This window comes from Calidris pugnax, unplaced genomic scaffold, assembly GCF_001431845.1.
Source record: "Calidris pugnax isolate Ruff unplaced genomic scaffold, ASM143184v1 scaffold237, whole genome shotgun sequence".
NCBI lineage: Eukaryota > Metazoa > Chordata > Aves > Charadriiformes > Scolopacidae > Calidris > Calidris pugnax.
Window position 1 is genome coordinate 680944 of NW_015090985.1, and position 61157 is coordinate 742100.

The 61157-nt window shown below is 49.9% G+C and overlaps 2 long non-coding RNA genes across 3 annotated transcripts in view; both read right to left on the reverse strand.

Moving 5' to 3' along the window:
- LOC106894855 overlaps positions 1-11418 on the reverse strand; it is an 18469-nt gene extending 7051 nt beyond the window's left edge. For both annotated transcript variants that reach the window (XR_001413325.1, XR_001413326.1), the window contains exons 1-2: positions 11259-11418; positions 6498-6599 (exon numbers count right to left, since the gene is read on the reverse strand). This is a non-coding gene — a long non-coding RNA (uncharacterized LOC106894855). The remainder of the gene's footprint in view (positions 1-6497; positions 6600-11258) is intronic.
- A 4716-nt stretch (positions 11419-16134) lies between these two features.
- On the reverse strand, positions 16135-42432 carry LOC106894856. The gene is made up of 4 exons (XR_001413327.1): positions 42289-42432; positions 41666-41945; positions 17395-17465; positions 16135-16362 (listed from the first exon to the last, which is right to left on the reverse strand). It is a non-coding gene; the product is annotated as an uncharacterized LOC106894856 (long non-coding RNA).
- Positions 42433-61157: the final 18725 nt, after the last annotated feature.

Consider the following 61157-nt stretch of genomic DNA (forward strand, 5'->3'; position numbering starts at 1 on the left):
GGTGGACACCTCTCTAGCACGTGTTCCTGCTGGTTTCTCTGCCTCCCACCGGATGAAGGATGTCCATCAGAGCATTTTCAGGCCACCTTCAACACAAGAGCTGAAGTCACCTGCCTATTTAGACCGGTATAAATCTGGCACGCAATTGCCTCTCCCTGACAGCAATCTCAGCCGGTGCCAGCGTTCTTCTTAGCATCTCTGACATTTCAAAATTATATTTAGAGACCTGGATGGCAATTTAATTTTGAAGTTTTCTACCGAACACTGTTATATAAATATTCTGCACCACCTGCCTATGGGTCTATTGGTGCATAGCAAGCCTGCGCCGTTGCCGTTAATTAAACGGGCAGAGGCAGCCCAAGGAAGGAGCACTAAATAGCAGTCTAACCATCTTAAAAGTCGGCACTTGTCTCCTTATTAATTCTCACCCTGATCTTTTGCATAGCACTATCGCCAGGCTAATTAATCACAGGTGCAAGCTCAAGCATTAATTGCAACAATGAATCATTTTTTTTTTCCCGTCTGTGCCTGGCCATTTCTAGCCTATAGGAATGCAGCTACTCCCGTTACTTTTATAATTATTATAAATATAGAGCCAGCAACATGCACTACATTTTGTAGGCATTAAAAAAGACATGGTATTTGGCCCGAAGCGTTAACAATCTGGTGCATATTCAGGGGAGTGATGAATGCGTCTCACTGACAAGTCTGAAAATGTGTTCCCTGAATCATTTTAATTCAGGAAACTTTACGAAGGTGCTAGGAAAAGCACAGGTTTTAGGAATCCAGTGTCTGCAGCCCTCCTGCTCACCGTGCTTCGGCAGGTCTTGGCCACTCATGGCTTGTGGGGACTTCCAAGGCACACGGCAAGCTCCAGGTCTCTGCCCAGCCCATCTCTTCCCCACTGGAAAATCATACAGGACAGGAAGACAGAGTGCAGATGGTTGAGGGGGGGAAGCTCTGTAACCTCTGTGCCTCCAGGCTCAGTTTGAGGGAGATGGATGGAAAGCCTCGATGTCTGGATGAAAAGATGGGATGTGGGGAACCCTGGAGGGTGAAGCACATGGTGGGGACTCCCGGTGGGGTGGACACCTGTGGGTCTGACCTCGGCGAAGGGGCCGTGGGCTCCAGGGGCTCACAGGACAGATGGTCACTCTTCAGGACAGGCTGGAGGCAGGACCAGGGTGGGGGACGACACCACCATAGCCTTTGCTATCCTCACCAGTGCTGGGTGAGCCCGTACCTCCTCCTGGCACGGGGATGGAAACGCGCCTGATGTGCTGCACAAGGGGTAAGAAAAACTGCCGACGCTGCCGTTGGGAGAGATTAGATTATAAATGTATTAAATGACTAAGGTGCATTAGGCGTCCTTCCCAGGCCAAAGCACCTGCATACACAATGCCTGGCTGTGATGTGGGGTTGACAGGTTCAGGCAAATGGTTCAGGACTCGTTTTCAGTGTCAGGCTGGCAGAGCGCACTCCAGGCACGGGCTTTTGATGCTGGGGAAGACAAAGCCAAAGCCAGGAAAACAGAGCTTTTTAGGGAGAAAACAAAAGCTAAAATTTGAACAGCTATAAAAACACAATTTGTCATCCCAACTACAGTAAATATTTCCTTTCTTTGCTTGCACAGAGGCTGGGGAGAAGAAGAAGTGGCTGAAGGAGAGCTCAAGGTGAGCGCCCGTTATTTACTGCTGCTGATGAATAAGCAAACCCCCACGTTGCGTTTTCCTCCCGGGCAGCAAAAGCTCCGGACTGCTTAACAGTCTGGTTAGTTGTTATTTTTTCCCCTCCTGGGGTGCATTTTACATGCTGTTCCGGTGAAACGCAGCACCACTATTAATTGTTCACAAACACATAAAACACACGGAATTCTCCTTCGCCACCACCGCAATCCCAGCAGATCAAATGGGAGAGAGCTGGAAAAGTCACCCACCAAGACAGAGGTTGGAAGGATAATGCAAAAAAAGATCCAAGAGGATTTGTGTATATTTATATTTTTTTTAAAAATATAATATACTTCTCTCTGCCTGTTTAAAAGCATAGACTTGTTTGAACTTCCTAGGGAAGTCGGGAGCATTGAAGAGAAATTGGCAGGCTCCGATCTGGCTGCTTTTCCTTATTATGAGAAAATACACTCTCGTCTCCTTGTCTAAGGGTATGAATTCTTCATCTCATATTGTGTTTGCACAGAAGCGTGAAATGTATCCCGAACGTTGGTCTCCATCCCCCCTTCCCAATGCCAGAACAAGGCGGGCAGTGAGACATGCAATGAGAACGGGGAGGCCACAGAAGCGGGGGAGCGAGCGAGCGGCCGCTTCTCTTCCAAGGCCTGGGCTCCAGCACCGCATTCACCAGATCCACGGGATTTCAAAGGAAAACCCAAGGCACGTATTTCCTCCGAAATGATGCTGGGGGGCCCTGGTCTGTGTGCTGCTGTCCCTGTGGGAAGCCCCCGCCTCCCTTTCCGTGGATGTTTCCCCTGCTGCCCCTAAATCACCAAATCATGGGGAGACCCGGGGGAAGGGAATTAAATGGCAGGGATCACGCTGCCGTGTGCCGCTCACCTTATTTGTTTTAAATGACCATGAAAGCAAAGGGGGAAGAAAACACACAAGTGGAAACTTAATTGAGCTGCTGAAATGTCTTTAAAGGAGCATTTTGGGCTGGATTATGATGCCTCAGCTCCCACTGGTGGCATTTCCTCACATGAGTGGGCACCTGATCGGGCAGCTCGGCCGGGCCCCTTTCTCTAAACAATCTGTATCTCTTGCTTGGAGCCACCTGTATCTCTTGGACTTGGAGCTGAGGACAACCAAGGATACCCAGCTCTGGGGACTTGCCAAGATGTTTGAGAATACCAGACTGCAGGCACCTCAACCAGGGGAGGTTCAGGCTGGATATTAGGAAAAATTTTTTCACTGAAAGGGTTCTCAGGCATTGGAATGGGCTGCCCAGGGAGGTGGTTGAGGCCCCATCCCTGGAGGTGTTCAAAAGACGGGTTGATGTAGTGCTGGGAGGTATGGTTTAGTGATGGTGCTCCTTGTTTGTTGTGTGGGTGACTATTTTTGACGGTTGGACAAGATGATCTTTAAGGTCCCTTCCAACCTAGAAGATTCTGTGATTCTGTGATTCTGAGTGGGCACCTGATCGGGCAGCTCGGCCGGGCCCCTTTCTCTAAACAATCTGTATCTCTTGCTTGGAGCCACCTGTATCTCTTGGACTTGGAGCTGAGGACAACCACGGATACCCAGCTCTGGGTCCTTGCCAAGGTGTTTGAGAAGATTGCGTGCTTCAAAAACGGCCAGGAAGGGACCAGACTGCAGGCACCCCAACATCATTGAGGGCTACAAGGCCTTGTGGCCTTGTTTCACAGCAGGGTTTGCCTCCACCAAGACCAAGAGGTCTGTTGGCCCAGCTGGGCTCCAGCACCAGGAGGGAAAAGCTGTAGCCCCATCTGCCCCTGCTGCCTTCTCCCCTGGAAGCTCCACTTCTTGGGCAGGAGGAAGGGGGAACCTGCTCTGCTCTATTCATGGGCACCAAAGCGCAAAGGCCCCTCTGGCACGAGGTGACAAAACCAGTCGCAGCCACAAAGCGGCCCTGGTTAGATGCTGTCTCAGGGTGGAGGTGTGGGAAGAGCCTGTAGACGGGCCACAAAGCCCAAGGAGGACGTGTGGGCAGAAGAGCACGTAACAGAGCCGGGCAGCAGCCAGACTGGGAGAGGAGAGCGACCGGAGGGACAAGAGTGCCACAGGAACAAGAGGGAACTTCCCAGTGGAGTTGGTCAGCAAAAAAAGACCAAAACGTGGGGAGAAGATTCTGGCAGAGAAGAGGGAAGAAGTGCCCTGACCGCCGGGCTGGAGCTTGAACCTAGGAGACAGGGAGCAAAGGAAACCCAAGCTGTGGAAAGGCAGACACCACAACTCGGCACAAGCCAAGCCACCCACACCTGAGGGAGAAGGCAGGGCGGGAGCCTGTGGGAAAAGGGGGCTCAAGAGATCTGCTGTGGGAGCCCAGGGATCTGCCAGGGAACCTGCTGGACCTGCTGGAGCAGCTGCACACGGGCTAATCTCCCAACAGAACAGAACTTGCCTCTGGCTTGTTACACCTGAATTTGATTATGTGTCCAATACGCACCGAAGTAAAGAAAAACGTGTTCCTCTCTAGTCAATCTTTTGCTAGACCTTAAAATCCTCTAACCTTCAAGAAACTCAACCAAAAACCCTTCAGGAAGGGTCCCTGCGCTTTTATGCATAGGTTCTGAGTCCTGTGCACATCCAAACAAAGGCATGTGGGAGGAGGGAGAGCTGAGCCCCTCTGCCCTGCCGTGTGTGTCCCCCTTACACTGGCCAGGCACTGCACAGGGTCCACAGCTCCTTCCTCAGCCATTTGCCCCGTCCAGAGCTCTATCCCAGCACTGGGAAGGGATGCAGTCCCCAACTGTCAGCCCCACAGGACCCAGAAGGAGTTTTCAGGACACCCTGTCTCCAGCTCAGCCCCTCCTGCCCTTACCCTCCATACCCTAGACGTCTTCCCTAGTGCCTTCCAACCACAGCTGAAGATTTCCACCACCTCTTCAAGGGGATGTCCAAGGCATCCTTGGTCTTTGCTACAGTTTCAGTCACCTGCCATGACACCTCAGACCTGGTTTTTTCCCCATTAATTAGTGCTTCTACAGGACAACAGCTAAGTGGCACGAGTAAGGGAGCTGGTGGAAGCTCACTCAGGGAGGGATATAAACATTTAACTCTCCATGTGGACAGGAACGGGAGGGTGCGTATGGACAAAACCATCAGCTTTAACGTTCCTGGACATGTCAGCCAGCCCAAGTAGGAAGAACTGGCTAGAAATGAGCCCTGAGATTCAGTGTCCTTCATTTTTAAAGGAAGAAACCAAACCAGCACATGTTCTCCAGCCTCTGCCACTGTTTGCAGGACCCCTTGAGATGGGCCGACTTCCCCAGCACTGGTACCTCCTGTAGGTCTGCCAGGACCTGGAGCCCTGGGAGAGCTTCCACATCCACACACCCCAGGGGAGCTCCCATGACCCTGGTGCTCTGAAATGCAGGCAGGTAGTGAGGGTGAGGAGGAGGCACACACCCTACTTCAGCTGGGAAGATAATTAAAAGGCCAGTCAGGGATGGGAGAGGGGATGGAGACCTTCCTCAGCACCTCGTGCTCCACTGGGTCTCACTAGGTCAGCACTTTCTGGGAATTGCTGCATTCCCAGATGTTGATTGGGCATCTGACAGGAGATGAATAAAGCCCATAAAGTTCTTATTTCTGGCTATAAAAAATAATAATGAAAAGCAGACAGAGATGGGGGATAGGCTGCCCTGAGCTTTCCCAGGCTGCACGGAGCTGAATGGAGAAGGAGCCACCTTCAGTTGCCTTCCCTTCTCATTTTCTGCTGCCTGTATGCCATGCACAATAGGCCTGAAATGGAGCAGCTGGATGATATTTGTGTACAGTCAGAAGTATTCCTCAATGCCTGTCAAAGGGACTCTCTTCTATTTATTTTGCATGACCTTTTCCTGCTGGCAGTGCCAGAGCTCCCCAGCCATAACCCTCCTCCAGAGCCTCTTGTGCTGAGCCAACCCCACCCTGAGTCCAGGACTCGGGACCCGGGGGTCTGCAAACCAGAGCTGCTCAGAAGTCACCACGAAGGCCAGGTCACCTTCTTTTAATAATGACTACTCTGACTCCAGCTCTGCAAGGGACAACTCCTGTTACCATGTCAAAGGCTGCCCTGCTTCCTCGTACCTCTCTCCCCAGAGGTACAAAGACGCCTGTGCTTCCAGGTCCTCTGTAGCTAAAGAACAAGTTCTGAATATCAACAGTTTCTTTCGGGCTCTGCTGTATCAGCCTGGGGGTATTTGGCTGGGGCCCCTGAGCAGTTCTGAGATTTTAAGATGCATCTCTGGATAGAGATTTGCTACACAGCTGCTGCCAGAAGAGCTGCCTTTGTCCCTCCCTGCAACAGTGACTCCTCTCTCTCAGGAAGCTCTGCAAAAGGTGCAGATCTTACCACGCCACCACCTCCCAAAGCCAGGGGATGGCTAGATTCAGAGGGTGAAGGGGATGTTTATAAACAATTTCGAGGGTTTGCGACCCTCACAACCTGGGATCTAAATGAGCTCCTGAGCTGCACCCATGAGAAGTCCTCAACAACCCACAAAACTTGAGGGAGGGCAAAGGTGTCTCTGCCCCATCGGTGCCTTCCCCGTCCAGAGCTGATACAGAGCCTGGGACTCCCTTCGTTTCGGCACCAGCCTGAGCATCACAGAGCAGGTCACACACTGCTGCGCTGGGAACACGAGCTCCTGAGCTGCATCCATGAGAGGTCCTCAACAACCCACAAAACTCAAGGGAGGGCACCCCATCGGTGCCTTCCCTGTCCAGAGCTGATACAGAGCCTGGGACTCCCTTCGTTTCGGCACCAGCCTGAGCATCACAGAGCAGGTCACACACCACTGTGCTGGGAACAACAGCACGTACCCAGGGACACCTCGTCTGGCTCCGGATGAGCTCCCAGATCCAGCTCTCTCCATGGCAATCAATCAGAGCAGTCCTGTTCCAGGCTGAAATCCAGGTTGGAAACTGAAAAGAAACAGTCAGATGTGTATTAACACTGTTTTATGAGGTGGGCACCACCACAAGGAGGATGTCCAGCCTGGCTGTCACTTCCTCTCCACGTGGTGGCATGAAGCAACGTTGCATTATTGTGGTGAGCTTCCAGCCAGAAGCCAACTCCTAGACATCTCATAAAGCCAGAACAGAAGAAGCTCTTCTGGAACAATAAAGCCTTCAGCCCAGAAACTGCCGCAATCTGCATGGACAAACCTTCTGCTAGACCTCTGAAGGCCAAAGAGTTAATTACTGATCTACAAACCAGCAAGTTGCCTGGATACCACAGGGTACGCTCTGGTTACACTTGTGCAAACAGTCTGGCACCAGGCAGTGACGCACACACCTATGCATTGAACTCTTCTATTTTCCCAAGCCTCAACCTCAGTTGCCGGCGTAATGGACTGGGAATATACATTTAAGGTGGGAAGCATTTCTGGAAACTGGCTATTCTTCAAAGGCATATTTACTTCATGTTCCAATAGCCACAATTCAATAAATGTACAGCAACGTTACACTGGGTTAAAACATCTGGGACAAAGCAAGAATGAAACTCCCATTACCATTTTATTCAATATTTTTATCAATGATGCTATAAAAAATCCTTGTTGTGGCAAAGTTTGAAGATTGGTGGCAGGGACACAACAAGCAGGATGGGACCATCAATACGCAGCCACCCAAAATGACTGAGGGTTGGGCACACTCCAGCAACTCAATAAATGTACAGCACCATTACACTGGGTAAAAACACCGGGGACAAAACAAGAGTGAAACTCCTGCTACCGTTTTATTCAATATTTTTATCAATGACCTAAATGACGCTATAAAAAATCCTTGTTGTGGCAAAGTTTGAAGATTGGTGGCAGGGACACAACAAGCAGGATGGGACCATCAATACGCAGCCACCCAAAATGACTGAGGGTTGGGCACACTCCAGCAAAACCCGATTTAAGAAGTCGAACACAAGGTAAGACATCTGAAACCAGAAATGCAGGTTACAGGACACTGCCTCGGAAAGGAGTTGCTTTGAAAAGGACTTGGAAGACACGGCAGAGATCTCCTGTAGCCCAAAAGCTGCCATAAAGGGCCTCCTCTGATCCTCAGCGTTGAGAAAGGGAGACCCCGGCAGGAAGAATTCCTTCTCATATGCGGCACAGAGACCATCTGCTGGAAAGCCACGTCCAGCCATGTTCCTCCCATCATGGGGAAAGAGAAAATACAGAAGTGACTCAGGAAAAGCCAAAAAATGACCCTCAGACCCTGAGTCCAGCTTCTGATGAGCCCAACAACATGACTGAGACGGGATCTGATTACTGCTACCGGCACTAATTATGGGGGAAGACAATTGTGAGAGAGGGCTCTCGGGTACCACGATGCCCCTTCCAAGACAACTGCCAAAGCTGGCAGTTAGAAATTTAACCTTGAAATACAAGATAACACAAACAGCAGCGAAGGCCGCTCCGGAGAAGCTTGCCAGAGAGTGAGGTGAAATTACGAGAGTAGCTGCTTTTCAGAAGGTTCTCTTTAACTCAGCTTCTGGGAAGACACGCTGTGGGGAGCTGGACTACACGTGGCTGGGGGAAGCCCTAGGTTACCAGACTGGAGTCTCGTTCTTGCACAAACTGTTCAGAGCAGGCGTTCCTTTGTATCTGAAGGAAGGGAGAAAGCATTGTGGAAAGGCTCAGGCAGCCAAAAAGCCTTTTCCTAGCTGCCTCCTACTCTGCCCTGTGCTCAGGGGGATACTTCCACTGCTTAAGCTTCACGTACTGTAAGTTATACGACTGTCTCTTCCCAAATTAAGCAAACACAGATTCCCTCCTGCTGAGCTGAAAATCTCGGTATCAGTTTCTCCAGTCCTCACCAAATCCTCACCAGTCTGGCTCTGGAGAAAATGCATAAAGAACCCCTGTCTGCTCCTAGTTCCAGCTGGGGAGCCGTGCGGATATCAGCGAGGTTTCAGGGGGTAGCAGAGCAGAAACCAGCTCAGCATGCTCATCTTCTCAAGCTAAGTCTGTCCTTCTGTTTCCACAGATTAGCTCTTTGCCTGCATTCCCCCTTGCGCGGCGGTGCCAGCCTGGCCACAGCGACAGCGAGCAGCGAGCAGCGGGAGGCCCCGCTCCATCCAACACCAACTCCCACATCTCTGACAGTGGCAGCTTTTGTTCTCCAGGCTCCTCTCTGATCTCTCCAGCCCCGTCGTACAGCGCTCTACATTCCTCCTTCAGGGCCCCCTCCCGAAGTCACTCCGAAAGATAGTATATTACTTTTCTATTTCAAATCCAGACCGGGCATCTGATCGAAAATAAAAAGGGATCACTCATCACGCTGATGCAGAAGGGTCCTTTTTCCAGCTCTCCCTTGGTTTTGCAAGCTGAACTCTCGGAAGTGTGTCCCGGTTTGAGGTAAAACCAGATCAATTTTGTGTTCTGTAACTTTGCATTTTAGTTAGGCCTTTTCTAACTCTCTGAAATTAATGGCATATTGTGGAGAAAACTGTTCCTTCTCAGAGTGATCAGACCAATGTTTGTGCTACATGCCAGGGAATGGTATGTAGAGAGGCCCTTGCTTATACTTATTGCTATAACAACCAAGGGCAGCCAATTTTCGTTATTTGCCCCTTAGAGGGTCGGAAACGGAAAAAACGTAGAGGGGTCACATCTGTGGGGAGGAACGGACAGGACAGGTGACCCAAACCTGACCAACAGGGGTATTCCATCCCATCTGCCCCATGCTCAGTATAAAAGCTGAGGGATCAAAAGGTCAACTCTCTTCCTGCAATGGCCGATGTCCGAAGAGGACCCTGTCTGTTCATCTGCCTTTGATCCCCATGTGTTCCTGACTCCAGAGCTGGAATCCTGCTCCTGTCCATCACCGAGTCCAGTCTGGGACTTCCCCAGTGCCTGGTGGTGATGGGACTGTCATCCTGGGAGCTTGATACAGTTTGGTATATATGTTGTATCTATTTCATTATTTTCTTCTCTTTTATTTTAATATTATTTTTTGATTAAAGTAGTTTAGTTAATTCTAAACTTTTTAATCTCCTTATCTCTTCCTCTCCTCTTTTGGGGGGGGGGAAGGGCCATCTGTTGGTTCGGTTGCGGTGATTTCGGCTGAAACCACGACAAAGTGAAAATTCATCTTTGGTTTGAATACCCAGGGAACACATAGACCTGGGCAGTGTGATACAGGGAGTGCATTTTCTAGATTAAAACGTGGATAAACCAATAAAGCTAATCTTAACTGTGCATCTTCCTGCCAAACAGAGGCTGGAAACTCGTGTCACAGCTAGTGGGTGACCTACACTTCTCACTGCCTCACACAGCACACCCTCTCTGGGCTCCTCAGTGGGACCCAGGCAACTTTCCCACTCAGAGACTGGATCTGGGGTGGAGAACCAGAGGCAAGTTTTCTCAGCAGATTCGAAGTCTGTCCAGACAGTGCCATCCCTTCCCTCCAGGGGAACAGCAACGCTAATCACGAAACAACCAACTTCCTGATTGCAAAGGATTGCTTCCCTGGAACAAAAGCATTTCAGAGTGAACACGTTATAAAAACACTAGAACAGGCTGTGCATGTTCAGATTAACTTTCATTAGCGATTGCCGGGAGCGAGAGGCTGGTCTGACCAGCTTCCTGCAGACTCTTCTACAGCTGGATTGGTGTTTGGTTCATTTTGGAGCAGGAGAGCCCTTTTGAGGTGACTCTCCCGACCTTCCTCACTGCATGTAGGTCCATGCTGCAGAACTGGATTCCTTTCAGACAAAACTAAACGACAAGATGAGCTCCAGAGAGCTACACAACATGTCCCCAGCTGCTATTGAATGTTCTAGACTAGAACTAGACTAGAACTAGACTACTCCTACACAACATGTCCCCAGCTGCTATAGACTAGAACTAGACTAGAACTAGACTACTGGAAAGAGTCCAGCGAAGGGCAACAAAGATGATTCAAGGATCGGAGCATCTCCCTTATGAGGAGAGACTGAGAGAGCTGGGACTCTTTAGTCTGGAGAAGAGAAGGCTGAGGGGAGACCTTATCAACGCCTACAAGTATCTCAAGGGAGGGTTGAAGGAGGAGGGAGCCAGACTCTTTTCAGTGGTTCCCAGTGAGAGGACGAGGGGCAACGGGCACAAGTTGGAACAGAAGAGGTTCCACTCAAATATGAGGAGAAACTTCTTCACGGTGAGGGTGACAGAGCCCTGGAAGAGGCTGCCCAGGGAGGGTGTGGAGTCCCCTTCTTTGGAGATTTTCAAGCCCCGCCTGGATGCTCCTGAGTAACATGCTCTGACAAGCTCTAGGCAATCCTGCTTCAGCAGGGGAGTTGGACTAGATGATCTCTATGGTCCCTTCCAACTCTAAAATTCAGTGAAATTCAGTGAAATTCCAAGCCACAGGGCCAGATCAGACCTATCCCAAGCAAATCCCCCAAAATGCATAGAGCAGACCAGCCCCAAACGTTTCACCCCCGAGATCTGCTCCTCCCACACTTTGCTGGTGCAAGGTGTAACCACCAGGAAACCTCTTTCTGCACCTGCTTAAAACTTTTGCCCATTCCACTCTCTTCTCATTTAGCTAGACAAGATTTCCCTTAGGAGGAGACAGAAGGTGGCATGTTTGGAGCTAGCAGCTTACCCTGCTGTCATGTCAGCGCAGCCTTCAGAGGTCTTCTCCCTGGAAGCACAGCTGCCCTAGCAAACCCTGGGGCTTCTCTAACTCACTGGCAGGCTCTGAAGAAAAAAAAAGCCAGGGCTGAGGTTCAGGTAAGGAACCATGTGTTCTCATGCTGGAGGCACTGAAGGAGACAGAAGGTCAGGTGAATTCCTGTAAAGAAATTACCAGCATCATTAAGGATTAATAATTATTTTTGCATCTGATAAGTTATTGTAGCACTAATTTCCTGCAACATTTTCTTAGCTGCTGTGGGCATGACCAAATTCTCTGCGAGCTCCCTTCTGGTCCGTTACCTGACATGCTCAGATGACAGCCTGTGTAAGACACGCTCATTCACTAGTTATTTTCCAATTAGCATGTAGCTGTGGTGTGATGAGTAATCTTGTACGGAGAGAGGGAATCTTAATTTGCCTGCCCTTAAAACAGGTTACTGTGATTTCTAATGAGTGTCAAACAATTGCAAATCCTAACCAACCAAAATAAAGGGTAACTGGCTAGTGTCAAGCCTAATTTCACTAAACAATGGTATCATTAAATTCTCCTGCTATGGTTGATTTTGAACTGACAGTAAGAATGAGTTATCCCCGTTACATGCAGAATTTCAGATTTCTTTCTTCGGTTCCATCTTTGATTTATTTAACGGATTTATTTTGTCGTTTACATTTTAATCTTTTTGCCCTTCTGTTAATGATAACAGCCATTTGAAGATTTGCACTTCAGTTTCTCAGTGGCGAAGAAATTAGGAGAGCGGCATCTGGGTGTGCTGCAAGTGGAACTGGCCACCTTTAAGTACCTTCACTAGCTCTGAAATACAGGTGTTCACCACCCCAAAAGACTGCTCCCATGGCAGAAATCTCCATCCACTAGCATCACTCTTCCCCCAGAAATGAATGCTGTCTCAGAAGCCGATTAAAGCCAGAGCCCCAAATAGAGGAAAAACCACTTTCCTGTTATTTCCACTCTTCCCTGACTCAGAATCTCATGCAACAAATCAGCCGCTGGTTATAGTACATCTTCCAAAGACTGAACATTTTTTTTCCAAGAGTGGCAGAAAGAGGAGTGGAAGAGCACAGTCATCACATCGCTCTTAAAAATGGGCAGAAGAGCTGCCGGGAAGCCTCGCGTGTTGCCCGCTGGCCAGCCTGGCTGTCTCACACCCCGGGAGCAGGAGCTGAGGAAGCACTTTTCCTGCCTGGACTGGCAAGACGTTGCCCAGACGTTGTGTCATGAAGAGCGCCTCAAACCAGAAACCCAGATGAAGGTGAAGTTTGGTAGCTCAGATGATAGGGGTGATAAGAGTAGTAGTTCCACAGCTAAACGCCGCCGGGACAGGGCTACACTGTGTGCTGTAACGGGACAGGAGCTACAAGTGGAGTGTCTGCTCCTGGTTAACTCTTCAGTGCGTGGACCCACGAGAACAAGGATGTTTGTTCCCATCCAGCTCCCCCTCCGTCAGCTGCAGGTGTCAGGAAGAGGGAAGTCCTTACTCAGAGACATAAATACAAGCTCTCTTAGACATAATTGCTACATCAGCTACAAACAGAATATATATTTTATATACTCTAATAAAACGTGGCCAAACAGAATACATAATACTTTATACACCATAATAAAACATGATCTTAAAGGTCCCTTCCAACCTAGACAGTCCTAGGATTCTATATGATTCGATGACCACCCCCAGTACTTTCTGCCAAACGCTGCTGTGCAAATGTTTACGGGGAGAGCATATAAAGGACTCAAAAAATTAAAACATGAAGGAAAAATATGTCTCTGTTCTCCTGCTGGGGATTCCTCTCACCCCCATACCTCCACCACACCTCACAACATAAACCTCCCCGTCCCCACTGGAAAGACTCCAGCTCATACCCCTAAAGGTGCTGTAACTGCCACGGAGCGTCTTGGTCCAGGGCAAGATCCTCTTGCTGTTCTGAGTCTCCTCACATAATTTAGTGAGATTATACTGCCAAAAAAGCAATTTGTCTGCAAAGAAAGACCAGTAAGTCTCGCCTGATCCCTTTAGCTCGTTATCGTCTGCAAATTTAATGATCCTACATGCTGCGGTGTTGCGTAAATCTTTAATAAAAATATGAAAGAGCCCCAGCAGAGGACCTGCTCCTCGGTCACCCCCTCACTGACACTCACCCTTAGCTCCAAGCCATGACTCGCTCTTTTTGCCAGTATTCTACCCTGTTCAATAATAGATTGTTTCAACCTACATTTAGGGAGTTTGGACTCTAATCCATCACGCAAAATTTTCTTAAAACCTTCTGGACAACCAGATAGATTTATGTTATCTAGACTGATAGTTATTTCATTAGCATAAGTGATCAAATTAGTCTGACATGATTTATCTGCAATATATCCGTGCTGACTCACTCCTGTTACAGTAAATATATTCTTTTTTTAAAAAAAACAACAGCTGCAAACTAACTGTAAATGAAGATTTCATAAGAACAACGTTCACCTTGAATCTTTGCCTCCTGTTGTTATTTCTCTTGTGATGGAGCGTACACATTTTTGCATCACTTTGGGAACGGGCCAGACTAAGAGAGAGCCAGAGGGTACAGGTACAAGTGGAAATACAGAAGAATTATCTCTTCAGAGAGCGATGCTCCAGTCAAGGACACTTGACTTGTTTCACAGAGAGACACAGCACAAGGAATTAAGCCTGGCACGAGACACTCAAAACAGGATTTCATCTGATCTGATTTTCTATGGACTTTGACGAAGCGCGTTGGGTAAGAGAGAGTGTGGAGCAAGAACAACAGCAAGTTCTACCTTGGTAGCTTCCAACCACAGACAGCATCACCACCTTCTCCATCTAATAAAGCTACTATGAAACCACAAAACAGAACTAAAAAAGCTATTACATGGCCAAACTATCCTCAATACAGGAAGAATTTCCTGACATGTAACCTAAAATTTTCCCACTGCAAGCCAAATCCATTACTTCTTGTCCTACCCCTGTCTGACTGGAGAGTCAGGTCCAATGAATCTGGTTTTGGAGACCAGGCAGAAAGACCTGTTGTTCTTCCCTCGGGGCAACTGAGATTTTTCTCTCGATCTGGAACCTCTACATCCCTTGCTCCACTGTCTAGTTGGGACCTGTAGACCAGATGGACATTACAATCATGTCGAGAGATCTTTCTCCAGTGAAAGAGGGCTCTGGGGGAATTTGCTGGCTTGGGGGTTTTGGTGGAAAGATCTCTTTGCAAGAACTGAGCTGAAGTACTGAAGACACTATATTCAGTCAAAACATGCGTCCTCTTCTTTTTCTTGACCAGTGTGTCCCAGCCCATGGCTGTCAGCTCTGTGCCTCCTCTGGGTACCTCCTCTCCCAAGCTGAAGAGAAGCTCGGGAGGCCTCCTCAATTATTCTGGGTATGCAAAATTGCTTCTTACAGTTTCTTTACCCACCACGCTGGCCTGTAGATAATAATGTCCTTCCATAGAGGTTTGCCCACTTCTGAATGCACTGGTCAAACCTCAAGGAGCAGCCAAAGCTGCTGGGAGTGCAAGATGCTGGCTGTACTGGGGTCCTGGGGTATAACTCCAGCTCTGCTACTGTCCTCTTGTGCCACCTTTAGGCATGTCATCTTCTGCTGAGAACAGGCTTCCCCTCCCACCTCCAGGCTGACTTGTATGTTTAAAGCCTGAACTCTTCAGAAAAGAGACAAACTCATGTATTTCCCAGGGTCATCTGTGCAAAGGTATCTAAATCTTCTTCCCAAGTAAAGGTAGGAACCATTCTTTCTGTTAAAGGAGAGAATTTTCTTTCATTTTGCTTTCATATTCAGTAGAGATTTTAAACATGGGATTTAAAGACTGCGGATGAGATGACTTGGGAACTTACCATATAACATCTGTAAGTTAATTTTTGTCTAGGGAAGCATTCTTGTACAGAAGGATGCTTACGGAAGTCCCCTCCGCACGTAGGCTTTTGGATAACCTCTCTGTTACCAACTGAATCATTAAATGGCATTTCTAATTTTGACTGTGTTCTTCAACACAGTGGAGCTAGATGCAACATCCTGCTGAGGGCAAAGCGAGTCAAGTAGTTATTAAATGGTCACAGCTAAAAGGTAGAACAAAGGTCCAGTCATTAAAGCACACACGGAAAACCAAACCTCTTCCACTATATAGTAATCCTCCGGAAGGCTTCCCCACTGGTTGGCACGGTAAAATAATATACCCAGAGATGATGGTTTTTTCCTCCTACATATACCCTCATTTTGTTTCATGGAGAAAAAAAAAACTTTTCAAGCTCTTAAGGGCTCGCCTATTGTGTTTAAAAAGAAATAAAGTTAACTGTGACAGTCAGTGAGGCGCTTCAAGCCCGCTGTGTTGGATCGGTTAATCAAGGGGATTAGATGTGTCCCTGGGGAAGAAGAGGTACCCGTGAGCCTTCATCCCTCACCAGCCAACGGGCTCAATTCGGCAAAATTCTCAAGTGTGTCACTAAAGCTCGAGCACACACTTAAGTGCCATTGACTTCAAAAGGTTTTAAGCATGTATTTAAAATCAAGTGGAGGCTTTGATAACTTGGGACCTCAGTCAAACCTAAGGACCTCTAGGAGATTGGGAGATCCTGCCTACCTTCAAGGTGTGTCTCCATGCGCAGGATACACATGCCACTCCATGAAAACCCCTTAATTAGCACATAATCTGTAGGCTACCAGGAAATCTCCATCTCTTCTCGATCAGCACCATCAAAGTCATGACAGAGCTGCAGAAGACATTCCCCTTTAATTACATGCGATCATTGAAGCTAACCACGTACTGTATAATTAGCGAGAAAAATGAATTATTTAAGTAACTCACATTTAACAAATAGTACTGCCATTCTGATGTATGTACGGTATTCAGTCACCACAAAAAGCCCTTCTTCTTATGCAGGAAAACAGATTTTCCTGTTTCTGAGATCTTGCAGATTCGAGAGTTTTTCCAGGGGTTTCAAACATTAAGTCCTACGTCCTCACACAGACTGGGGGGTCAGTAGTGACAAGGCAGCTTAGTGATCTCTGGAGCAGGTTCCTGGCTGGATTAAGCATATCTACATACTGCTGTGAATGGAGGAAAACAAACAAAAAAAAAATGGGGAAAATTATAGCTTTTCTCTCATTTGACAGAGGTCTTGCTTTTCCCTCTTTTTTCTCCTTGTACATTTTGATAGTTTTGTAGACAGGTAATTACACGTCTGATGCAAAGACCAACCCTCACAGTTCATGCTTCAGAGCTGACAGAATTGAGTTGCAATTTTATCACAGTAATCACAGATTCAGTAGAAATGCAGCTGGGATGCAGGTGGGGTGGAGGTGGAAGAAGAACTGGCTTGACCACCTAATGGAGGTTTTGGAACGGGAGATGTAGGATCAGCCATCGAGTTACGCTCTTACCTTTAGCTTCATCTTCTAAGCAAGGGAGAGAGAGACCTGAAGCAATGCAGAGCTCAGTCCTCACAGCACAGGATGGGGTTGGAAGACCAACCCACCTTGCTCTCAGCAGAACCACACCCAAGCCAGTGAATCTGCTCTCTCAGAAAGGCTAAATGAAGTGGAGTGAACCTAGACAGTCCTAAACTTGAGCCAGTTTTCTATCAGCCAACTCAGCATCTCAGCCCTGCAGTTCCTGGCCCTTCCATTCCAGCAGTGGTGGTGGCAGAGCCAGCCCAGTCTGTCCTCCCCGTCCAGACATGCCCTTCATTTCCCATGGAGCCCCACAGCTACGTTTGCTTGGACTGAAGAACTTAAACCAGCTAATGGCTGGTAGCCATGTGGGCTAGTGAGCACATGTCATGTGAGGAGGACAGGAGCGAGAAACATCACTCTGAATTTATGGTGTCATAGCCCAAACTTGCAGCTTTTTCTGAAGCATGGAGTGGGCTCTGCCGGGGAGAAGAGGAGAGGACACTGGTGTAGAAGGACCACATGGACATTTTCATAATCATTATCATTATCGTTAGCAGGTCTGGGCAGGACAGACTGAGAGCTACACTGCCAAAGGCTGCCAAGATCAGGTGTAAATGAACAGATGAGACAAGGAGAGAAATAAGCAGGAGTGAACAAACATTTGGTTTAACAGCAGCTTCCACTCACCCAGCACTGGACCTTGTCAAAGCATCTTTATCTCCTCACCAGCACTGCTCAGCAACGCGCCATCCATGGGCCTGTAGGGCAAACAAAAGTGTTTTTTTTTAAGAAAAAGGAAAGAGTGAAAACAGCTCTGGGGGTTTTCTGGTGACAGAATGGCCAGAAGAGAAAACTAATATTCCCTGCACAGAGCCCAGTGTCAAAGACTGGATAGGAAACGAGTCCTGAAATTACAATTTCCCCGTCTAACACACACTTGTACTTGAGGCCTTCAGTCATTATTATTTCGACAGGTTTGTGTCTGGAAGCACCCCTTTCTGATACATACACTCACAGAACAAACCAGACACGTACCCAAAACTGCTCCTAAGAAGCTCCCGCGCTGGAGACTCTCCCTCTCCAGCCCAGGAAATCTGCTCACACCATTACTATTCTTTCCCAGCGTATACAGTGAACATCTCTCATTGGACATTAAGTCCATTCTTGCCCTCCTGCTCCCTTGAGGATGGAAATAACAGATCTGTCCCTCCCTCTCTGCCAGAGCATCACCCGGTGTCCTCTAAGTTGCCTCTTGCTCAGACACTGCCAGTTCCTCCAGTATTTGTGATCGCTCAGGTGTCCCTCCTGCCTTCCCTCTGAGGCTTTGCTCACGCTGAACCAAGCAGGGACTGTTTTACATATCTCACAGGTGCAATTTCTATTTCATAGAGGGCGGGGGTAAGACATGAAAAGGTCTGGTCAATCAGAGATGTGGGCAAAACACACTCGAGCCCCTGCTCTAACCACAAGCCTCCGCTCACTTGAAGAGTGACAGTCCAAAACACACTTTGGGTGAGAAGATAAAAATCGGGAGCATCACAACTAAATTGGGATGCCCGGTCACTTTAGCCATATCACCACTGTGCTCTGCTGGTGCTATTGAACTCTCTCAAGCTGCCCTTTAGCAGCACGTCCCTTTCTAAAGCTGCCAGAGCCTTTGTTCTTCTGGAGAATAGCTGCCCGCTCGCGCACACAGAGGCAGGGAAAGGTTGGCCACTGCGTGTTGCATTGTACTGTCAGGCTAAATAGAAGCTGATGGGATAATAATTAATTGCAGTCTCCCCGTAATAAAAGACAAGACAAAGCAAGAGATATAAATAAAATCATCAAAGGAACACACAGAATAGGAGCTGTGTCTGCATTTTGTGGGCAATTTACAAGCCAAAGGAAGGTTGGGAACCCAAGGACTGAAAAGCAATAAAAATCTATGGAGCCCTCACAAAACCGTGACAGCGTCTCAGTGATCTGTCTGGTTACCAGGCAGAGGTATAAATTCCCTCAACACCTTTGTTGTTTAAGGAGCTGGAAAGGGAAGGGGAAAGAAAAAGGCTTGAAGTGGGGGTGACCCCCGGCTCACTCAGCCCCGAACAGCGGGGAGGTGCCCTCGGAGAGAACAGAGGAGACAGAAGGCACCAGCTCTGCTCCGAGGGCAACAGGCTGCCAGCAAGTGCCGTCAGCCTGAAAATAGGGTCTGGGGAGCTCCGGGCAGCCAGGAGTGCTTGAATGGAGACGTTTTTAACTCTCTTTGTAGCAGGACAGCTTTCCTTATGGCCTGCACAAAAGCAAACCCAAACTCTCTTTGTAGCAGGACAGCTCCTTTCCTTATGGCCTGCACAAAAGCAAACCCTGCCCTGACCCTATGACTTGCCAAACCCCAGCTGCCTGTCCCTGCTCTCCAGCTGTTGTCACCTTCCAGCTCAGGGGGAAGAAGCGGTGACAAGGCAGAGCCAGAGCCAAAAGGGCCCCCAGTGCCACCCCAGCCTCGTGGGCAGCTGCCATCTGGAGACATGGAGAACAGAGAGGGGAATCCTCCTCCTGCTCCTTCCCCGTGGGGCTGCGAGAGAGGAAAATGGATATAAAAGAGGATGGATATAGAATCATAGCATCATTGAGGTTGGAAGAGACCCTTGGGATCATCGAGTCCAACCATCTCCCCTACTCTCCAAAGTCCTCCCCTACACCATGTCCCTCAGCACTGCATCTAAACGGCCCTTAAACACAGCCAGGGATGGGGACTCCCCCCCCTCCCTGGGCAGCCTGTTCCAATGCCCGACCACTCTTTCGGTGAAAAATTCCTTCCTAATGTTCAATCTAAACCTCCCCTGTTGGAGCTTGAAGCCGTTCCCTCTCGTTCTATTGTTAATTACCTGTGAGAAGAGCCCAGCACCAACCTCTCTACAGTGTCCTTTCAAGTAGTTGTAGAGAGTGATGAGGTCTCCCCTCAGCCTCCTCTTCCTCACACTAAACAGCCCCAGCTCCCTCAGCCGCTCCTCATACGATTTGTTTTCCAGCCCCCTCACCAGCTTCGTTGCCCTCCTCTGCACTCGCTCCAGCACCTCCAGATCTCTCTTGGATTGAGGTGCCCAAAACTGGACACAATACTCCAGGTGTGGCCTCCCCAGTGCTGAGTACAGGGGCACACTCACCTCCCTACTTCTGCTGGTCACACTATTTCTAATATGAAGTGAGGGGAGAGAAAGATCCTGGACTCCTATTTAATGCCTAATTCTCAGTAAAGTCAGACAAACAGGTGCCTAAATACCCTCGCAGCAATAGCCAGTTACGTGACACATCCCTCTGCTCAGCAGCCTGCCCTGCTCCTCAGCTCAGGGAGCTCCTCATTCCACTCAACAGCAAGGGCAGAAAAAGTCAAAGAAAAAAACTCCTGGGTGTGCTGGTAAAAGAGAAAAGGATACAGCCCTCACAGACATCTGGGCCAAACTGCTGCTGGTACAGACCCCTTCTCCTGGGAAATGGGCCATTATACATTCAGCTCATCTCCATATTGCCATTAATCCCACCACTGAGATACAGAGAGTTCCTTCCTTCCTTCCCTGCAGTGAAGGGAGAGGCCAGGAGGAGAGGGAAAGCAATGAGGCAGAGGATGTCCCTGGGTGAAAGTTTTTCTTGTTAAGTGGGTACACAGCAGGGACAAGCTGGAAGCGCAGATCCCAGATCTCATCCCAATCCAGGATTTGTTTTGTTTTGTTTGGTTTTGTTTGTTTTTCTCCCTCTCTTTTTAAAATTCTCCTTTCAGAAATTTCTTCTCTGGTTAAAGGAAGCCAAGGTAAAGAAACAGCAACTAATTAAAACGAACTGCTGTTGGACAACATCCCCCCCAAAGGCAAACACAATCTTCTTCCCCCAAAGAACAAATAAGCCCTCAACTAAACAATAATTTCCTTAACGCAGCCGTTCCTTCCTTCCCTGCAGTGAAGGGAGAGGCCAGGAGGAGAGGGAAAGCAATGAGGCAGAGGATGTCCCTGGGTGAAAGTTTTTCTTGTTAAGTGGGTACACAGCAGGGACAAGCTGGAAGCGCAGATCCCAGATCTCATCCCAATCCAGGATTTGTTTTGTTTTGTTTGGTTTTGTTTGTTTTTCTCCCTCTCTTTTTAAAATTCTCCTTTCAGAAATTTCTTCTCTGGTTAAAGGAAGCCAAGGTAAAGAAACAGCAACTAATTAAAACGAACTGCTGTTGGACAACATCCCCCCCAAAGGCAAACACAATCTTCTTCCCCCAAAGAACAAATAAGCCCTCAACTAAACAATAATTTCCTTAACGCAGCCGCCAAAGGCTTTCTTCCACCCGTCACCTAAACAACGAACAAAGCAACAAGGAGAAAAAAGTCACCTCCTTTTCCCTTTGCCTGCCTCGCCAGAACTTTACTTCTCTGCGGCAGCGGTGCCCGTCGGGAAGGGGGTTGTCTCCTCCCCACCTGCAGCAAAATTCTCCTTTCAGAAATTTCTTCTCTGGTTAAAGGAAGCCAAGGTAAAGAAACAGCAACTAATTAAAACGAACTGCTGTTGGACAACATCCCCCCCAAAGGCAAACACAATCTTCTTCCCCCAAAGAACAAATAAGCCCTCAACTAAACAATAATTTCCTTAACGCAGCCGCCAAAGGCTTTCTTCCACCCGTCACCTAAACAACGAACAAAGCAACAAGGAGAAAAAAGTCACCTCCTTTTCCCTTTGCCTGCCTCGCCAGAACTTTACTTCTCTGCGGCAGCGGTGCCCGTCGGGAAGGGGGTTGTCTCCTCCCCACCTGCAGCTCACAGGGTGCTGCATTCCTGCAGGAGATGAGGACCTGGTGGATGGTCACCAGAGAGAACTGCCTTCCTGCAGGAGCTGAGGACCTGGTGGATGGTCACCAGAGAGAAGGGATCACCACACATCACTCTGCCTCGTGTCTCCTTGCAGACCGGGCTGGTCAGCAGGAAGAGGTGGTATGGCCCCAGTCAGCTCTGCAGGCAGCAGGGCTCACAGAATCACAGAATCACAGAATCTTCTAGGTTGGAAGGGACCTTAAAGATCATCTTGTCCAACCGTCAACCTGACTGACAAAAATAGACACCCACACAACAAACAAGGAGCATCATCACTAAACCAGACCTCCCAGCACTACATCAACCTGTCTTTTGAACACCTCCAGGGATGGGGCCTCCACCCCCTCCCTGGGCAGCCCATTCCAATGCCTGAGAACCCTTTCAGTGAAAAAATTTTTCCTAATATCCAGCCTGAACCTCCCCTGGTGCAACTTGAGGCCATTTCCTCTTGTCCTGTCGCCTGTGACTTGAGGAAAGAGACCGACCCCCACCTCTCTACACCCCCCTTTCGTGCCAGCTTTGGTCGGCCAGGAGGGCTACAACTTGGGAATTTGCTTCTGTGCAAGCAGTGGAACCACTGCTGGGCTGGGTGGCTTTAGGGACAGAGTCTTGGATCTAAAAGCAAGAGTCATGGATCTAAAAGCAAGAGTCATGGATCTAAAAGCAGGAGCCTGGGCTGCCTGAGCTAAGGCTCAGCTCCACCTTACCAGGCTTCAGCTGACCAGCTTTCTCTGTGGTCTGGCCATCAAGAGAGGAGAGCTGAGCACCACGCAGAGCCAGAGCAGCTCTTCCTGCCCAGCAGTAGGGATGATCCAAGGATCTGGAGGCGTGATGCTCAGAGCAAGCTCAGCAGTGCCACATCCCCAAAAGCAAACACAGTCTTCTTCCCCGAAAGAATAAATAAGCCCTCAACTAAACAATAACTTCCTTAGTGTAGCTGGCAAAGTCCTTCTTCCACCCATCACCTAAACAATGAACAAAGCGACCAAGAGAAAAAAATGTTTAGAGAACTAAGAATAGTAGACATGGTTTAGTGATGGGTTTTATCAGAGTTAGGTTGATGGTTGGACTCCATGATCTGAAAGATCCCTTCCAACCTAGAATTCTATGATTCTCTGAGTATTTCTGTCACCAAAAAGGCCAGGGAAGGCTCCTGTCACCCTGCAGGTAACCTGCACGTACCGCCTAAGCAAAGCACATCTCAGACCACAGAGCTCATGCGCTGTGTGGGGGTGAACTAACGTATGTCCTTGACTTCAAGCAAGTTGAGAGCTGCCACAGAGAGTGGGAGAGATCTGGAAAACACCCAGATGTTTGGGGGGGCTACTACCAGGTTCTCCCTCTAGCTTGCAAGCAATCTTGTGGGCAGGAAGAAGGGATGTAGGCTCCAAGCCGCTGCCAAGGGAAGAGCGTGCTGTGGGGCAAGCAGAGAAATCACAGCTCAAATCTTCCTGAGACTGCTCCTCACACCTTGTCACTGTCCCACTCCCTGAGACCACCAGATCAGCCTGTGATCGCTCCCTAATCCAGTTCAGTCAAACCAAGTTGTCTTTTTCCATACTCTAAACGTGTATAAACACTTTGCTTCTGCCTCCTTGTCCCTCTGTGGGAGGGATGGACATTTTGGGGTAAATTAGTAATTAGCAGGTGTACTACTGATGTCTCACATTTCACATCTGTGGTCCCCACAGGTTTCAGAAGACACCTACAGCCCAGCTTGCTCCTCACGAGCATTCCCAATCCAGACCTGTGTCAAACACACCTCAGCTGAGGCCATTTTTAGCAGGATTCACTTTGTGCTCTTTAGGGCAGTTGATGATACAACGAAGCCACAGGGCAGAGGCACCCTGGACCCATAAAGTCACTGGAGACTGCAGCTTGCTGAGGAAGGCTGTGACAATCCTTATTCCCTCACCCTCCTTCAAGGCTGAATTCACTCTCTGATTCATGAAACTCATCGTGAACCTCAGAAGCGGGGAAGAGCACTTGGGCCAGGTCTTTGGTGTCTGATAGCCACCAAAATGATGTGTCCAGCCTGCCCTCTGTCCTAGGAGGACACAGGCCTGGTCTGAGCAGCCCCACAGCTGGGACATCACAGAATCACAGAATCTTCTAGGTTGGAAGGGACCTTAAAGATCATCTTGTCCAACCGTCAACCTAACTGACAAAAATAGACACCCACACAACAAACAAGGAGCATCATCACTAAACCAGACCTCCCAGCACTTCATCAACCCGTCTTTTGAACACCTCCAGGGATGGGGCCTCAACCACCTCCCTGGTGCCAGCTGTTATGGCACTCGCTAGGAAGAGAGCCTCTTTGCCCAACTGGTACAAGGTCCAGAAGCCTCTTCTGCCCAGCGGACAGTCCCAGTTGTGATCTCTGACCTGAAAATCAAAATTCTTCCTGAGGTTTACACATGAACCCAGAGCTCACCCCCCGAGAAAAGCCCCAACTCCATCCTTTCATGCCAGCTACAGTCAACTGGATGGAGAGAAGTGCTGCTGAGGCTGGGAGTGTCACGGGGCAACCGCCGTGATCACAGGGCACGCACGGGGAAGGAGACTCCTGGGAAAGGTCAGATCCCTGACACCGTCACACTCAGAACAAGAAGAGCGTGTCAGCAGGGCTTTCACACAAACCTGCTTTACTTTCTGTGCAGAACAGAAGCACGAACAGAGTTACTTCGAGCTGCAGGAAGAGACCTGACAGCAGAAGAGCAGTAACCTTTAGCTGAAATATAGTAACTTTAAAAAAAAAAAAAGATTCTAAAGATGGAACAGACGCTCATCTGATCACATCTTCAGATGTAAGATATCCCCTTCCTACTAGAAGCCTTTTTTTTTTTTTTTACCTGCATCCAGGCAACAGGAACTACCTTCACTGATCCAGTCATTATTACACACACGGCTACGACCCGCTCGAGAGAATTCCCACTCCCGGGCAGGGGAGAGGGAAAGCAACAGTATTTGGAAGGGCTCCTGTTCAATTGTCTGGAAGGTGATTGAACACCACAGCGCTTAGATCCGTGCCAGCAGCCAGGCAGGAACAGGTCAGAGGTGACAGAGAGGATCTTGCCATGTGAATATAGAGTTTAAAGAGAAATACTTCACTCTGATCCCATTTAAAGCCCCTCGTGCAGGGTGAGCAGTGGGAATGTGACCAAAGAGAAGCTGTCTGTGCTGTGCTGCCACCCACAGCAGCATCCAGAAAGGAGGAGATTTGATCCCAAGCTTAGAAATGACTCCAACCTTTGCACAGGAGGAGGGGAAAGGTGAAGGCATCTCCTCTGCCCACCCTCGACGTGGATCCCAGACCATTGCTCCTTTGATCTGGGCTGCTGGCTCGCAGCCTCAGGTGCCTGATCAGCCAGATGCAAGGTACAGCCAGGACCTTGAACCTCCTGTGTTTATTGTATCTGAACCATCTTGCCTGCCATGCACTTTAGGAAATACGACAGGGAGCGTGCACGGGTGAGAGCACGCTCACACGCAGAACCAAAGGCAGTTCCAACCTTCTTATCAGTAAGTGATAACACCTGGACTTTGAGTATATATCCAGATTAGTTTAGCAATTAGCAGTTAATATGCACGGTGATAGGACGCGTGAAATGCAAGCAAGAGGCTTTTTTGATCTTCTGTCCCCGTGCTCTTGGATCCTGGACTACAAGGCAGGAGGAACCAATGACGACAGCCATGGCACGTGAAGAATGGTACAGTCCCATCGTCACGCTTTGCACTCCAGGGTCTGCTGTCCTGTTCCAGGCTTGCTAGGCTGTTTGGAAGGAGGCAGTCGGGGAAGAACTCACGGATTTTAAGTAAAAATGAAGATGACGTGAGCAATCCTGTTGGATGTGGCATACGTGCAGCTGGGGGCCCAGCCCGGTCCAAGGGCTGGACAGGTTCTCAAGTCCTGTGAGAAGTCAAATGCTATGATTTGAGAAAACACTGCAGTTTATTCTGCTTAGCTTCTCTGTATGTGCCCTATGAGAAAAACCAGACATCAGCAACTCTCAGTGCTGTAGGATTCCTGGAAGAGAAGACGCTCCATCCAGCTGAGCTCCCCGTGGGCTGAGCTCCTGCAGACAATGAGGACTGGATGAGGGCTAAGCAGGTGTATTAAACCTCTCCTTCTAACTGAGTTTTTACAGCACCTTAGGGGCTGCAGACCTTATGTTAATGCTCCACTTGGCTTCCCGAGCTCTCTCCTTCACTCACAACCTCCTGCGATGCAGAGTTGAATCCCCCCGTTCCTATAGCAGCGTGCAGAGGGCACAAAGCCATTCTCTTGAACTCCTCCTCCCAGGCAGATCAGATTTACCTGCTGCAGCCACGAAGCAGCTCACAGATAGCAACAGCATCCTAAAAGAGGCTGCTGAAGGGCAGGGTGGCAGAGAGCTGCTAAGTCCTGAGGGGAATTGTCAGCTTAAACTTTATCTGCTCGAGACCTGCAAGCCCTGAGCTAGTACTTGCAGAGGGATATGCTTGCAGAACAGCCCCCACGCTTCTGCAGCAGTTTCTCTTGTTCTTTACAAGAGTTTTCTTCCTTCACAAAGGTTTTCTTTTACAGGCACTTTCTTTCTCATGAAGTCTCCACGGCAGTGTGCCTGTGGTGCTGCCGAGCTGCTGCATGGACATGGCGTTACTTCCTGGCCATAGTCCTGAGAACAGGTTAAGGAGAACAACCACATGCTCTGAACCCAAGGGAGCTCCCATCCTCACAACCCTCCAGGGTGGCAGGGATGGACAAACCTTATCGTACTGAGGCCTGGATGCTCCATAAACCTGGTGCATCGTGGTGCGACCACGTAGCCACGTGGATGAGAGCTGTGTGGAAGGCACTGGATTGCTGTGGAGGACTGTGCAAGCAGAGGTACTCAGTTGGCAGAGTGAAAGATTAAAGCTGCGCTGACTCTAGGGACCCTACTCCAGGGTCTAGGACAAACCTCTTCTCAGGGCTGAACATGGGGTTGACAGCCAGGGCTTGGCTCGATGGCTGCTTGCGCACCAGGGGTCACGGCTCCGGCTCAGCGGGAGCATTTGTTCTCTGCCTTGATCTTCATCCCTCGGCTGTTACTGAAAGGAAGTTTGTCCAAGACAAAGGCGTATGGCACACAATGTCAGCTTCAGAGCGAGCCGCGAGGAGACAGATTGAGTTCTCTCCGCAAACCAACAGCGAAACCGTTCCTTGGTGGCTTGTCTTGTGGGACACTTCAAAGGCACCACGCATCCACAACGCAGCTGCTGCCCTGGGGAAGGAGTCGTTGAATACCCTCCATGAATGAGAAGTAAAAATTAAGCAGTTAGATTTGGCACGTGCATCACAATAAAGATCCCCGAATGCTCAGCTTCTTATTGAACCTAAGGCGGGCTGTTAATTCGTTATTCACTTCCCAGCCTGGAAGGAAAAGCATGTTATACCCGAGGGCCAGAACTGATGAACAGAGCCATAAATCAAGCAGTTTACAAGACCAGCAATTAGGAAACAAGCCGACAGAAGGGAGAACTCTGTCAGTAATAAAGCAGACACACCACAGGATCTGCTGAGCGCTCTCAGCAGCCGGGGACACGCAGTCCTTTCCACACTCCATCTCTAATTCTTCCCGTCATTTGCTGCCTTTTCCCTCTGTCTTCTACTTCCCTTTATTTCCTCCTGGCTGTCCCCCACACTGCCCCCCATCCTAGTTTTTCCTGTGTTTTTACCCCCTCTCTTCTGAAAAGCCTGTTCTTCCAGAGAATGCAGGAACACACCTGCTGAGAAAATGGATTTAGCAGCTGCTGCCGAGGAGCAGAAGCACGTGCTGGGTACCAGCCGCCATGGCGCAGTGGATACACACAGCCCCACCAGCACAGGGCCTGATGGAGGGAGCAGGGTGCTCCTCTCCTGTCAAAGGACCACAGCAGGACATGAGCCCTGCAGGTCCCGGGATGGTGTTGGTGGGGGAGCAAGTGGCAGTGGGGAGGGCTGCGCAAGTAAGGACTGGCTGGGATGGCTCTCACCACCTGACCTGTCTTCTGCCCTGCTCAGCTCCTCTCATCTCTTCTCCAGCACAAGTCAGATCCGTCTCCCTTGGCTCTGACAGCAACTTCCAACACCCTTCCCACATTTCCTGCTCCATTTCTAGTTCCCCAGGGAACTGGGATTGTTCAGCCTGGAGAAAAGGAGGCTGAGGAGAGACCTTATCACTCTCTACAACTCACTAAAAGGAGGGTGTAGCCAGGGGGGATCGGTCTCTCTCCTGTCAAAGGACCACAGCAGGACACGAGCCCTGCAGGTCCCGGGATGGTGTTGGTGGGGGAGCAAGTGGCAGTGGGGAGGGCTGCGCAAGTAAGGACTGGCTGGGATGGCTCTCACCACCTGACCTGTCTTCTGCCCTGCTCAGCTCCTCTCATCTCTTCTCCAGCACAAGTCAGATCCGTCTCCCTTGGCTCTGACAGCAACTTCCAACACCCTTCCCACATTTCCTGCTCCATTTCTAGTTCCCCAGGGAACTGGGATTGTTCAGCCTGGAGAAAAGGAGGCTGAGGAGAGACCTTATCACTCTCTACAACTCCCTGAAAGGAGGGTGTAGCCAGGGGGGGTCGGTCTCTTCTCCCAAGGAACAGGCCATGGGACAAGAGGAAACAGCCTCAAGTTGCACCAGGGGAGGTTCAGATTGGATATTGGGAAAAATTTTTACACTGAAAGGGTTCTTAAGCCTTGGAATGGGCTGCCCAGACAAGTGGTGGATTCACACCCCTCGTGGTATTTAAAAAGCCAGGCAGACATAGTGCTTAGAGACATGGTTTAGTGATGGGTTTTGTCAGTGTTAGGTTGATGGTTGGACTCGATGATCTGAAAGGTCCCTTCCAACCCAGACAATCCTGTGATTCTCCTCACTTTTTGTTGCAAACCCTGCCCTTGCTTTCCTTGCTCAAAATGAGCTCCTGGAGTGGAGTGACTGGGTGGCCAGGGGGGCACAGATCCACTGTTGGTCCTGGTCCCACATGCAGCTCTGCACCACAGTGCCCTCATACAACCCCTCAGGAGGGGTGGCCGTGCCTATTTGGGGCTGGTTTGTTCCTGGATGCTGCATTCCTGCTGCTGCAGAGCTCCGAGCCGCCCGGGACGCCGGCAAAGCCCGGCCGGAGCAGCTGCTCCCCGCACGCAGCGCAGGCACACGCATGTGAAACCTGAGCGCAGGACACGGGTATTTCACCAGGCCCTCCTGCTGTCTCACACATCCCTCCAGCTCTGTGCACCAACACCTCTCCAGCACATCACATATTTGGGAAACCACAGCCAGCAGGGATATGTTTTGTCTACGTTCGCCTTTGGTACTCAGTGTGTGCACCAGTCTCCCTGGCACAGGAGGAATATGGCTATTTATGAGCATTACCCGAGAGGTGATTGTCCCCCTGTACTCGGCACTGGTGAGGCCTCACCTTGAGTACTGTGTCCAGTTTTGGGCCCCCTACCATAAAAACACATTGAGGTGCTGGAGCGGGTCCAGAGAAGGGCGACAAAGCTGGTGAGGGGTCTGGAGAATAAGTCTTATGAGGAGAGGCTGAGGGAGCTGGGGTTATTCAGCCTGGAGAAGAGGAGGCTGAGGGGAGACCTTATTGCTCTCTACAACTCCCTGAAAGGAGGGTGTAGAGAGGTGGGGGTCGGTCTCTTCTCCCAAGTCACAGGCGACAGGACGAGAGGAAATGGCCTCAAGTTGTGCCAGGGGAGGTTCAGGCCGGATATTAGGAAAAATTTTTTCACTGAAAGGGTTCTCAGGCATTGGAATGGGCTGCCCAGGGAGGTGGTTGAGGCACCATCCCTGGAGGTGTTCAAAAGCCGGGTTGATGTAGTGCTGGGAGGTCTGGTTTAGTGATGATGCTCCTTGTTTGTTGTGCGGGTGTCTATTTTTGTCAGTGAGGTTGACGGTTGGACAAGATGATCTTTAAGGTCCCTTCCAACCTAGAAGATTCTGTGATTACGTTGTCAAGGTAGGAGGGAGACCAGACATTCTGACCATCCCAAGACCAAATGGATCCAGTTATGCCAAGAATTAAGTACGTGATATTCCAGAGCAGCCTCAAGGGCCAGGAGGAATCTCAGATGATTGGTAAATCCACTCTGTGGAAACACTCCCTGTTCCCACCCATCAGACACCTTCACAGCAGCAGATGCCAAAGGCAAGAGAAAAGATCAGAGGAGTTACTGAGCCCCATCATACATGCTCAGCCTCTGCCATTCCCCCACGTCTCAGCTCGCTATGGTGACACTTTCCATGAGGTGGGGTCACAGCCCAAGGAGCTTCCAAAATAACAGACCAACCTCAGCTGCCGAAGCCTTCTCCTTGCGATGATCACCCTCCCCAAAGCCAAGGCTGACATTTGCACAACCCATCAGACACCTTCACAGCAGCAGATGCCAAAGGCAAGAGAAAAGATCAGAGGAGTTACTGAGCCCCATCATACATGCTCAGCCTCTGCCATTCCCCCACGTCTCAGCTCGCTATGGTGACACTTTCCATGAGGTGGGGTCACAGCCCAAGGAGCTTCCAAAATAACAGACCAACCTCAGCTGCCGAAGCCTTCTCCTTGCGATGATCACCCTCCCCAAAGCCAAGGCTGACATTTGCACAGCACTCGGCACAGCCTCACCCTCTGGAAGAACTTTGAGCTGCCCCTCACCCAGGCAGGCACGGGCAGAGATGGTCCAGCAAAGGTCCCACCAGCCTCCTGCTGGGCAGGGCAGGAGGAAGGTGGGTGCCCCGGGGTTCCTGGGACAAGGCCACACGTCACTAGTGACCACAGCCACTTCCCAAAGAAGCTGCTCTCCTCCACCCTGGCCCAGGATGGGAGGCAGTGGGCTGAGGCCAGTTTATCTTCAGTGCATCAGAGGCAGGACCAACAGTCACTTAAAGGAAACAAAGCGCTGCCTTTGGATAAGCATCACTCTGGGGCCTTCCCAGCCGCCTGCCGTTTTGATCTTCAACGGGGAGGCTAAAGATTTGTCTGGAAGAGTTGCTAGTCCACAAGAGGAGGAAACATCTCCTCTAACCTTGAACACAGAGAGACTAATAATCCGCCTCCCCCAGCGTCGGGGCAGGGAGGCTTTGATGAGCTCTTTGGCAAGTGCCGTAGGAAGAGGCTGCAACAGAAAGTTTACTAATTAGGTCACCGCAGAGCAAAAGGAAAATAAAGTAGAAATCTTTTCTGTGCAAAGCAGATTCCAGGGAAGGAGGGAGCAGCTGCATTCCCGGAGACAGGCTGCAGCAAACTCCGCAAGGAGCCGGGGAGGGGAACGGGTTTCAAGGTCTTGAGAAAAGCAAATCCCAGACATGAGGCCATGGCAACAAAGAGAGCTCAGCAGCTGGGGACTCCTCGGGAGAAGACGGGAAATCCTCTTCAAAGGAAGGTTTTTTCCCACCCAGATCTTGGCAAGCCAGCGTGAGCAGTTACATTTTGCTTATCCAAGGTCTCTCTCAGGCCAGCCAGCCACAGGTTTCACGCCCACAATGGCTGGACAGTTTCTGAACGGCCACACCTCACCCCAAACGTGTTTTTCCCTTTGACGACAGGTAAGATCCCAACAGACTGGGTGTGTGGCTGGTAGAAGTGTGCCCTCAGGCAGCCCAATCTGTTATCTTGGCGTTCCCTGGATTCACAGAGCCATGCAGGCCACCTTCAGAGAGCATCCAGGGAGCTATACTGGTGTCTATCACCTTTGAGCATGGAGCCCTGCAAAGAAGATGTCATAGATGGTCTTCTCCTGCTGCACAACCAAAAGCTTTTTAGTTGTCTGTGTTGTATAACAAGGAACAGACATTGGAACGAGAAGATGTCATAGATGGTCTTCTACTGCACGACCAAAAGCTTTTTAGTTGTCCGTGTTGTATAACAAGGAACAGACATTGGAACTTCATTGAACTGAAGACATTTCAGCCATTGGAAGGGGCTGCCCAGGGAGGTGGTTGAGGCACCATCCCTGGAGGTGTTCAAAAGACGGGTTGATGTAGTGCTGGGAGGTCTGGTTTAGTGATGATGCTCCTTGTTTGTTGTGTGGGTGTCTATTTTTGTCAGTTAGGTTGGTGGTTGGACAAGATGATCTTTAAGATCCCTTCCAACCTAGAAGATTCTGTGATGCTGTGATTCTGTGAATAACATGAGCAAGTAGCAATTGCTGGTTAAACCCACGGGTTTATTCTCCCAGAAACGACAGGGAGGCTTTCCATGGCATCAGGTAGGGAACAAGTAGCAATTGCTGGTACTTTGCCCACGGGTTTATTCTCCCAGAAACGACAGGGAGGCTTTCCATGGCATCAGGTAGGCTTTTGAGTGGCACTTGAAGGAAATTCCAGCCGCTTGGCTGTGCCCCAGTTCACTGGCATTCTGGGAAGGTCAGAGCTCCACAATCAGCCATATGTTCAATCTTGGCTTCCCCTCGTAACGCCAAGACGTGTCTGCAAGGAATAAAGCCAGAGGGAACGTTAACTGATCGCCACTGAAACGGAGCCTCTCCTTGGCTTTCACCCTAATTAACTATCAAGAGGCGGTGCCGGAAGGCCCCTGCATCGCCAATAAAGAATGTGGGGTTGGTAATTAATTAGTTGCCCATTGGGATCCCAGCACCTCTCGCCCACAGCCGATCTCTACAGATTGATACAAAAGGGATTTAATGGAAACACAGCAGTTTCCCCATTATGGCCTAAAGCAAAACAGAACTAGTTTTTGAAGGAACCTCATTTACAGTCCTCTCACGTGACTGATGCTTGGCACCTAACCCTGCAGGTACAGGATTATATTGGAAAGGAACCTGCCTGCAGAATACAGGAGTAAGAGAGAGAGCCCCTTAAGTAATTTGGTGAGCTATTTATGTTCACCATCCTCCCTGCAGAAGAAAACTGGAAGTAGAAGGATGACAGAGAAAGGCCTTGCACATCAGTGTACAGTTGACAGCACTCCCCGAGCCTCAGACCTGGCAACTCGTATCTCTGCCTAGAAAACAGGACAGCCCAAATAAACCAGAACACGCCATGAGCCAAGCATCAAGACATCCTGTTTGGAGGGGTCAGGAGGGGATTGAGCAGGGCACAGGCATTTGGCCAGGGGCTCAGCCAGGGCACTGAATATGGAGAAGGATCTAGTCTGAAACCCCTCCATGAAGCAGCCAGGGCTCCCAAATCATCTCTGCTGTCTTAGCTCCAAAAGAAACTTCTGTTTTCTCTTATGTTTCTTGAGTAACTAACCAACACAGTTCTGCCAGTTAATATCCTTGGCAATTCTAGACTTTCCATGGAGCCCATGTGATCTCAGCCAGGTAACTTTGTTTCTGTACATCATTTTCTTTTTCCATCCCAGTAGCTGCTCTCCCTTTCAGACAGGACTAGGAGAGGGCAATGGAGATTTTCTCCTGTCAATGGGAACGAGATTTGATTACTTTAGTTATGTGAGATTCCTGTTTTCTGGCTAACAGACAGTTTCACTGGGCTGAGAACCATGAGGTCAAATACCACAATTCTTTCCTACAGTAGGAAGCCAGAGAAGAAAGGTGTCCAAAAGCTGAAACACAGTCAGCAAGCAAAACATCAGGTGGTTCTTTTCACCACTCATGTAGGGAGCAGTGATGATGGGTGAGGTGACTTCTAAGCACCAAGTTGTCAGGCCCAGGGGAAAAGGGGAGGTCAAAAAGGGCATCAGGAAATCACATCAAGGCAGTCCAAGGTGTCTTTAAAAGACGCTCAGAAGACAAGGAGCAGCTGCCAGAGGTCAAGGGATGATCTCCTTGGCCTGGGGTGGAATAAGACTTTTCTAATGGTACCAAGAGTCTGGCACCATCTATGAATGCCCTTTGTGCTCACATCCCATACTGTCACCACACACAAATCCAAACCAGAGCCACCATTGCAGCGTGGCGAGTATGCATGGAGGTGAGACAAAGCCAGCACTGGGCTGCAGGCACCCTGTTGGATGTCAGGGCTGGATTTGTAGGTCCAGTCAATAACAGAGCTCCGGATGGCAAAGAGCACAGAGAAAGAGGGCACCCTGCTGAGAACGAGGTATTCCTGGGTATCAGAGCCTGAGACACCACAGTGGGACAGGCCAGAACACCCCTGCACACCAGGAGGAAGGAGCCAGAGCAAGGGCTGACATGACCAACAGGAGGCCACCTGGACTTAGCTTCTCCCTATGAAGGGAAGAGACGCCCCGTACACAGCCAAAAGGTGCCAGAACCACAACAGCAGTTGCCCCAGACCACAGTTTTATTCCCTTATCCTAAAATAATCTCCTGCAGATGGCAGCCCTCTGTTCCAGCTATGTCCATCCTACACACCAAATGTGTGGACGTTAAGCCCGTTCCTTTCATCCACCCAACGCTTTGCTTTCTTTGCAGCTCTCACCCTCCAAGAAGCTCAACAGGCCAAATCTTCCCTCTTGGGCTCCCAGGCCTGGGTGAGCAGGAAGATCTGAACCACAAGTTTAACTTGGCAGCCAGGGCTGCTGCTGCTCCTTCTGTGCAGCCCACTTTATTGCAAACCCCTCACAGATGTTGCTGTACATCCTGTGCCCAAACCTGCAGTTGCCCTGTCTCCCTAACAAGCTCTCTGGCTCATTAACCTTTCGTTTTGCCTCTTTTCATCTCTTCTATTCAAGCTGGAGCCTATCCAGGTCCCTCTCCTGGCTTGATTTTCCTCTCCCCTGTAGTCTTGCTCGAAGAGGAGGTCTGCCATGCTCGCTCATATATTGTCTACCAGCATCTTCCTGACACCATCAACTTCATGCTGGCCTCCCTCCCAGGTGGCCTCCATGCTGGGAGCTGCTGTAGCCTCTCCCTTCAGACTCCATGATATTCCCCATCCAAACGATCTTGAAAGGATTGGGATTTTCCTCTCCAACAGACATCATTTTCACTCCTCTCAGTAGGCCCTCATTTTTTCACATAAAGCTGTCAGTTCCATGAAAATGTCAGCTTAATGCTCGGTAACCATCAAGAAACAGATCAAGTGGTATGAATCATTTGGAAAGAAAAAAAAAGAACAGAACAGAAAAATCTATGATTCATCCACACCTTGGATACTGCGTGCACTTGTGGGCCCTTCATCTCAAAGGGGATATCAGAACTGGAACAGATTCTGAAAAGAGCACAACAGATGGTCAAAGACACAGAGCATAATTAAAAGCACAATTACGGAAGCACAATGAAGTGGGCTCAGACTCGTTAGCATGCAAGAGAAAAGGCTTGTGGGGAGAAAGTAGGGGTGTGAAGTCATTATTGGGCTGAAGAGGGATTGGCTCTTCATCTTCTCTTCCAACACAAGAGCTCAGGGCCACTAGTGATGCTAGGAGCACGTAGACCAGCTCCATGTGGCCAACCTCTCTCAGACCAGGGAGTCCATCCTCTCTCTCTGCTCTTCAGGCTGGTACAGGGTCTTTGCTTCAAGTGTCTCAGGAACAGAGGACCAACCAAATTCACCTCCACAATTCCCATTATTCCATTACTCTCAGTCAAATAGCCTCTCTTTTCTCTTTCATACCAGGAAACAAGCCCATCCCAATGTTCTCAGAAGTAAGTTAATTATACTAGTGCTGAAGGCCTTTCCTTGCTGTTCCCCATCTGTCATCTTTCATTCATTATGAAGGAATCAGCCCCCATCTTCTATCAGCTCATAGCACCAGTCCACCCACCAGATTTGCAAGGAAGCACTGTCGTGCTTTTCTTTATTCATGCTTCCAGAAGGGAAAAAAAACACCCACAAAGCTCCTTACTTGTCTTCTTCAAACTCTTCCTTCGTTCTGATTCCTACAGGAAGTTTGACAGCACAGTGCCAAGATCAGAGTCAGCGTCACTTCACTGCTCCTCTGTTCACCTCCACCGGTCTCACACTTTGGTAGGGAGCTCTCTGGGACAAGACCCCTCCTTTTACCTTGTATAGTTCCAGACTGCAAAGCTCCGTTTCGCAGCTCTCATGCTGAGGCTCTACCACAGCAGCTCCCTCAGCTGCATCATTGGTTCAGCATCTTCCTCTTCTCTTCTATTTTTAACCCTGAAGGACCACAGGAGTGACATTCAAGTCCCTCACTATCCAGGTCCCATTTGCTTCCTAGACTGGTTGAGTTGAGGCAATAAAGGTCCAGAGGTTTTGCCCCACGGCTCCAGAACTTCCCCATTCCACCAAGCAGCAGCCTTCAGCCCTGCAGGGGTGACCTACAGCCTTCACCCCCAGCCAAGGAGATCCCCCCACCAAAATCTGTTTCAGAACACAACTCTACTACTCATCAATGCAAAACACAGCATCAAAGCAACTCCGCTACCACCCAGGGTCACTGCTTTCTAAGGCTTCTTCACCTTCACTGCTGCAGGCTCCACAGCTACAACAGAAGCCTCTGGTTGACACCCATAGTCTCGTATTCCTTCCAGGGGATCTAATGGTCCAGACTGGCCCCAAGCCCTCTGTGCCAGTAACAGAACGACCACCCTATGTACACCCTGGGATGGGAGCACACATTATCCTTTCTGCACTTGGAAAAGTTCAAGGAAGAGGCTGGAGGAGCTTTAAGAGCAGAGGGGAAGTCCAGTGAGTGTTAAGTTAGTGATAAACCTGGTTTGCAAGCAGAACCTGTCCTAGCAAGGCTTTGTGGCTGTGCTTAACTCCACTGCATCCCAAAACCAAGAACAGAGTAGGAGGCACGGTATCTGCATGACTCTAAGTACATTCCTGTGCAGTACAGCCAGACTGCCAGAGGGCACACAGAGGACAACCAGGACTATCCTTTGGGCAGAAGCTACAAATAAGAGGAGGACTTGGGATAACAAGGAAGGAAAACCTAGAAATAAATGCATTGCTTATATATTCTTGCCCTTCCAAGATCCAATCAGTTTGGCTGGACGCTGTCAAAGGAAACAAGATGTGTTCTGGCCTCCCTCTGTCTCCTGGGGCACAGAAAAGGGCAAAGATTTTGGAAAAGATTTCACACTCGGCTACTGAGCACTCAGCTCCAGGAAACCCCCAATTATCCTGGACAGGGGCCTGGAGAGGCAATAGAATCCCTGTTCTTGAAGATATATAAAACCTGACTGGATGAGGTCCAGTTGGTCTGGATCTCACTTTGAAGCTGGCTGTGCTTGGAGCTGAAGACTTCCTGGGGCTCCTTTCACCCAGCATTAGCCTGTGATTGCAGGATATGTCCCTGCCACAGCAGGCAGAATCTCACTTGCACAGTCAACAGCAGGGCTCTTCTGACACACCATGGAGCTCAGCTCTCCCCCTCGGCTCCCTGGCATGAGATATACCCACACAACAGAGTATTTGGCTCAGTCCCTAAGCTGGTTGCCCTTCAGATACAGGAGAACGGCTCCTGTCTTGACAGCATTCCCACAGTCTTGCAGATAAGCCAGAAGGAGAGGGTGCCCCTGGAAAAAACAACAAACTGCAGGAAAATTGAAGTGCTGGCATGAAATGCTGATCGGTTTGCATTTGAATTTCAGTAAGAATGCACTTACATCAATGTTTGGCTCTAAAAAAACCCTTCCAGGTTTGAAAGTAGTTCATAAGAGCCTTGCTAAAGCAGAGCTCTTGGCAGTGGGGTGGTGTGTGCAGGAGAAACACCAGTTCCCATTGACAGATACTGAGAGGATGAGAAATACCCCTCCTCTACACACAGAGACACCTCAGGACTTGCGTCCTGAAAAGAGGGGTTTTACATCCTCATCTGGAGATCATCACGGAAAACAAGGGTTTTAGAAAGCCACTTTCTAAGCCGGAACATCAGAGTAAGTAAACGTGCAGTATCTCAGATGTTTTGCTGAAGAGATGAAGTGTCACACGCTTTTGATGGGATTCCAACTAATTCCACTACACATACAAATCCGGCTTTAACTCTTCCTGTGCTCTCAGCTTGGAGACTGTTACTTCCAAGCAGCCTGTTACTAACACCTTCCACCAAAGGGCTAAAAGCAGCAATTGACTGTACTCATTTTAGCCAAGACTTTCTTTGGCCCTTTCTTCCTCGCTCCGAAACTTGGCTCTCCCTACCAGGGCAGCACAAGGAGAGAGAGGGCTGAGCTGCGAGGATACGGGTTGAAGAATGTTGGGTTTCATTGATTGCAAATGTTTTCAGGGGCCTTTTCTGAACTGAGATCAGTTGAATTTGCTCAGACGTTTCTGCCCAGCGCCCTCAGACCGTGCTGCAATGTGAGGAGGGGTAGTTCTGCCAGAGGGGAACTCAGTCCTAAAATCCTTGTTCAGGGTTATGTATTTCAGGACTGGCATGAAAATAGGGAGGAGCAGACAGAGTCACAAGAGGAAACATCAGAGACTTCCCTTGGAATAATCCCTTCCGTGGAGAGGGGTTGGAGCAGCTGTAGGCTCCTTCAGATTATACCTTCCAAATCCCCGGGATCAGTCAGAAAGGGGCTGAGTTGTTATTTCCATAGCCTGACTCTGGAAACACCAATAACACCCAGAGATGGGCTCAGTACTGGATATGCCTTTGTTTTCCACATATATAATAAATAGGTGCTCTTGCAGTCCAGAGAATGCCCCGCTGCGCTGCTCGGCGGCTGCCTAGTATTCTTTTAAATAATCAGTGAATCCTCTAATGACACTGCCTGCATTCTGTGCTCCTGAAAGCAGCCTGCTAGAAGTGTTTATGTGCAGCTAGACCACGTGTGATGATTATAGATGATAAACATAATTATTTTGGATGCTGATCGCCTCTGCTTTCTTCATTCCGCTGCTGCTGCGTAAAACAATCTCCGCGTTATCAGCTCTATGGGCAGAAACACGGTGAAGATACAGACTTCCTCTTGAAGGCAGGGACAGACCTTCAGGGAAAGGCACCACCCGAGGGACGGAGCTGCAGCTGTGACAAACTCCTGCCTCTTGAAACACAAAGTCTTTAAGATGCACCTGAACACTCTGCAAAACCAAGGTCAGAGCGTGACTGGGAAGCAGGTTTTGTTACCCATCAAGAGGCAGGGAAGCATCAGTGAGGAACCAGTTTGATTGACTTCTGCTCCAAGCAGTGCTCTCATGCAGATATCACCTAACTCAAGATTTTAGGGAGTTGAACAAAATCAAGTATCCTAAAGCAGCAAAATCACCCATTAGACCTGTCGGTACCACGTGTGAAGCTGGTGGTGGGGGTGGCTCCTGCCAGGAGTTCATTGCCTTCAGATTGGGACCAGCAGGTGCCTCAGGGATCCAGAGCACAGACCCCTGACTTTTGTTTTAAAACAACTAATCCATCATCCAAAAGCGCGTGGTTGCTTCCCAGCCATGCAAGTAACGAGATAACACTGCTAACTAACCCCTATGGGGAAGATGGCATTGTCCCTTATAGAAAATGGGATAAGGCCCCTGAAGCTCTCCAGCCTCACCCAGTCTTTCCCTTTACTTTGGCCAGTGAGGTCTTTTCCTCCTTCCTGATCTCTCCAATCAAGAGTTTGCTCCCATAAGCATCCCCACTTCCCTTTGCTGCCTGCTCACTGCCTGTCCCTTCTCCCCACGATGCTCAGTTCTCTCCCATTACGGTTCTCCTTGCACAGTCTCAGTACTGGGTGCTGTGCTGCCTTGGAGATGGGCACGAGCAATCCATGAGACTCTCATGCTGGACTCCCAATGGGTCAGAACACACCAGCAGCGCCAGGCAGGGGGGCTTTGTTCTGCCCCACAAGCCCAGATCTGCACAGCCAAACCTGGGTTTGGGGAGATGCTCCATGTGCTGAGCAGCCACACTCAGAGATGGGCCCATGGAGCAGTGAGAGACAGCAGTCACATGCTGTGACACCTCGCAGGGACCTGCACAGGAGAAATAATGGATGGAAGGACTACTCCTTGTCTTCTGTCATCTTCTCTCTACTGTCATATGGTCCTGCTTGTAGACTTGGGCTGTGAATTCTCTTTTATACGATCCCTGCCACATCCTGAGAGAGGGAACTGGCAAGGTCTGGACAGCCTGCACAGCATCGTAAACTTTCCTGCCAGTTCAGGAGGAGGGGGGTTACTGGGAGAAGGCTGAGAGGCAGAAGGAACGGTGGGGTTGGTGGTGCTGAGGCTCACCAAGCAGCCCTGCTTCCCTCCACACTAACCCCATCATGACCTGGCTCCTCAGAGACAGCCACTGCCTGGAACCGAGCAATCTGGGAAACAACCACTTCTTTAAGTTTCATTATTAAATAAATCAATCAATCCAGCTATCACGAGGCCCTGAAGCCAAAGTGGCCAAGTAAAGGATAGGAGAAGCCAGAAAAACTTCACAAGAACAGGTAACAAGAGCCGTGTTTACCACAGCCGAGAGACAAGGCTTCTAATGCAAGCAGGCTGCGGCCCCACAAACATCCCCTATGGCCTGGTATGGCTGCACGGAGATATTTACACGTACAGGCAGGGAGACGCCGAGCTCTGGCTGCTGAACAATCAACTTTTATTCTCTCCAGACCAGCAAAGCCAAGATTTTAGTAAACACGCAACCCCAAAAATGCGCCTGCGGATTGGGTAGAGCAGAGCCCGTGCTCTCCCTGCCAAACAACAAAGCCTTTCTCCTGCGGGTGGTTTCACGGTGAGGTTTCTGTGGGGAGGAAGTGTTTCTAGTGGTCAAGGCAGAGAACGGGGGTTCAGGGGACCTGGCTCCCATCCCTGGAATCAGGAAAGCTCTGATTGCAGCAAAGGCACACGCTTGCAGGAGTCACTAGTCCTCTGTTCACCTCTCTTTTCCAGGCACAAGTCGTTGCTTTGAGGAGCCACGCAGAGACACAGACTCCCCCCCCCACCATCTCTAACACTTCCTGACCTTGCAGGGCTGTGGTGGAGCTGGTGTGATTGATGCCTGAAAGGCTGTCAGAGCTCTCTGGATGAAAATCTCTCTGGCAGGTATTGGAAGACGTGCACACGCGAGTGCAGACACGTGAGAAAGAGACATGCACCTCACGCACTCTCCTGCTTCCCTCCAGCTCACAAACCTCCACCCAGACTCGCTGGTTCCGCTACTCAGGCATTTAAATATTTACAAGATGGGTCTGCAGAAAACCTGTGTTTTAAAGCAGGGTAGCCAACACTGTAACTTAACAAACGTAACAAATCCCCAACCTGGTTGGTTGCCCGGACTCAACCCCAAGTCTCTGCATTTTACTGCCAAAATCAGGCCAATGTGAAGCAGACAGAAAGCCCATGGCAGATACAACCCAGTCCTACTCATTTCTGGTGGACTGGCACCAGTAACCTCCCCTGGCCCTTTGCATTGTCCTCTCTTCGTTTCATCCTAGATGCCATTAACATGTTGTTTACATCTCTTTCAGTTCATTAATGAAGACACTAAAGAAGACTGGACCTAACCCTGATCCCTGTGGCTTGCCATTAGATAAACACCTCCTTGAAAAGCTCCCATCAACCTCTTAGGTCTGAAGGACTGTTGTCTGGAGGTGTGCATAGCAATTACAGCTAATGACTTCACCTGTCACAGTTCATTTGCAGTGAACGCCACGGGGAGAACCCACCAACTGCACCAACAGTTTTTAAAGAACAAAAAAACCCGAGAGAAGTAAGGAGTGTCCCACAGGATGGCTCCGTATTCAGCGGGCGTGCTGGCTTTGTCTGTTCACAAGGTTTGAAACAACTTTTGGTTTTACTTCCTGCCCTGAATTGATCTGGATGCTGTTAAGTTTTCTGGATCTTCTCTTACCTTGTTGGCTGCATTTCAGAAATAGGTGGCATGAGTCAATGGCAGTGGACCAGTGCAAAATGTTGTAAGATACTTCCCTCAAGTGGATGGAATAAAAATCACTCAACCGTGTGTCACAGGCTCTGTGGTGTACCTCAGGTAGCAGAGAGATAATGGGAGATGGACACCTACATGAGGTACAACCTACCAACCTGCCTGAGAGGTGTTAGGAGCGTAGAAGAATGATCAGTGAAACCACAACTTTCCCACTCTACAAATGTCAGAGCACACAAGATGACACCCAGTGACCCTTTGTATCAATACTAAAGGGGCATATGCTCTGACAACCTGTCAAGTCACTACATGGAGAGCTAATGTATATCCATGACCAAGCAGGAAAACAGCTTGAATGCAAGCTGAGATGAGTGACAAGTACTCCTACATGATACTTCAGCAGAAATGGAAGAGGCTGCTTGGAAGCAGCTCGAGGGGTGAAATACCTGAGTGCTGTAGAACAAGACTGCTCTGCCCAGGGGAGCCTGCAGCAGCACTGCCAGGGACAGACAGGAATGGAGAGAACCAGACGCTGATTGCAGTGGGGTGGGTGGTACCGACGCTCCCCCCGAGGCTGATGTCTGATCTCATCATCACTGTTTTCCTCAAAGCGAGCGATGAAACATGAACAAAGAATTCAGATTTCACTGTAGTTTTACTGGTACGGAGACAGCAGCTCAGCTCCAGTCTCTTCCATATACACCGAAGAGGAGAAGACTTCATCTCCTGCAAATGAAGAGAGATGAGAGGGGCTCAGCACGAGGCAGGATTTGTCTCTGTAACTGATCAGTCCAACAAAGGGACACACAAACCGTTTATTACTGAAAATGAATTGTGCTATCAAGGCAGATGCCTGCAATTACTTCTGTTAAATATTATCTTTCATTAACTGTAAAATATATAATTAATAAACTTGCCCCCTCATTTTTGTTAAGTTTCACTGCAAAGACCTTATTACTGAAATAAATCTTTCTAGCAGCGCACGGCGGCAGAACAGAGGAAGGTGCACGCCTCTCTGTGTGTGATAATTTCCTTATGGAAAACTGAATTATTAGGGAGGAATAATCACCTCTCTTCATGGCTCAGACTGTAGAAACACCCCACTCTGAGACCAGTTGTTTAAGCTCATGCCTCTTGGAAGCAGGCAAGAAGAATCTGCTTTGGCTGGCAAAGAGGACTGGATCTGAAAGCAGCCAGGCAGACGCAAGCTCTTCTTTCACTGGCAAATCTGGAGAAACAACAAATACAATTCATTTTTTGATTTACAGTCCATTAAAGAAGTCTTCTGACTATCAAGCTGCTCAGAAAGACCTCGGTGGTTAGGGTGATTTTTTTACAAGCCCCACGTCCACCCACCTCACAAGACTGTTAGAACTGCGTGACTGTGATTTGCTTTCCATGTACATCAGGACTGGTTTGATTTGGGGAGGTTTGGTGAGGGCTGTTACACCATGGGACTCAGAGCTGCTTCAAAAATGTTGCTGAAATTTGACTCCAAGCATAAAATTCCCCTTAGACTTTGTCTCCACTTGTGATCTTTACCTCAAGTTAGTTGATTGCCAGTTCAACCCGGGGTAATTAAAACATTTCCAAAGGCTGTTCAGGGCAATGCTTTTTGCCTTGCTGCAGGCTACGAGTGTTCGTGGTTTGCCTGGGGCTGCTGTTCATTCCTGCTGGAGTTGGCACAAGAGGCAAGGAATGCCAGGCGAGGAGCAACGCCTGCTCCATCACCATGCTCCCCACCCGGGGAGGGCGGCAGAAGGAAGGAGGGGACGAGCACGCACTGGAGAGACAGTGATTTAACTTCTGGCTATAGAGAAAGCAGCACAGAGGAGGAGAAAAGGAAAGTATGTCTTTTAATCAACCCCTATGATTTCAGTGCTTTTCGAGATGTCTGGATGAGCCCGGGGGAGCCAACAGGTTGCAGAGACGCTCACCCCCAGGCTGCCACGTTCAGTACAGAGGAGCTCGGCTGAGAAGAAGGGTTCCCATCTTAACTGGCCTTCAGAGCTTTTTGCAATGAGACAGGCTTGGGGAGGGAGAGGGTGTCATTTTCTGGCCATCCACTACCAATTTGTCACCCTTTTTTGTGGTTGGCAGAACTGAAAGGGAGGGCAAGAGCTCTGTGTGTTGTGGGTACTGGGAAATGCACAACCCCTGGCTCGGAGCAGGTCCTGTGTCAAAAAACTGTATTAGAAAACCCTACCCTGCTACTGCCCTGAGTCTAAAAAAAGGGCTCCATTCTCATATCATTTTAACTAGCACTTAAGAATGTTGAGACTGCCAACCAATTTGACTACACAAAATAATTTAGAGTCAGCAAATTATCTAGTTAACTGATGCGTATAGAAATGGTAATTCAACAGCAACCGAAGCCTTTTTACATCTAAAGACGATAATCCTACACAAAGAAGGAAAGAGAGGGGCTGAGCGTGCCGTCCTTGCAGAAGAAATGGTACGAATATTTTAGCTGTCACCTACAATGTAACCTAGATGCAGTTACACAAACAGCACAGGCTGAGAGCGAGGTTAGGAGCGAGTTTGGAACGAAAGCTCGGAAATCTTATTATACAACTCTTTGCCCTGGTTTTGCTCTAGGGGAGAGGCTCGTGTATCAGCCCATTTCCACCAGTTTGCATAAACTTGCTGCACAAAATTTTACTTTTCTGTACGAAAGTATAACCATGGACATGCACACTCGTGTCCCTCAATATCCCTCAGGAACCCTTTTGTGCACAGGCACTGACTGCCCGACAGACAACCAGGCATCATCTCACTCCTCGGGATCCCACTGGGTCAGACCAGGAACGCCGGAGAAGGAAGATGGAAAAGTGAAGCAACTCAACTGGCTGGCTCTTGGGCCGCAGAAGGGGGAGGGGGCAGGGAGGCAAAGCATCTGGCTTCCCCTCTCCTCTAACAGCCTGGCGGGAAGGCTGCTGTCAATTCCGCCTTCTGCCTTGTTGGAAGAAAGCAGAAGTGACAAGAGGCCCTCCAGGCAGGCAGCCAGGAACCAGAAATTCAATTGAGCTACCTCCTCAAACTGGACTTTTTTTTTGGAGACCCTTTCCCTAAAATTGCTTTGCCTTTAAAAAAAAATAAAAATAAAAAAATTTCATGGTGGTTCAGGGCCAATTCATCACCCCTGGTCTCCTGGCTCTCCTTTCCTCCCAAGAAAGCACGATTTGCACAAAAGGATTTCCATTTTCTGGACTGCTCTACAACCAACCTCACCCATAATAAATACACAGGCACATAAATATGCACACGCACATGCATACACAGATACAAACAATGTTATTTATAGATACAGGCATTGCCACGGACAGATAAATACACAGGTGTGTTTCTGAGCTCTGTAACATGCAGGGGGAGAAGCGATACGGCAGCTGAATTTACTCTGCCTTCGCAGATTAGGAAACAGAGTGTGGGCCATACGGTCTATCTCTAGGGCTTAGACCAACTGGTTATTGGCTGGTGCTGTTGTTCCTCTAACAAGCCCCTGGATATATCACTGTGGCTGTAGAGAAATGCAGCTGAAAGAGCCTTTCACTGTCAGCAGCAATCTGTCACTTCATGTATCTTACCCTGCCTCTTACAGCACAAAAGCTTCGGAGCCGCACGTGGGTGTTGGGAGAAAGGTCATTTTGCAGGTAGGCTGTGGTATTTTTCTCTATTTCTGGGAATGTGTGGCCAGCTTGAGGCACCGTCTGGATGCTGCAGCGTGAATTTCAGCTTCACATATGCCCAGCTATAATTTAAGACAAGGGAGAATTTCCATTACAAACCCCCTTTTTTTTTTTTCCCCCATGGATTTATACCTTAGCTATTCGGCTTGGCTTTGGGGAGAACCTTCACTGAATCTATTCCCAGGCAGGGAGAAACTATTTTTCTTGTACGGCGTTTCAATCCAGCCCAGCCTCTTTGGGTTGTAAGATGGTGAAGGAAATTACGTATGCACACAAACACTCACAAGCACACACAAAAAGCTTACACAAACATGTGCCCGCAGAGAGAACTGCTACAAAAAAAAAAAAAAAGACACGCCAATGCAAATAAACCCAATTTTAGGAGTGAATTAATTTGACTGACTTTATTATTCTAAATTATTAACAAGTTCTAGCAACCTTAGAATGTAATAACCACACTCTGGCTTTCACCTAGGTTAACTGGAAACAGATAACTTGTCCTGATATAAATGGTATCAGTGGAAATCTGACAGCGAACTTGGAGGCAGAAACCTGACACAGAGAGCCCCTCCCTCACAACTCCTGTACACTTCTCCTCCCCTGAAATGTTCCAGGGCGATGAATCACCCTCCAACAACACCAGAACCCCCTGATTTTCATGAATGCCAGCTGAAACCTGACCTCCGCAGCACTCTAATCTGTTTATGACTTGGTCTGGCTTAGTAAACCCATTTTGGGTTTTTTTCTTTAACTCTTTATCGATTCTGCTTCGACGTAGTCCAATAAAGCACATTGACAGAAGCAATTTATGTCAGCTAGTGCCTCTGGTTCAGGAAAGCCTCCTGAGGAAGGCTCCTCCTATACGAAGAGAAGTTAAGCACCTTGCAAATACCATACAGGTTACCCAGTTATCCCACTCTTACCAGTTTCATTCAACCCATCTCCACGACTAAAATTAGGAACAACCTCCTGTTTCTCCTGCTCACAAGCAGAAATAGGTACCATCCTCCCTACGTGTCACTTCCTAACGCCACGGGGAAAAGATGGGAAACACCAGAAGGAATTTCCCAGTCTTAAGAGGAAAAAGCTGCAAGTGGCCACTGAAAGGAGATGAGCATTTCCCATCAACTGATGGCACAGAACTCAATCTTCTGGCATCAGCGCTGGCACAGTGGGTGCCACGGGTACCAGCAGGGCTCAAGCACCTGGAAATGGTAAAATGCCCCTATTTGTACCTGCTGCCCAGGTGTGTAAATGCAAGTTGTAGATGAGCATTTCCCCTCGACTGATGGCACAGAACCCAATCTTCTGGCATCAGCGCTGGCACAGTGGGTGCCACGGGTACCAGCAGGGCTCAAGCACCTGGAAATGGTAAAATGCCCCTATTTGTACCTGCTGCCCAGGTGTGTAAATGCAAGTTGTTCCAGTGCCACAAAAATCCAGATCAGGCAGGTAGGAGACCATGGATTTATCCTATCAGCTGGAGATGTGGCCAATCTCCTCACGATACGCTGTATCACCTCTTCCTTTCTTAGCTTTCCCACCTAAGGCTGGGGAAAACGCTGACTGAGACCATCATTCAGGGAAGATGTTTAGTAAAACCCGCAGCGCTCGGCGGCTCCTAAGTGCAACATAATCGTTTCCTTGCTTCTTGCTCCGAGGGCAGAGCAGCAGGGCAGAGGAGGATGGCCGAGAGCTGCAGGGCCTGGAAAACTGAACTCAATTTAGCCACAGAGCAGTTTAGAGTTCCTGTTGCATTTTTCAGCTAAGTACAGCAAATCCCCCCGCTAAGCAACCGCCCAGGTGGCCATAAATACTGAAAGGCTAACTGCACGCGTGGCGTGTGGGTATGAGAGGGGGTGTGGAGGGGCATAGCAGGAGAGCAGCTGAGAGAGAAGCTGAGTGTCCTTCCAGGGAGGCAAAGCCACCTGTTTGCAGCGCCAGGAGCCAGGCCCTGCTGCGGGACGGCTCCGGAGGCACGTGAGAGCTGCCGGATTCCCTTTCATTCGAAGCTTCCTGCAGTTACCAAGCACTGATAGAGTTTCACTCTTCACCAGCTGGAGCCCCGGGCAGGGGAGTTTCTCCAGAGAAGGAGCTCAGGAGCTCCTCCTCAGGGAGGAAGATGAGGGGTGGTCTAAAGAGGGCTGCACATGGCGGGTGACACAGCAGAGATGGCCACCGGGCACCTCCCGTGCCAACTGGAGACCTGTGTGGTGAAAATGCAGCTTGTCACTTATCAAAAGAAAAGAATATAAAAGCAAACATGGCCTTTAAATCTACTTGGATCTGCTGCCCCTGCTCAGTCTGACACCATGGCTCAGTCTGACACCATGGCTCAGTCTGCTGCCTTGCAAGGCTCCCAGGGAGCCCCCGCTGCAAAAAGAGGGGTAGCAGGGGACATGTCACATTTAATTACCAGCAGACCACGGGCACCTAACTTCAGGTTCTTCGTTTATAACAAGAAGAGCTGAAAAGCCTCCCATCTCCCCACACAGAGCGTTGCACAGTGCCAAAAGGAGGAGGATTTCCTCCCCCATTCATTCCACACAAGCTCTATGGGTAGGCGGCGGTGCACAAGGGTGATGGACAGGAGGACAGAGGGCTGGAAGCGTGGCAGACAGGTTGGAGCACAGGCAGACAGCTTGCTGAGAGCTTTAGGAACGGGGGCTGCTTGAACTGGGGAGCGTTAGAGGTACTGCCTGAGTCCTGAGTGATGTGTGATGGACACGGGAGTCTGCACTGCCTCGGATCTCGCAGCAGTGAGGGCTCAGCCTGTGACCCCCCGGCACGTGCCTCGCTCAGTATCTACCAGAGTCCCCATATGGCAGTTGCCGAGTGATCTGGACCGCTGGGGCCTGTCAGGACAAACACACCAGGCTTCCTGGCATCTCACCCAGGAGTTATGAAGCCGTCACTCGCTCAGGCTGTCTCCGAGCGGTGCCAGCACGCTTTGGTACACTGCCCGCTCTTCACCTGATTGTCATTTTTGGATGCTATTACTGAGAGGCATTTTTGGAGCTTCAGGACCTGCCGGGGAGAACGAGGCCAAATTCCCAGCCTTTCTGCCTCCCCAATTCTCCCCTGCTTTCTCTTTTCTGGAAAGTTTCCCCATGCTAAGTATAGTTCCTAACAGGTGCACGACCAGAGGGGACTGTCAGGGACGCAGCTGTCCCCACAGAGGCCTGGATCCATCTCCATCTGTCTCCCTGGAGTTATCCACGCTGTCTAGCTGAGCTCTTCGGACACGGGATGGGGAGCATCAGAGATGCAGACAGGGAGGAGATACGTGTACACACACACACAGACACAGAGGGAGGATGATTATGCCGGGGAATGCCACAAACAAAGCCTCTGACATCAAACTAATGCATCCTTTGAGGCTTTAAAGAGCCCTTGCCACACGCAGGCAGGCTGCCAGCTAACTCATCGCTCTTCCTTGCCATGCTAACAGCCTGATGCCAAGGTCAGGTTTTAAACGAAAGCTGACTGCTTTGTAATCCCCTGCGCCTCATTTGGGGAAGCCACAAGACTGGTAAGAATCGGTGGCAGAAAATATTTGACTGGGGCCAACTCCAGTGCAATGACTGAAGTGATTCCTTTGCCCAGCCAGCTGCCAGCCCTGGCTCTCACCCTCCCAGCCCCACACCAAAGCCCTTCCAGCCCAGGAAAGCAGGGCTGGGGGTGCAGGTGAAATAGAGACAGTGCCACAGGTAGCTGAGATCCTTCTGACATGTGCATGAAGCAGTCACACATCAGCCACCTCCAGATGCACAACGGTGACAAGGAGTCCTAACTCAGAGCTGCTGGGGTAACCTTCCAGTGCCACAGGTAGCTGAGATCCTTCTGACATGTGCATGAAGCAGTCACACATCAGCCACCTCCAGATGCACAACGGTGACAAGGAGTCCTAACTCAGAGCTGCTGGGGTAACCTTCCAGGGCACCAAGTTGCCTCATTGCCATGTAGGGGATATAGATATTTGAGAAACAGAGATAAGAGGCAACCCTGCTGACAAACTAAAGGTGTCTCCTACCCCTAGAGTGTCCTGGGGTAATTTCAGGCTGGTATGACATGAGGAAATAATCACTTTGCAACACACGCCACTGCTCCCTGCCACTGCGGGTTGCAGCAGGAACAGCTGATCTGCTTTACAAACCTAGGCCCTGGGATGTGCGTGGTGTTAACAAGCTGCCTTAGCTAATGGGAGGGTGATGAAAACCATATGCAGGGAAGAGGATGGTACCTTGGCATCACCACCACCATCACTGGAAGAACAAAGAACGAGGTTTCTGCCTTCACACTGTGCCACTGCAGAGCATGCTCCATGCTATGCTTCGGCCACAGAGTCCAAGTTCATAACTCAAGGAACCCAAAGCCCAACTAATTGCTAAAGGGCAGTGCCTTAAGCTGCAGGAAACAGAGCTGCAATTAGATCTCAGAAGCCTGCCTGGGGCTCAGAGAAGAGGTGGGATGGTCTGGGTGAGACAGATCTTTGGCAGAGGGAAAATCAATGTCCCTTCTTTTACTCCTTTGTTAAAGTGAAGCAACGCTGCTGCTAGCAAACCTCTGCCCAGTCACACCCTCCCAAAGGAAGAACCACAAGTCCCTGGGCCCCGGGGCGCTGCAGCCTGGGAGAGGACAGCTCTGAAGCCAGGCAGGTGTCACAAGGCAGTGGGCCCAGATGACACTGCCACCTGTGCTGCTCACATACCCCTTGCCTCCCAAGGGGTTCCTCAGCAGGGCTGAGGGCACAAAACAGCGACGTTTGGGACCTCCCTGCTCCCAACACACACATTTTACCAGGGCACTACTCTTAACACCTTCAGACACAGACACCAGCAGGAGTTTCATCGATAAGAAGAACAAGATCAAGTCCAGATTTACTAAAATCAGCACTGGCAACAAAGATGGCATCGCCTTAATGTTTTTCTTAAACTGCCTTCCCTTTTTATGTCTCAATTCCAAGTTTTCAGGGCTTTGCATCGTTACTCTCCTTTACTCCTTTTAGAACAACCCTTTTCAGAAAGAGAAGTGCTGACTGAAGCTCTTTGGGTCTCCAAAGACCATTCCATCACGTCGCTGCTGACGGGGCTGGGGCTGCCAAACTGAGTTATCACAGGTCCTGCCCTCCCCTGCCATTAATACCTACTCACTGAGGGACCGTTGGTCCAGCCCAAGCAGAGAAGGTCATCCCCAAGCTGCAGAAGTCTCCAACAATTAGGGAAAAGGCATCAAAGGGAAAGAAGAGGAAAACAAATACATTCCAGGCATCTCCCCTTTCTAGACACCTCTGGAAAACCATAATTGAGCTCAGACAGCCCCAGGGAGGGAATGAGTTACAGGGAGTCACTCCATGATCAGCTCACCTTGTGTCAAGGAGAATCCAGCCACACACTGTCCCCAGCCCTGAGCCCGGTGTCTCACAACACCCCTGTCACACACCTGGCACCTCTTTCTGTCCCAGTTCAATCCCTTCCTGCCCAGCAGAGGGGTCCTGTTACTTGGACCTATGTGATTGTGCAAGCGAAGCGGGGAAGCCGATTCAGAAGCAATATAGGACCAGCGAGCTGGGATATACCTACTGAGGAAAGGAGGCACATCCCATCATACAGAATCACAGAATCACAGAATCTTCTAGGTTGGAAGGGACCTTAAAGATCATCTTGTCCAACCGTCAACCTGACTGACAAAAATAGACACCCACACAACAAACAAGGAGCATCATCACTAAACCAGACCTCCCAGCACTGCATCAACCCGGCTTTTGAACACCTCCAGGGATGGGGACTGAAGTGATTCCTTTGCCCAGCCAGCTGCCAGCCCTGGCTCTCACCCTCCCAGCCCCACACCAAAGCCCTTCCAGCCCAGGAAAGCAGGGCTGGGGGTGCAGGTGAAATAGAGACAGCACCACAGGTAGCTGAGACCCCTCTGACATGTGCATGAAGCAGTCACACATCAGCCACCTCCAGACACACAACGGTGACAAGGAGTCCTAACTCAGAGCTGCTGGGGTAACCTTCCTGGGCACCGAGTTGTCTCATCACCATGTAGGGGATATAGATATTTGAGAAACAGAGATAAGAGGCAACCCTGCTGACAAACTAAAGGTGTCTCCTACCCCTAGAGTGTCCTGGGGTAATTTCAGGCTGGTATGACATGAGGAAATAATCACTTTGCAACACACGCCACTGCTCCCTGCCACTGCGGGTTGCAGCAGGAACAGCTGATCTGCTTTACAAACCTAGGCCCTGGGATGTGCGTGGTGTTAACAAGCTGCCTTAGCTAATGGGAGGGTGATGAAAACCATATGCAGGGAAGAGGATGGTACCTTGGCATCACCACCACCATCACTGGAAGAACAAAGAACGAGGTTTCTGCCTTCACACTGCGCCACCGCAGAGCATGCTCCATGCTGTGCTTCAGCCACAAAGTCCAAGTTCTTAACTCAAGGAACCCAAAGCCCAACTAATTGCTAAAGGGCAGTGTCCTAAGCTGCAGGAAACGGAGCTGCAATCAGATCTCAGAACCCTGCCTGGGGCTCAGGGAAGAGGTGGGATGGTCTGGGTGAGACAGATCTTTGGCAGAGGGAAAATCAGTGTCCCTTCTTTTATTCCTTTTTTAAAGTGAAGCAACTCTGCTGCTAGCAAACCTCTGCCCAGTCACACCCTCCCAAAGGAAGAACCACAAGTCCCTGGGCCCCGGGGCGCTGCAGCCTGGGAGAGGACAGCTCTGAAGCCAGGCAGGTGTCACAAGGCAGTGGGCCCAGATGACACTGCCACCTGTGCTGCTCACATACCCCTTGCCTCCCAAGGGGTTCCTCAGCAGGGCTGAGGGCACAAAACAGCGACGTTTGGGACCTCCCTGCTCCCAACACACACATTTTACCAGGGCACTACTCTTAACACCTTCAGACACAGACACCAGCAGGAGTTTCATCGATAAGAAGAACAAGATCAAGTCCAGATTTACTAAAATCAGCACTGGCAACAAAGATGGCATCGCCTTAATGTTTTTCTTAAACTGCCTTCCCTTTTTATGTCTCAATTCCAAGTTTTCAGGGCTTTGCATCGTTACTCTCCTTTACTCCTTTTAGAACAACCCTTTTCAGAAAGAGAAGTGCTGACTGAAGCTCTTTGGGTCTCCAAAGACCATTCCATCACGTCGCTGCTGACGGGGCTGGGGCTGCCAAACTGAGTTATCACAGGTCCTGCCCTCCCCTGCCATTAATACCTACTCACTGAGGGACCGTTGGTCCAGCCCAAGCAGAGAAGGTCATCCCCAAGCTGCAGAAGTCTCCAACGATTAGGGAAAAGGCATCAAAGGGAAAGAAGAGGAAAACAAATACATTCCAGGCATCTCCCCTTTCTAGACACCTCTGGAAAACCATAATTGAGCTCAGACAGCCCCAGGGAGGGAATGAGTTACAGGGAGTCACTCCATGATCAGCTCACCTTGTGTCAAGGAGAATCCAGCCACACACTGTCCCCAGCCCTGAGCCCGGTGTCTCACAACACCCCTGTCACACACCTGGCACCTCTTTCTGTCCCAGTTCAATCCCTTCCTGCCCAGCAGAGGGGTCCTGTTACTTGGACCTATGTGATTGTGCAAGCGAAGCGGGGAAGCCGATTCAGAAGCAATATAGGACCAGCGAGCTGGGATATACCTACTGAGGAAAGGAGGCACATCCCATCATACAGAATCATAGAATCACAGAATGGTTTGGGGTTGGAAGGGACCTTAAAGATCATCTTGCCCAATCGTCAACCTGACTGACAAAAATAGACACCCACACAACAAACAAGGAGCATCATCACTAAACCAGACCTCCCAGCACTGCATCAGCCCGGCTTTTGAACACCTCCAGGGATGGGGCCTCAACCACCTCCCTGGGCAGCCCATTCCAATGGCTGAGAACCCTTTCAGGGAAAAAATTTTTCCTAATATCCAGCCTGAACCTCCCCTGGTGTAACTTGAGGCCATTTCCTCTCGTCCTGTCGCCTGTGACTTGAGAAAAGAGACTGACCCCCACCTCTCTACACCCTCCTTTCAGGGAGTTGGAGAGAGATACAAGTGACAGTACAAATACAGCAGGTGTTCTCACACACTAGCATCACTCACTCCAATTCAGGAACGCTGTGCTACACAGGAAGGATGCTGCCATGGGAGAAATACCATCTAAATGCCAAATCACTAAAGTGTATCCGTGCTCAGGAAGCAGGGACAGCTCTTACCAGCCCTGCTCAGCCCTGGGTGTCACGCAGCAGAGGGCTGTCAGGCCGAGAAAATACGTGGCTAACTCTTGTAAGTCATTTCTCTACCACAGCCTGGTAGCCCCAAGCCCAGAGTAAACCAAGACAGGAGCAATTCCCCAAGCAATGTCATCTGCACTTGAACCACACATCTGGAACATCTGCAGCATTAGGCAATCCCCTGCCTGGCCAGACATGTGATTGAGAAAGGGGTTTTCTGCCCTTCCATGTCCTCTACTCAACTGAAAAAGAGCTGAAAAACTCCAGCCAGTGGAGAGGTAAAATTCTCTTTATCTTTGCTCTTAATTCCAGTTTCAGGCTGCCTGGAGCACCAGGACTCCTGCCAGCACCCCAGCAATGAGCACGTTCACACCCTGAACACACGGGTGCCAAACAGGACCTGGTCACCAAAAACAAGACCTGGGCTTTGCCCCTGGTCAGAGCCACCAAGTGCCACGAGCCCAACTTCAGATCTAAACACCCTGGGTCAAACCTTGCGTCTGTCCTTTACAGTATGAACAACAACCCAGCAGGGTCTGACATTCTCCACAGGAACACAGTTGGTGAATTAAGAATCTATAAAGATATTTTTCAGATGGGTATTGGCCCTGGAAGCCCAAAACCACCCAGAGCCAGGACTTTACTGTGAAGCTTTCAGAAACAGGGTGTTTTCCTTCAGGCCCCCACTCCTGGGGCCCTGCGTTGGCATGAAAATTCCACTTTTGTTATTGCAAAAATGGCACTTTTAGCTCTCGCAGCTGAAAAGTCTGAGAACGCGGCTCAAGGATTAAACCCCTCCTCCCCAGACCTACAGTAAATAAAAGGAGTTAAAACCAGATTTGTAAACTATATTTGTGACTCTCTCAAGGAGTTCTGGCATTCTTTGTAGTCGGCGAGCGAGACTCCGAGGGAGATGCGAGACAGAATAAAGAGGGGTTTGACCACAAGGATTGGGCTGGTTCCCTCCAATGCAGAGATTTGGGGAGGTGGAAGGGCTGGCAGCGAGGAGGCAGAGGAAACAAAAGCAGACGTTTGTGAGACATTTGCAAACGTATTTCTGAGCCAAAATTTCCTCCCCGTCACGCCCGCACATCTCTGTAAACCTATCTGGCCTCTGCACCATGGTTTGAGGACAATTTGACCTGGAGCCTGAACAATAGGATTAAGCACTGGATCAGCAGAAAAATGATTGCTTGCTATCGGAGACTTCTTGTTACTAAAGAACGTCTGTTTCCCTGAGCCACATTGTGTAAGTGCCGGTGCCTTTGCTAGATTTAATGGTCCAATTATCACAGGCTGTGTCACCTCCTCCCCGTTCTGCATGAAGAGACCTGCTCTCCTTCCCCTCTCCTGTTTTGCTAGCAGGCAAACACACCTCTGCCGCTCCTTCATGGGTAGTCTGCTTTTGAACTTCTCCCATGCTCAGGGCTGGGGGGGGCAACAACCTGGGGAAAGCCAGACAAGAGGAAGAAGCTGTCTCTGGCATCGGCATCTCACCTTGAAGATGGCTAGTTGGGAGTGGGTCTTCTTCCCTGCGTGAAAAATCTAGGTTTTTACTTGCTTAGTGAAAATCTAACCGAAAGTTCTTATTAAAGTTGAAGTCATGTCAAGTTGCCCTCCTAAGTTCTCCACTGTCCTGGTCTCCAACTGTTCTGGCCCCTGTGAAACACCACCTGCTCAGCTCCCCAGGATGTCCAAGGCAAAAAGAATTGCTAGGACACTGCCAGACAAGAAAGTGCATCCATCACCTGAAGTAGTTGAGAGGTTACACCTGGCCATAGATCAGCCAGTCTCCTGTTAGCCCCACAGTCCCTTCTCTAAGGAAAATCCTACAAGAAAACACCTGTGGGTGGTGAGACCTTGGCCCAGGTTGCCCAGAGAAGCTGTGGCTGCCCCATCCCTGGAGCTGTTCAAGGCAGGTTGGACAGGGCTTTGAGCAATCCGGTGTGGTGGGAGGTGTCCCTGCCCAGGGCAGGGGGTTGGAACTAGGTGATCTTTAAGGTCCTTTACAACCTAAACCATTCAGTGATTCCATGATCCTCCAAATATTTCAGAGGCAAACCCCCTTACCTTTGGTACCCTGCTGTTTGTAGAGCAACAGCTGAGCCAAAACCCAATACAGACATGGGAATGGTCAGTGCTGCTCCTTACCACCATGGTCACTCTCCAGCAGGGCCACAGGAGAGTTAGTATTAAATGAAGAGTACAAGCCTTCTTGTCCCTACCCCTTGGGAGGGACTGCCTGGAGTGGTGGGGAAGAGGCTAAGCTCCTCCACTTTTCTCCTAAGAGCAGCCTGTGGCAGGTCATTCAGGACCTATCCTGAACATCTGAGAACATCAGCTCCTCACCAGGATACCAAACCAGCAGTATTACAAACAGCATTAGAGAGTTTCACAACAGGATCAGACGTTTATGTGAATAAGAACAGCATCCGCAGCGACACTAGCTCAAATGAAAATCATAACAGCTATTGATTCTCCTGCTTCAGGGTATGAGCTGCCTGCCAGCTGGGGTCAGGGGGAAATCTCCCCCCATAGGGTAGTATTGCACAATTATGGGCATTATGGGACTTTTATGCCTTCAAGGCATCCGGCCTTGGCTCCTGGTGGAGACAGGATACTGGGCTGGAAGGACTATTGGTCTGTTCAGCTCAAGCAGTTTTTATGTCCTAATACAAAATTAATGGTTCTCTCACTGAAGCTCCAAGCGGCAAAGCCGCCTGCTCCGTGCATTGCAACTGGCAGAGCCAAAGTGGGGCTGAAAACGTGTTTCTTCCCAACGTTCCTCGATGCAACACAACCCTCAGCCCCTACCCAGGCTCACTGTCTCACCTACGCTAGCTACAGTCACCCCACGCTCTCCGGGGATCAACATGTTGATGCCAGATGCTGAGGGGCACAGCACACTGCGGTCCTGAGCTCCTACACACAAGATCCCTCACCCTCCTGCCCCCTGTGTCAGGGACGCCAGATCCTCAACTCTTGGCAGCAGCAGCTACAATGCAGGTGGGTTGTAGGCACCCATGTCCTTTAAACCGAGCCTTCCAAGTGTACCACCTCTTCAACAGCCTCTCTCACTGCCAAAAGGACTGTCGGGCAGGTCGGGCAGGCTGTGGAAGCAGAAACAGCTGTCTTAAAAACTGTATTTCAGGATGCACATGGAGATCCCTTCTGTTTGTATGGAACAACACCTCATTCATCACTCAGATAGCCAGACAGAGCCACTCATCTTCATTTGAAGACACCTTTTATCTACAAACACCTAGATTAAGACTCACAACCAGCCTGTGAACCGGTCAGGATCCTTTTACCAAGCCAGGGGCACGCTTTCCTGGCTCACATCCCGCACGGGGCTGGGGACTGGGGGAACTGCTCGCTCCGAGCGTGACTTTCACAGCAGGACTTTTCTCAGAAGTCCCCGTGCCCCCAGTGACTGGAGCAAGCAGTTCTTGTTGAGCTGATTATTTTGGTGTCTAAGTGGAAGGCGAGCTCTGCAATTGCAGCGCGTGCGGTTGACTTGTGGCTTGCCCTGAGGGAGCCAACGGCACTGCTGGGAACCCTGACCCAGGAGTCCTGACTCAGGCCTTCTGGAAAACCACAGGGCCCGCTGTTTCCATGTCCCTCTTTGTCCTCCTGTATCTCTGCTGGGGCCAGCACAGCACTGGAAATGGCTTTTGCGGAGGCAGAAGGGGCTCTCACTGCTGCCACATGCTTGGGCACAGGCTGCTGGTGACAGAGGGGCACGAGGGCTCTAACCCCTCTTTAGCACTGAGGGTACCGCAGCTGGCCCTGCCTGTGGACCCCCAGAGGTTTTAGCAGCAGCTCTCTACATGTAGTGGAGCTCCAGAAGCTTCTTCCCTTTGGCTTCGTGTCCAGCTGTAAAACTGCAACAACTTAGAATCACAGAATCATAGAATCATTGAGGTTGGAAGAGACCCTTGGGATCATCGAGTCCAACCATCTCCCCTACTCTACAAAGTCCTCCCCTACACCATGTCCCTCAGCACTGCATCTAAACGGCCCTTAAACACAGCCAGGGATGGGGACTCCACCCCCTCCCTGGGCAGCCTGTTCCAATGCCCGACCACTCTTTTGGTGAAAAATTCTTTCCTAATGTTCAATCTAAACCTCCCCTGTTGGAGCTTGAAGCCATTCCCTCTCGTTCTGTCACTAATTACCTGTGAGAAGAGACCAGCACCAACCTCTCTACAGTGTCCTTTCACGAAGTTGTAGAGAGTGATGAGGTCTCCCCTCAGCCTCCTCTTCCTCACACTAAACAGCCCCAACTCCCTCAGCCGCTCCTCATACGATTTGTTTTCCAGCCCCCTCACCAGCTCCGTTGCCCTCCTCTGCACTCGCTCCAGCACCTCCAGATCTCTCTTGGATTGAGGTGCCCAAAACTGGACACAACACTCGAGGTGTGGCCTCACCAGTGCCGAGTACAGGGGCACAATCACCTCCCTACTTCTGCTGGTCACACTATTTTTGATACAAGCCAGAATGCCATTGGCTTTCTTGGCCACCTGGGCACACTGCCGGCTCATATTCAGCCCTTTGTCAACTAGAACCCCTTCCACCTTTCTCATCTCCCTGCTTCCCATCAGATCCTCTTGAACACCCCTCCATCCCCCTGAAGGCAGCCCCAGATCTCCTCTGCCTCCTCCATGTCACTGCTATTCCCAGATTGCTGTCCCACTCTCCGTGTGCCAATGCCCCCAGCCCTTTCCCACATCCCCTGCCCGTCTGGCAGGCCCACAGCTCCCCACACCATGCGTTCCCCACCAGCCTGCCCAGACAGACAGGCTGGGCAGCCACCAAACTCACTGCTCAGGTTGAGCAAACAGCTTTGGTGGCTGCATGTGGTCCTCAGGCCTGTGGTCTGACACCCTACACCTCTGCCCATGGCTCAGATGGGGCTGGAGCCAGTCAATGTCCACAAGAACAGCAGGAGGAGAGCTGTGACTGACAGGCATCCTCACCACGTATGCTGGGTTGCCTTAAAGGATGGTGTAAACATCCCATAAAGCAAATAATTGTGCCGTACTACATTATGGGAGGAGCTTTCACCCCGCCCCCAGATGGCAAGCACCTTATTTCACCAGGAAAAAAAAACTAAAAAATGAGGACCTGCCTCTGAAGCAGTGAATTCCTCCTGGTGGTACTGAGCCCCCAAAGACAAACTGACCACGCAGAACGATGAGATAGAGAACCAGAGCCAAAGCCAGAGCCCCTAAGCCTGTCCTGTGACACTAAACACTACTGCAGCCCCTGCTCCACTCCCCCCCAGCACTGGCATAAACTCTTCCTTCACCCCCTCAGCTCTATCTATCCAGGGTAACAACATCCTCACTCATATAGGGATGTTGACCAAATCATAAAGAAGATGTAATGACGTTGTCTTGGCTGACACGCTGATCGATGCTTTTCATGCAAAATTATGCTTTCTGTGACTAATAAATATTGATCTTTTGGTTCCTGTGTAGCACTGCAATAAAGAGTGACTTAAACATCTGCCAGCACTGAGCATCCTCCATCACTTTCCAACCCCCAGCTCCCCGGCAGCCACCCAGCAGCACCCATTTGCATTCGTTACTGTTCTCACATGTGTCTGAGCCCATCTGACACTGATGCCCGAACCCAAGGAGGGGACAGCACCTCTGTGACCATCCACCTCCCTTTGTTTTTTGGTCCTTTGAACCATACTCACGTTACAGTGGTTCATAGGAAGAAGCAGCTAGTAAGTGGAGCTGGAATGAGTGCTGGGAAGGGGGAGCAGGGTCACGTCCTGGGCCTATTTAGGATAATAAACAGGAGAAACCAGGCCAAGTGCAGAACAAATGGAAACATTTACAACCACTTGGCAGGAGAATCGTGTAAGCACTAATGGGCATGGTCAGACTTGCAACTCCTTAAATCAAAGCCATGGAGCTTGATAGCCAAGTGCCTGGTGACAAGCTTTGCTGGATGCAGGGCCCCATTCCGGCCTGCAGTCCCCATGGTGGTGGCCCTGCTCCATCTGCTCTGCCTCTGGAGAGGGGTCACACAGTGCTCTGCATTTCACACCCATGGGGGTCCCACAGCACCACACCAAGGGGCACAGCAGTGGTGGTAGCCCAGGCCTACTCTCGAACACAGAAGGGATCACACAGTGATGTGATGGTACCTCTTGGGTTGGGTTCCTGAGTTCTGACAGGGCTCTGGGACCCTGTTTTCTCCAGGTTTCACCCCATCGCCGCTTCTCCTTCCATCTCCCCACACAGGAAGAAGAGCATTTCCATGTCTCCCAGGAGCCCAGAGAGGGAAACCACACTGGAGAACACATAAGTGTGAACTCAGATACGGGACTGCAAATAGATTGATGACGTTCCTGAGTTCTGACAGGGCTCTGGGACCCTGTTTTCTCCAGGTTTCACCCCATCGCCGCTTCTCCTTCCATCTCCCCACACAGGAAGAAGAGCATTTCCATGTCTCCCAGGAGCCCAGAGAGGGAAACCACACTGGAGAACACATAAGTGTGAACTCAGATACGGGACTGCAAATAGATTGATGACGACAGGCAGAGGCCTGGGTTCAGTCACTCCTGTCTGGCAGACACCCAACGATTGAATTTGTTCACTACGTACATTTTGGGAGTAGATTGCTTTCCTTTGCTGGAGGGACCAGATTCAGACCCACTGTGAGCGAAGGAGTTAAGATGCAACAGTGAACCAGAAAGCAGGAAGGGCCAAAGGTCTCCTGTGTACAGCCTCAGGAATTCCCATAGGTGCTGCAGACACACACACACACACACACACACACACTGCAGCAGACGATCCCGCTCACCGACCCCTTCTCTGACATTATTTCCCTGTTCTGGGGGGCTGCTGTAACACACCCTGCTCCTTTTCTTCCTGAGTCAGGCAGGGATCTGCCCTGCTTTTGGTGACCTGTGTCAGCATCCAAATGGTGTCCAGGGTGACCCAAGACTTGGGATCGTGCCCCAGTCCCCATCCTTCAGCACAAAGCTTGCTCTCACCAGCAGTTTTTATGTGTCCTATTTCCCCCTTCCCCATGCAGACAGCTAAGTGCTGAGAAGGCATTTAAGGTGAAAAACCGACAAATCAAAGACACTGCCTCTGGACTATAGAGTTTAAAATATGATGGCATCTCCCCCAGACTGCGAATGGGTTCACTGAAAAGCTCCTCCAGTCCTGAGACCCTCTCCTTCCCCAGCCCCCTCCTGGGAAAATCAGAGAGGCAAAGGGCTGCTGTTCCAGCATATTTGCAGGAGTGGGAGTTGAAGAATCAATGAAGCTCTGAAAGCCAGTGGGGAAAGTCATTCTGCACCTTCCTGACACCAGGAATAAATGATTCAGCGGGAAAGAAAAAAAAAAAAAATACAACAACCCTCAAATGAGGCTGGAATTACCCACTGGAGAGATATTTCATCTTGAGGAATTGTGTTTGCTGCAGCGTTCATCTCACTGAGCCACAGCAAGGCTTTAATATCCAGCAAAAGGTCAAACCTAAATGGGAATTGTTACAGCTTGCCGGAGCCCCCGCCGCCAGCCCGCCTGCACGCACGGGACGAGCTCGCAGCCTTCACGCGGGGCAGGCTGGGATGAGAACAGAGAGACTCTGTGCATGTAACAGCACACGGGGCTTCGAGTGGTGCTACATTCATCAGCCCTTCCCACCCCTGCCAAGTATTATCACACCCAGTTTAGTAACAATCATCCTCCTTCTTAATTAGACAGCACTTGCCCCCTCGCGAGCCTGCTCCCAACTCTACCTTCATCATCTCTCGTCAGGCCAAAGCCGTGGGGCCAGGGGAAAAAAGCTGCAGGGCTCAGTGCACAGGAGCTGCTCCGGTCTCAAGATGCTGTCCCTCTCCAATGTCCCTGCAGCACAAGGAATCATAGAATCACAGAATGGTTTGGGTTGGAAGGGACCTCAAGGATCATCGAGTTCCAACCCCCCTGCCCTGGGCAGGGACACCTCCCACCAGACCAGGTTGCTCAAGG